General features: G+C 34.0%; 4 protein-coding genes across 6 annotated transcripts; all 4 read left to right on the forward strand.

The window, feature by feature from the left end:
• The first annotated feature begins 5,460 nt into the window (after positions 1-5,460).
• On the forward strand, positions 5,461-10,753 carry LOC114325731 (uncharacterized). The gene is made up of 3 exons (XM_028273860.2): positions 5,461-5,625; positions 9,721-9,826; positions 10,528-10,753. Exons 1-3 carry the CDS (start codon positions 5,531-5,533, stop codon positions 10,669-10,671), a joined length of 345 nt encoding a protein of 114 aa, XP_028129661.2. The 5' UTR covers positions 5,461-5,530; the 3' UTR covers positions 10,672-10,753.
• A 14,219-nt stretch (positions 10,754-24,972) lies between these two features.
• On the forward strand, positions 24,973-27,301 carry LOC114325732 (uncharacterized). Its single transcript, XM_050656332.1, has 2 exons — positions 24,973-25,164; positions 26,354-27,301. The coding sequence occupies exons 1-2, from the start codon at positions 24,988-24,990 to the stop codon at positions 26,495-26,497; spliced, it is 321 nt and encodes a 106-aa protein (XP_050512289.1). The 5' UTR covers positions 24,973-24,987; the 3' UTR covers positions 26,498-27,301.
• Positions 27,302-29,916: 2,615 nt separating this feature from the next.
• On the forward strand, positions 29,917-40,482 carry LOC114325733 (uncharacterized). The gene is made up of 3 exons (XM_028273863.2): positions 29,917-30,107; positions 34,852-34,957; positions 40,177-40,482. Exons 1-3 carry the CDS (start codon positions 30,013-30,015, stop codon positions 40,327-40,329), a joined length of 354 nt encoding a protein of 117 aa, XP_028129664.2. The 5' UTR covers positions 29,917-30,012; the 3' UTR covers positions 40,330-40,482.
• An 8,588-nt stretch (positions 40,483-49,070) lies between these two features.
• On the forward strand, positions 49,071-60,544 carry LOC114325734 (uncharacterized). Of its 3 annotated transcripts, none has more exons than XM_050656333.1 (3): positions 49,071-49,285; positions 57,614-57,716; positions 59,350-60,544. In XM_050656333.1, exon 3 carries the CDS (start codon positions 59,814-59,816, stop codon positions 60,420-60,422), a length of 609 nt encoding a protein of 202 aa, XP_050512290.1. In that variant the 5' UTR covers positions 49,071-49,285; positions 57,614-57,716; positions 59,350-59,813; the 3' UTR covers positions 60,423-60,544. The 3 variants fall into 3 exon arrangements, with proteins under 3 accessions (XP_050512290.1, XP_028129665.2, XP_050512291.1); XM_028273864.2 differs by having other exon boundaries at positions 59,350-59,695; XM_050656334.1 differs by lacking the exon at positions 57,614-57,716 and having other exon boundaries at positions 49,088-49,285.
• Positions 60,545-65,019: the final 4,475 nt, after the last annotated feature.

Here is a 65,019-nt window from a genome sequence, read left to right on the forward strand (position 1 = left end):
CAATATTATTCAATCAACAACTCAAAATATTCCCGATGCCATATGCCATGTCAAATATTTAAAATTGTCACTGATTGTCAATGTCTGACTGACAATATGCTGACAATATTCTATTCGACTGAGTGCGTTGTAAGACAAAGATAGATTTGGAAAATATTACCACGGACATGGTGTCCATTTTTTTCGAATCCTGAAAAAACTAATATATACTTTTAAAAAATTTAAACGCAGAATGAAAGACTAAATTATTAACGAGGGCCAAAAGTCCATTAGAATAAATAAAAAGTTTATTTTGAATGAGATCTTTGAAATTAAAAATGACACTAAATTTTCTCTTAGTTTTTCACTTCTGTAACTTATTAAAATAAACATTATAGAAGTTCTCAGGGACTTTCGACCCTCGCTAATAACGCAATCTTTCATTCTGCGTTTAAATTTTTCAAACATACTTATTAGTTTTCTCAGGATTCGAAAAAAATGAATCCCATTTGAATAGCATTGCAGCCGAAAATACGTACCCATCCTCTTAGTATTACGGTCATTGCCCACAGCTTCATTCCATACGACAAAACTGGAAATACATAAAGTCGGATTTTGGGAGGAAGAGTGAAAATTTGCTTCATGCTACGCTCTTGATTTTTAGACACCAGAGTCAGTGAAACACTAGTTTAACCCTTATCCTCTGACATGCGGTATCCTATACCGCACCAAAAATATATTTTGTTCTAATACTTGTTTTATAGAAGATTCCTAGAACACAATCTATTTACCTTCAAGTGGTGTGTAAATGTACCTGCTTTACATTGCTGCAGTTTTAGTACCTATCGTTTAGTCTTTGAGCCAGGTTGACGTAGAGTTTTCTTGCAGTGTCTTCTTTCGCTATTAGTATGGGAGCAAGTTCATCCAGTTGTTCTAACTACTTTCAACATCATTTTACTAATAGAGCTTCGAATATACTTCGAGCCGATTCATTGATGCAACAGTTATTGTCCACGCTTCCATTCCGTAGAGCAGAACTGTAAATACAGTCAAACCTGCTTATTAGAATACCTGTTAAAAGAATATCCCGCTTTAAGGAATAGAAATTTGAGGTCCCGAAAGGTTTCTACTGGCCACCAATGATCGGTTATTAGAATATCCCGGTTATAGGAATACTATTGCTTGGCAGTAAGGCTATTCCAAGGCTACTCCAAGCGACTATTCAAAATGGGTCCTATTCTAACGAATGCTGCTTTTGCTTGAGTGGTCACATTGGCTCTTTAAATTGGTGCCCAGATATGTATGTACATTGCTCGACTCTTTCCATATTCTGTTTGTTGATTGTAAGTTGTGTGGTCTAGCAAATAAAAATACTCAAGTAAATGTATATTATTTTTGTTAAGTTTTGGAATGTGTTTAACCTGTAAAAGAATTTAAAGAATTGTTTTCAATACATATTACAGATTACAGTCCTCTATAAATAGTTATCACATTACGAGTTTCGATATAAACTAATTGAAGAAGCAGAAATTCAAAAGTTTAAAATTTCCAATTTAGTTTCCTGACGATTCACCACCGGGTATATAAATATTCTTCTATTCTTCTATTCTTCTAAAGGTGCCTATCTTCTGGAGATGTTGGCGAGCACATTGACCCATCTTATTCTATTTTCGGCAGTTAGAAATAGATCAGTTGACGTTAGACCAGTCCACTTTCTAAGATTGGCCAGCCAGGATATACGTATACGTCCAGAGCCTCTCCTGCCCTCAATCTTGCCTTGTAGAATCAACTGTAGGAGCCGGTATTTTTCATTACGCATAATGTGGCCGAAGTAAGCCAATTTTCTGTTCTTTACGGTGTTAATTATTTCTTTGTCTTTTCTTAGCGTCTGGAGAATAGTTATATTAGTTGTGTGGTGTATATATGAGACCCTCAACATACGTCGGTAGCACCACATTTCAAACGCCTCTAACCGTTTTATGCCATCTTCTGTCGGGCTCCAGCTTTCAACTCCGGAGAGGAGGACACTAAAGACGTAACATCTAAGAATTATTATGCGTATATTGATACTTAAAGACAAGTTGCACATAATTTTCCTAAGACTGTTAAAAGAGCTTCTGGCTTTTTCAATACGAGTTCTTATTTCGTAGCTATGATCCCAAGTATCCTTAATGTTGCAGCCCAGATAGCATATTTTCTGTACTCTCTCTAGGGGTGTATTGTTTACGGTAATTTGGGCGTTTATGTTGGTGTTTTTACTAATGATCATTATTTTTGTCTTCTTAAAGTTTAGTTTTAGGCCATATTTGTTACATGCTTCTACAACATTATCCATGATCCTTTGGAGCCCCTTCGCACTATCTGCCAGCATGGTATGATATATTTTTTTTAAATCCAGAACAATAGTTTTTTGAAAAGAATAATCTATTAATTAATAAAATATGTTATCATCAAATATGTTTTGAGATTGTACAAAACCTATCGAAGATTAACAAAAACTATTAGTTTACTGCTAAGTCATACAGTTTCACAATAATTGTCAACATGTTCAAAACTTTTAAAACTTTAAGTGTCGTGAGTTCTTCATTTTTTTTTGTCGTGAAGAAATAGATGACACAGCACGGACTGAAACTCGCGGCAGAGAAGACCGAAACCATCATTCTGAAGGGGAAAGGGAACAGATAAGTGTGGAGCTACAATGTGCAGGAGCGTGTCTAATACCCAAGAAACACGTAAAGTACCTAGGAGTGACGTTGCAGATAATTTCGGACCTAGAGAAGCTTGGAGTTAGAGAATGGACAACCATAAGCAAAAATAGGAACAAATGGAGAAATATTGTAGAAGACGCCAAGTCACACAACCAATTGTAAAATCAAAATGTTAATGCAGACTGATTCCACACTCCGCTAGAAGTGTAAATGTGATGATGATGATGATACATCATAAAATAAAAAAATTAATAATTTAAATATTGTTAATATACAACCTCAATAGGACCAGACGCAACACTTTATGGGCATTCTACGTAGGGCCCAACTTATATAAAAATACTCTGGTAAATGTATTGTGTTTTCGCAAATATTTGAAATGTGTTTAATTCATAGAACAATAAACATTTGTTTCCAATGCATATTTCAGTCCTTTACAAATTAATTCAGTTAATTTCTACTCTACGAGGCACGGAGTGGGAAAGTTTTGGGGTAGTTCTGAGTTTTTTCATTTTATGTTATGTATTTTGGGCTGCTGAATCCGAACATGAGGTTTGCGGACAAAATTTCGTGACGGAACATTGAGTAAATCGCGAAAAAAGCGAAAAATTTCTGCTTTTTCCCACTTTTTTGCTTAAATCTCGAAAACTGTTAACTTTTAACAACTGGTCTGTTAACAGAAATAAAAGTACATAAAATTCTCTACAAACATCACTATTTACTTTTTTTGCATACGAACCTTTCGGTCTAAAGTGCAAATTGAAAATTGCCAATTTTTAACGGTCTCTGCAAAACCCACTTTTTACATTTCAAGACTTTATTCTTTATTAGAATGCTGTCATTTGATAAATTTCTCCTAGTTTTCTGCACAAATAATTAACAAGAAAAAAAAAAGGTCGAAATTGTACAAATTCAGTATCACAAAAGGTAGGTATCTAATAAAATAAAACTTAAAATATCGTGATTATTAATATTACAAATTAAAATACAAAACAAATTAAAATACAAAATATTGTATAATATAAAATTATATGAACCCTTGTCGTTTAGAAGGTGCTGGATGTACTTCTCCGATGGTTCTGTGACGACTGCAAAATATATTGTGAGATTAAACATACCTTCCGCATTGTGCTGAGATTCTTAGATGGCATCATATCCTGGCTCAGGGTCTGATTGCCCCATCGTCAGCATCAAGGGTCGTTCTCTCCGAAAATAAAATAGGTAGTGAGATACTGACTTGTGATCATATATAAAGGAGAGATGAATGATTACCAAATAACTTATGAGATTCTACATACCACTGTCTCATTCTTCAGTCACTTCTACGTATATATTAGAGCTATCTTTCGGGGGATAACGTTGTCACACAGTCCTTCGCATGATGTGTAAATTGGGGAAAATAGACTCCCGACTCCCTGCATCAACAATTGAGTTGGCAGCCCTTTTTACATTTACAAGAAATATACCATAGTAGTGAGTTTGGTGCAGAGTCCAAAGTGGTTGGCACTGGCACGAAACCACTAGTAGATTTTATCCAACCCCAATCAATTGGATCTTTTTGTTGCTCGTCAGGTGTGTCTTAATATAAAGATAACCACTGCTGCACCTAATAGTAAATTCTAAGTGAATGTTCTCGTGCAGCAGATTCGGTAGGGGGTAATGAGAAAATATTGGTCTTATTTTTGTATGATGAAGATACGTATTGTCTGTATCTCAAATCTTTCAGACTGGTCTCTTTTTTTCTTCCATATAGATTCTTCTCATCCTGATGTGCATTAGGGTCTTTAAAAGCCTCAATGGTTGGTTGCAAGTATGTGCTCTTCTGCAGGACTTGAGAAATTTCAGTTTTCCCTGATTAAACAATGCAGAAGTAGTATCACAACCACTCATCGCATGTAGAAATAAGATTTGGTCCATTAGGATTTTTTCAACCGCCAGATGAGGGTATTAGAACCTTTGCAAAACCTATCCTTTTCCTGGTTTCAGAAAAAATACATTTTTTGTGTTAGGACTACACAGGCTAATTAAAATGACCGGAAAGTCGATATATTCCCCCACCACTATCACATGTTCATTTGACGGTGCAATCTAAGGGCTGTTGTGATAATTAGGATATCGGATATCAGCTTCCTCCACATGATGGAGGATGTAAATTTATCAAATGACAGTATTCTAATAAAAAATAAAGTTTTGAAATGTAAAGAGTGGATTTTGTAGAGACCGTTAAAAATTGTCAATTTTCAACTTGCACTTTATACGGAAAGGTTCGTTTGAAAAAAAAAAGTAAATAGTGATGTTTGTAGAGAATTTTAAGTACCTACTTTAATTTCTGTTAAGAGACCATTAACTAAAAGTTACCTAACAATTTTCGATATTTAAGCGAAAAAGCGAAAAAAAGGAGATTTTTTGCTTTTTTTGCGCTTTACTAAATGTTCCGTTACGAAATTTTGTCGGCAAACCTCATATTCGGATTTAGTAGTCCAAAATACATATATAATGAAAGAAATCAGAACTACCCCAAAACTTTCCTAGTCAAAACACAATTTGATTAAATTAAATAGTTTATCATGCGTTTTGATATAAAATAATTAAAGAAGCAGGAAATCAAAAATTTTTGACGATTCACCACCTGGTATATAAATATTTGTAAATATGACATCAGATATAGGTATGGTATGATAAATATTTTTTTAAATCCAAGGCAATAGTTTTCTGAAAAAAATAATCTTTTCATTAATAAACAATGTTATCATAATTATGTTTTGAGATTGTATATAAGCTATTCGAGATTAACAAAAACTATTAGTTTACTGCTAAGTCACACAGTTTTCGCATTTGTCAAAATGTTCAAAACTTTTTTAATTTTAGGTGTCGTGAGTTGTCTTGTAGTATGTATTCAATGTGAGAGTGTAAATGCATGTCCAGATGAACTATCTCCGTAAGTTTTTCTTATTTTGAAAATTTTGTAATATTTGCAGTGTCTCCTTAACTAAGAACAATAGGTAAATTGTTTGACAAAAATTTAAAATTTGACCTAGAGAGGGAGATCCAGTGATCATCCTCTTTACATAAATTAAATTAAAACAAGTTAAAATAAGTTTAGTTACCACAGATTATTCGAATCTTCTTGTTAGGTCTACTATTTTGAATATCTTTAGGCGTCGTACATCATTATGGTCATCAGTGAGGTTGCTGGCTAACTCGTTTGGATGAGCTTCTAGGCTCTTGGAATATTTTTTGAAATATTCTCTTGTTAATGTTTTTATGGATGGCACATTGAGGTTTTCCTTTATAACATAGTTTGGCACGTACCAAGGGTCATTCGTCATTGTTCTGAGAAATTTGTTCTGGAATCTCTGCAATGTTTCTAGGTTTGTTTGACTAGCAGTCCCCCAAAGTTGGATACCATAGTTCCACACTGAATTTAATATAGCTTTATTATATCAGCAGTTTGTTTTCAGGAGATAGTTGACATTTACGACCAATCATCCTGTACATTTCTCGGAATGTTATTTCTAGTCGTTTTCTTTTTCTGAAAATGTGATTTTGCCAAAGTTAATCTCGTATCAAGGTGGATTACTAGGTACTTAACAGTATCGGTTTGTGGAAGTTTTATACAAATAATTGGCGTTAGTTTTGAAACCATGAATGCCTTCTTCTTCCGGGTCTGCATTTGCTCTCTATTTTACCCAGTATTATTAATTACAGTGCACGATATTTATCATGTTTCATAATATGACCGAGGTATTTAAGTTTCCGTTTCTTAATTCTAAAAAAGATTTCTTACGTTTTCTCATTCGGCGCAATACCTCTACGGTGGTGGTGGGTCGTCTAGGATATTTTGAGGATACGTCGGTACACCCACATTTTCAATACTTCTAGATTTTTCATTAGATTTTTCGTTATTGTCCAGGCCTCTGTGCCATACAGCAAATACTGAGAATACATTTTAACAGCCGTATTTTTAGTGGGAGAGGCATGTCGCAATGACAGGCATCATCCTGATGTTGCTGAAAATGTTGCTCTAGCCTTTTCAACTCTAGATCTTATTTCGGTTGTTTGATCCCATTTCGAGTTGACTACTATTCCAATGTATACATATGAGTCTACGTGTTGAATTATTGATTTTTTATTTTCCATTGTTTGCTAGGTGTTTGAGGTTAAGTTCTCTTTCTTCACTCGATCTTTGTACACTGTCCATAAAATGCTAAAGGTCATCAATATTGCTGTCAATTGTGACTCTTCCGTCCACATATCGGACATTATTTGTCAATTCTCTGAGTAATCTACAAAGACATGTAGGAATCCCTGTTCATATCGCTACACTTATGTACTTATACTTGCAGGAAAACACTGTTTCTTTTGGGCCCAGACCATTACTAAAACTAAATTGTGACTCGTTGATTTCCGCTTCACACTTGTCGATTCTGTTGATAATGATTTTGGTGAAGACTTATCAGTTATCAGTCTATGTTGGTAACCCAATTAAATGTTTGGTTGTTTCGCTCTTCAAAATCTTTAAATGCTCGTCAGATCACCATATTTACATCTTGAGACCATGTTAGCCTATGAATAGCTTCTCCTTATTTAGGTGCAGTCTTCGTAGCGAAGGTTGGCGATGACTTCTGCAAAGTCTTCTCTATTTTGGGCTTTTCTTATTAGACTTTTAAAGCCTAATCCTGATCCAGATCATTTGTCGTCTACCCGAGCCGAGTCTTTCTTCTATTTTCCCTTCTATAATAAGTTGAAGGAAGGTATACCTGTCATGTTTAAAGTCTAAATATGTGTCAAAGATAAAATGTTTTACGTTTTTTGTCAATTTATGTGAGTTCACGTTCTCTATTAATACATCTTAAAACTTCTTTATTTTTAACGCGGACGGTCCATGGAATTTTCAGCATACGACAAAATACCCTCATCCCAAAACTCTCTAAACGTCGTAACGAGCTGCTTATTAACGTCCAAGCTTCCACTCCGTGTAGTATACTATATACATAACATTTTATCATGCGGTATCGTAGAGATATACCAAGATTGCGGGTACTGAGTAACTGTCGCATTTTTAAGGTTTTTCTAGCCTGATTTATTCTATATTTACCCTCTTATTCTTGGTATAAACTTTCATGTATCCAACATTCTAGTTGGGCAGATTACAATTGCGCGCAGCGGTCAGGGTTCTCAACAGGGTGTCTAAACCAATGGTGCAATTGCGCGCACGTCTTTAAAAAGGTATGCTGTGATTGCGCGCAAAGTCGTAAATTATAGTAAACGGAAGTTTTATTTACTTCTTATTCGTTTTGAACGGAAATTTTGCTAATTTTAAAAAATTAAGATAATAACAAGTGAATACTACATTGAAATACAGTCGAACCCGCTTATTGGAATAGCCGTCGTGCCAAGAAAAAGTATTCCTATAACAGGAATATTCTAATAACCGATCATATAAGCCTAGTAAAAACGTTTTGGGATCTCAAAATTCTATTCCTTAAATCGGGATAAAGCTTTAACCGGTATTCTAATAAGCAGATTCAACTGTAGTTGTGACAAAAAAAACTAAATAGTGTTTCTTTTATAATTAATATTTATTGTATTAAATAATGTACATATGTAGACATTTAATTTGAACATGCCTTATAACATATAGTTTTAACAAATTCTATTCTGGATATTTCTTTATTTTTAAATTTCTCTATCAAATTTGTTACATATTTTAATGTTCCTTCATAATTAATATTTTTAATTTTTTTTGTAAATGTAAGCTATTTAATTGCACATAATAAATTAAAAAATTAATGTATTATATAAAAATATTATATATTATACAGTACAATTTTCAAAGGAGGAAGACCTAACCCTTCGGTCCAAACCTAACTTTCGGGTATTAGAGCTGCTGATATATACCGCTGCGCGCAATCACAATATACCGTTTTGTTTACCTCCCTTAATCCTTCCTTTGCACGGAATCACAGCAACCCTCTTAAAGGTAAATTTCAGTACCCCAGGGGGCAGACTGCAATTGCGCGCAGCGGTCAGGGTTCTCAACAGGGTGTCTAAGCCAATGGTGCAATTGCGCGTACGTCTTTAAAAAGGTATGCTGTGATTGCGCGCAAAGTCGTAAATTATAGTAAACGGAAGTTTTATTTACTTCTTATTCGTTTTGAACGGAAATTTTGCTGATTTTAAAAAATTAAGATAATAACAACTGAATACTACATTGAAATATTTGTGATAAAAAAAAACTAAATAGTGTTTCTTTTATAATTAATATTTATTGTATTATATAATGGACATATGTAGACATTTTATGCCTTATAACATATACTTTTAACAAATTCTATTCTGGATATTTCTTTATTTTTAACACTTTTTAATATGAAGGTATAATATGTATTAAATACTGTGTGTCTCTTTAAAGTTAAATATTTATTTTATTTGTGATACAAAAAGAACCAATGTAATGTAGATGTATTAGGTTTAGGTACTTGAAAGAATGAATAAAATAACATAGGTATATCTATGAAATCTTTATTAGACGAGGATACCCTATTATAATATTGATTAATTAATTAAAAAATTAATATATTATATATATTATACATATATTATACAGTACAATTTTCAAAGGAGGAAGACCTAACCCTTCGGTCCACACCTAACTTTCGGGTATTAGAGTGTAGAGTACCCCAGAAGGTATTTGACCGCTGCGCGCAATCACAATATACCGTTTTGTTCACCTGCCTTATTTCTTCCGTTGCGCGCAATCACAGCAACCCTCTTAAAGGTAAATTTCAGTACCCCAGGAGGTATTTGGCCGCTGCGCTCAATCACAACCCACCCACCCCAGGAGGTATTTGACCGCTGCGCGCAATCACAACCCACCCTTCTAGTTACTTAAACTTTTTCACTTGTTCAACGAGATTGTTGTTGAATATGAATAGCTAATTAATGAAACTAGTGCATTTACAACGTAGTTTATTAATTTAGATGTGTATCTAATCAGCAGCATGTTAATATTTGCAAATTTATTTTTCAGGGGACACTTACGTTGTGACGACACAATCTCAACTGGTTTCAATGATCCGATTCATACACGCTGCCCTCCCAGTGGTTTCTTTACATCAAAAATTACGTGTGTACTGGTATGTATTTTACAATCAATAATTATTACTGCAGTCTATTAAATAATGTCCTCTAAAAATTTCCTTATGCCTCAAGCCAGTGGCAGATTTAGCTCCAAATTCCATCCTAGTGTATGAATTTACTTGACATTTTCACTTCAAGCAGGGAATAGCTCAAGAAACAAAGTCCACGCTATATCCTATGCCTGAGTAGAGAACATAGTAATTCTCATACGTATCCATACAAATATATAATAAGGCAACAACAACTATTAAGCTAATGAAACAAACGGAGCCTATTAAAATAAACCGAGGAGTAAGACAAGGAGATACCATCTCGCCAAAACTATTCAACCAAGAGCTAGAAGATGTGTTCAAACAATTGCACTGGGAGGGCTTGGGTATAAATCACGGCAACGCAATAACACACAGACTTTTGCGAATTTATAAACGAAAAGTTTTCGTTGAAAATGTATGTTTTGATTTTCTGAATGTTTTGAATTTTTTTGTTTTCCTGACGGAACTTGTGCTGAGAGCAGGTATATTTTGTAAAACCGCATCCGGGACGCAGGAACAATACTTCGAAATTCGGGCCATGTCCCGGATTTTTCGGACTAGTTAGTCACACTAGTATATCCCAAGTAAGACCTCACATAAATTGTTATAATTTCAATTTTTAATATTTTTCTGCTATATTAATATTTTTTTATTGTATTTTTTAGGTAACAGACCTTTATAGAGGCACTAGTAAACCTGTAATTAATGGAGGAGTTGGATTTGCTTATGTAGAAGTTGATATTGATTCTGATTTATTAACAAAATTATCCTACGAAATTCAAGTTTACACTCAACTAGCACCCCCCTAAGTTAATAGTTAAAATATGTTTACAACGCATTTTATTTACTGAACATGATATTATTTGTCGATATTAAAAAAGTTTAACAATTTTTTTTAATTTTCCCTCTCCTTGTAGCCCTCTGAATATATCTTTCTAAAATAAATTCTAATTCTGCGTTGTTAGTTACTATTTAGTTTAAAATGAAGCAAAAATGAACCTAGAGCTTTGATATTGCGTAAAAAGTAGAGTCAAAGAGTTCTTATAATTCACAAAAAATTTCAAAACGATTCATAAATTAGTTTTAATTTTATTAATTATAATTTTATTCAAATTGTTTATCCCAGAGAGCTTTTTTGCAAAGTTATTGCTCAGAAAATAATAATGACGCCGCAATTCTGTGGAAACCACATGAAAGAAGAATATTTAGACCGCATGAAAGAAGAAAAAGTTAATGAAAAGTCATTTCTAACATTCCGAAAACATTTTACTAAAATAGAGTCATTTTTGGCTCATGAATAATTTGAATAACTTTGTTAATATTGACTTTGGACTAAATCTACTTTGGGATATATGAAAAGCTGGTATTTTTACACAAATTTAAAAAAACTTTTCTCCTAAGTTAATTAGGGTCAAAGGGAGCCACTTTTTCTAATTAATTTACAGTTACTACTATACAGGGTGAGTCACCACTAACGGGACGGAAGATTACAGCGAAATGGTAAAAGATTTGAAAAAAAAAATAAATTGAATAGTTTGTAAGTTGATAAAAGCTACATTTTAAAATTATTTTGAAATATACAGGGTGTCCCAATAAATGGCGGCGTATCAAAGCTATATTTTTTCTTATGGAACACCCTTTATTTTATTGCATTTTTAATTGTCCGCAAACAATAAGGTATAGTAACATAAGGCTTCCCTATACCTATGTACAGGTACAGAGTGTTCTGAGTTATGTTGACTTTTATTAAAATGTAAATTTTTAAAGAAGGCTTATTCTCAAGTTATTTAAGAGATTATAAAACATCACTTTTACACCTAAATAGTTGGATATGGGTTGAATGTATTCCATGATTAATTATTACATATTTGCCTTCAGGGTGTTCAAAATTTACAGTTTTATTATTGGAGTATTCAATGTGTCATATGATGTTTATTTTAAATGGAACACCATGCATATTAATAAATAATTATACTAAACAAATGTATCTCTTTCGAATGGTATATGGATGTCCGAATTAAATTATTTTTTAATCTGTAAATCGGTTTTAAAACAAAAGATGTAGTTAATTAATATCATTGTATGACATTGTCAGTTTATGACAGTACGGTCTGGTAATTATCAAAACTATAAACATCCGTGTTTGATATTCAAATTTTTTTACTTCAAGCAGAGCCAATTACATTTAAATTTAATTGTTCCTAAAATTGAATAATCACGCTATCTATCAAAGAGTATACATGCTACTTTGCATTGGTGAATGTTTTTAAAATTGTCTCTTAGCTTCTAATGTTTACGCTTAAAAGTATCCTGATAGAAGAGTCCCATAAAAGGACGTTTTTGAGAGATTTCTCGATAGATTCCGTGCTACTGGTAATGTTGCATAGGTACGAAAATTTAAATAAAAACAAACCATTTATTTTTGATGACGTCAACGAACTTGATGTCCTGCGTTTTTTACGGAAAACCCAAATACTAGTACGTGAAAAATTTCGAGTCAATTGGAAATCAGTCAAACGAGTGTATGTAGAATATATAAGAAAAACCACTATCATACGAATAAAACTCAACTACACCAGCATTAGACAGAACACAAACGTTTAACTTTTCGTTTATAGACTTAAGAATTTGGAGAAGATCCTATTTTTGTTAAGAATATATTGAATATTTATTTTTAAATGATTGTATGTATATGTATTTTTCATAATAATCGTCTAGTTAATAGACATAGCTTTCATTTTATTATGATACAGTAAACAAACATTTTACTGTTGATCGCCAATATCGATGAAGTGTTCATGTTTGGGGCAGTATTCTGAGCGAAACGTTATCGACACATATTTTTTGACGAAAATCTGAATGGAGCAACTTTTTTATATTTCTTAAAACAAGTTTTTTGGATCCTTCTTAAAACCTTCCACTTATCGTGCGAACAAGCATGTGGCTCCATTTGGACGACGGAGTTCCTGCTTATTTTTGACGTGATGTTAAGAACAACCTCAACATAAAGTTTAGAAATAATGGATAGATGTATACAGATGTCCATATATTTGGCCACATATGTCACCAGGATTGACCAAGATGAATATTTTTAAATTGGGTTATATTAAAAATATTGTGAAGTCTACACTTCCTACCCTACTACTTCAGATGATATTGTTATGAAATTAAGAATTTCGAACGCTTTTGCGTCTATAACACCAGCTATGTTAAATAATGTAAACAAATCATTTAAAATCGCTTGTTGTATAAATATTTTGAACATGTATTACATAACTGATAATTTTTTACTTATAGTAAGTTGTGGTTCATTTTGTATTATTTATGTATTTGTTTTATTAAGATTCTTTATTTTCGTTTTGAATTTAGTTATTTTCAATAACGAAAAAATTCATTTTACAAATCAGCAAATAAAAATATTTACATATTTATTTACAACTACACTCTATAACAACTATGCCAAAATGATGGGTTTTAAAATCGATAGTGACTACAAATATTTTTAAAATCGATGTACCGTTTAAGAAAATTGTAAATTACGCAAAAACTATGACTCCTGGTTATAGAACATCTATATACAATTCGAAAGAGGAACCTGTGTTTAGTATAATCGTTGATTAATATACATGGTGTTCTAATAAAATAACCATTATATTATGCTAAATTGAATAATCCAATAACGAAACTGTAAATTTTGAACACCCTGTAAATAAATGTGTAATAATCAATCATGTAATGCACCAATTATAAGATAATTACCAGACCGTATTGTCATCAAATGACAATGTCATGCAATGACATTAATTAACTTCATCTTTTGTTTTAAAATTAATTTACAGATTAAGAATTTAAATAATTGTAAATTACGCAAAAACTACGAGACCTAGGTATAGGACATCCATATACCATTCGAAAGAGGTCTTCTTCTTCTTAAAGCGCCTATTCGTTCCGGATGTTGGCGATCATCATGGCTATCTTGACTTTGTTTACCGCAGCGCGGAACAGTTCAGTGATGGTCGTGTTATACCACTTACGTAAATTTTGAAGCCAGGAAATGCGTCTTCTTCCCGGTCCTTTTTACCATTTACCTTCCCTTGGAGAATCAGTTGGAGAAGGCCGTAACGTTCTTGATTTCTCATTACATGTCCTAGATATTCTAATTTTTTTGTTTTGATCGTTATGAGAATTTCACACTCTTTCCCCATTCTACGCAGGACTTCCACATTGGTAATTCGGTCAACCCAGGATATACGTAAGATGCGCCTATAACACCACATTTCGAAAGCTTCGAGCCGATTCATAGCAGAACTGAGAATATATAGCATTTCAACAGACGGTATTTTGTTTTTAATGCTATGTCTCGACTGTTGAAAATGGGTCTCATTCTAACGTATGCTGCTTTCGCTTTTATTATTCGCTGTTTAATTTCTGTTATATACAGATATGTATTGTTATATTTCTATTTGATATGAAAATTAAATTTTGATAATTATAAACAAAATTCAATTTAATATAAAATATTTTCAATTTTCTCAACCACGGGCATATAAATTTAAAACAACCTGTATACAACAAATTGTTATATGTAATTTTAAGAAGTGATTAGAATAAGCGTACGAAACTCGGAACAATGTGCTTAGATAAACAAAGTGAATGACGCGTACCATTATCGTTCTTTTCGGAAGGTCGATCATTAGCCTATGCTAAATAAAACTCAGTGAAATAGATGATAGTTCATTATCGTTTTTCGCGGAAGGTTTCGATCATTAGCCTATGCTAAATAAGACTCATTTGAAAGAGAGAATAGGTCATTAAAATTTGTAAATAGTTAGAAAGTATTTTAGAATGGGAATTAAATATTTTCTTTTGAAATCCATTAAGCATAATTAGAAAGATTAAAAATTGGTTTTGAGGAATATTACGAATGAGAGTTGGTGGTGGAAGATTGATTTGTGAATCTGGAAGGGATACTTAGGAAGTAGGGGAATGGATGACAAAGTGAGGGCAGAATGTTTTGAGCTGTCGAGAAGTGAAGTCGAGTAGTAGACGGTAGTGTACGGAGAGTGAGAAAGCCGGTGTAGTTCCGTGAGTGTGGAGTATCTATCGTGGAACGAGAAGTAGGCCAGGTCGAGAGTAAAAGAACCTCTTTGAGCCAAGAGTGTCCCGGTAGCTGATAGCAGTTTCGAGAAAGGTAGAACACAGCATCACGACAGACGCAGGAACGAGAGCTATTCGAGCTAGTTTTTCAAAGGAGAACATTACTGGAAGCCAGGACGAGGTTTGATCGCAGCCAAGGATAGCAGGAAACGGGTCTTGTGTGAGGACATTTTCAGTTCACCAGGAAAAGGTCAGTCTCATTTGTTTGGACATGAATGTATGGGTTTTTCGTATTAAATTCCACATAAAAAATTGAATAACATAATCAATAATATCAGAAAAGCTTCATCAAACTTAAATAGAGTTGTTCCTAATAATTCCTAATAGTTAAATGTTAATAAAAACTTTCAATTGAAAACCAAAAGGAAATAAGATTCCCATTTGTAAATGTTACGTTTAAGAATAATAAGAAATAGCAAATATTAAGCATTGATTGCCTTTTAAATAAAATAAAAAATATTTTGATTATAATTGTAACCCATATGTGTATTTTTTTTTACTCTTTTCTTTTCTATCCCGATTAGGAACCATTAAGAAATATTTAGAAGCCACGAAAGTAAGTAATTAATTTATAATTCGCCCTGAGATTGAAAACATATTGATATGTGATCTGGTTAATTAATTAGATTAGTATTAATACATTGATTAAATTAAGTGACATATAAGAATATTATCTCATATCAATAATCAAGATCACATCAACTGTCGTCCAACGTGGAAAGCATTGTAAAGTATTTCTAGTGGTAAATTTGAAGGATAGAAAGAGTAAAGCCGGTATTTGAAAATTTATATGCCTGTGGTAAAAAGTGAGACACTTACATTTGATAACATAAAATTTTAGATCTCTTTAGGTACAAATTTTACATAACTGATTTAATATTTTATTTTTACGATATTTACATTTGATATATTTATTGACAATTTATAATATTTGGGTAAAAAAAAGTCGTCTTGGTAACATACTAGTAAAATTTCATATTTGGCGGGGATAATACTTCTTGAAAACAAATGTCTGTGACAAGAAGCCAAAGCAAGGACAACAAAAAACAAAAAGAATATTCAGACCAAGAAGATATTTTAGACACGACAATCATGGCATCAGAACAGCAAGAATTATCAGGAATAGATAAACTATTACAACTGATGCAACTCCAGTCACAAAAGCTGGATGACAATCAAAGAGAAACAAAACAAGCAATGGATGAAGCAAAAAGGACAATGGATAAAAATCAGGAGGAAACAAAACAGAAAATGGATGAAACACAACAAAAATTGGATCAAAAAATGGATGAAACACAACAAAAAATGGATGAAACACAACAAAAAGTGGATCAAAAAATGGATGAAACACAACAAAAATTGGATCAAAAAATGGATGAAACACAACAAAAAATGAAACAAGCAATAGAAGAGAACAACAAGAAAATGGAGGAACGCATAGGAAAGTATGAAAAGGAAGTAAAAGGATGTTTGACAATGATCAAGAACGATATGGGACAACAAGAGACAGAGATTAAAGAAATCAAAAGCAAAATAAAGGAAATAACGAATTGCCAGAAAAAGGAAATAGAAAATTTGGAAAATAAGTTGGAAAATGCTATTCAAGTAGACAGAGAAGAAGTGGAAAAAAGAATCACAGAAATAGAAAAACAAGTCACCGAAAACCGGACGCAACAAAATGTAGGAGAAAGAAGAGAAATGGTTATACATAGCACAGATGACGTGAAGATAAGGTTTGGCGGGGATGTAAGAAGATTACACCCAGTGCCGTTCATAAATAGCCTGAAAAAGAAAATACAACACATCGGAAATTTCGAAACAGCAAAAGAAACTATCAGAAACCATCTCAAATATGAAGCAAGCCTATGGTTCGATAGTAAAGAAGAAGAATTCGGCAATTGGCAACAATTTGAACAAAAATTTTTGAATTATTTCTGGGGAAAAGTCCAACAATTGGAAATTAACAAGGAATTGCAAAATGGGAAATACAATGATAGGATGGGTGTATCAGAAAGGACATATGCTTTGCAAATTTACAATAATGCAAAACATTTACAATATAATTACTCATCGGAACAATTAGTCGAACTGATTGCAAGACATTTCGAGGAGACGCTGGAAGACCATATCACATTGCAAAATTACAAAGACATAGATAGTTTATGCCAATTCCTACAAATAAGAGAATCACGTCTAAGAGAAAGAAAATCAAGAAGGTCGCGAGAAGATTACAGGCCCCGAGAAACACAAGATTACAGAGATAGAAATCAAAATAGGAGGGACTATACAAGACGAGATTTTAATCCCAGAAGGGAAAACGAAAATAGAGACAACGGAAGAGGAAATTATGAACAAAGAAATAGGCAATGGAATGAGGACAGAAATCGAGAATACCAGAATAGAAACACCACACGCTCAAATCAAGAAAACAGAAATAATGGTAGACAAAATGAACAGGGATATCGAGAAAACCGAAACAGATCCGACAGACCAAGAGAAAATAGAAGAGAAGTAAATAATACCCAGACAGATGAATATGACGGAGAGAGACATTATGACGAAAATATAAACAACGATGAGCAACCGGCGTCTTTTCACGACGGCGCTCACTAAAAACCAAAAATCAAACAGGAATCTTTTGTCACCCCAAGGAGTTTATTAAATTGGCAGGAAACAACGAAAAGAAAAATGGAGTTAATTTAAAATTTGTGGATGGATTTATCAACGAGAAACCAATTAAAATTATGATAGACACTGGATCTGAAATAACATTGGTCAACAGAAAACTAATAGAAGAAGTTAACTTAACAAATTTAATTTATAAAATACCTAGGGTAAATTTAGTGAGCGCAAACAAACGGACATTGGCAACTATAAATGAAGGCATACGAGTAATGGTACGACTGGGCAAGAATATGTATGCACTACAATGTGTAATAATGCCAAACATGTCACATGACATGATAGTAGGAGTGGACGAATTGGCAGAAAAACATGTAGTGATAGATTTTAAAAATAATACGATGAAACTAACAGAAGAAAAAGAAAAAGAACAGGACAAGGAACATGAGAAACAAAATACGGACGAATCAGGTAAAGAACAAACAGTGGAAATGAATTTGGCAGCGAAGCAAGGACAAAGAAGAAAAAGGAGAAAAGGTCAGAAAAAGATAAAAGAAAATGAAACCTGTGGCTCCTCAAAAGAAGAGTTGAGCCCAGAAGAAGAAAATTTGAGAGTATCAGAAGCAAAGGAAACCTGGGATTCCTCAAAAGAAGAGACGGGCTCAGGAGAAGAAGAAATAAAGCTAAAAAATGAAAGTGAAAAGAATATGATTGAAACAGTGGTATTTGAAGAGGAGGTATATGCAAACGAGGATGCAGAATGCACGGTAAACATGTGTGAAGAATCTGAGAAAAAAGACAGAAAATTGATATGTGGAGAAGGGAAAGAAAAAGAATTGCGGTTGATGTTAAGAAACTACGAAAATTTGATCAATGAGGAAAACAGAGTGGCTAAAAAGTACGAACATTCATTTGAGGTGAAAAACTTGGGAAATTTTCGATCAAAGACTTACCCGATTCCATACAAGTATCGACAAGAGGTGAAAGAAGAAATAAATAAAATGTTGGAAGATCAAATCCTCGAAAGATGTGATTCACCGTATGTTAACCCGATTGTGATAGTAAAGAAAAGCAGTGGAGAATTGAGATTATGTTTAGATGCCTGGAATATCAACCAGCACACTGTATCACAATATGAATCACCTCTAAACATCGAGGCCATTTTTGGAAGAATCACCGGGTCACACATATTTTCGAAAATTGACTTAAAACACAGTTTTTGGTTGATACCGTTAGCTGAAAAGTGTAGAAACTACACCGCTTTTTCTATTGATGGTATTGTCTACCGGTTTAAGGTAGTGCCGTTTGGATTGCAGAGTGCTTGTGCTGCACTCGTCCGAGCTCTACATACCATTTTGAATCGCCACGAAGATTTCATAGTTCATTATATCGATGATTTATTAATTTTTTCACAAGATACTCAGAGTCATCTGAAACACATAGAAATAATTCTGGAAGAATTGGACACAGCAAGATTGAAATTAAACATTGAAAAATGTCAATTTTTTCAAAAAGAAGTCATTTATTTGGGTTTTCAATTGGACACCAAAACAGTAAGATTATCCGAAGACAGAGTCAAGCTCATAGATGAATACCCAAGACCAACGAATTTGAAAACATTGAGAGGTTTTCTTGGCACGATTAATTATTTTAAAAAACTGATTCCCGATTTGAGCCAAAAGGAAATCCCTCTGATAAAGTTGCTTAAAAAAGGAATAAAATGGAATTGGAAAGAAGAACAGGAGGAAGCTTTCGAAACATTAAAACGAGAATTCGCAAAAGGAACGAAAATATACCACCCCATTTATAATTTACCTTTTATACTCCGAACTGATGCGTCCATACAAAAATTTGCAGGAGTTCTGTCTCAAATACAAAACGACCAAGAAGTGCCGATATGTTTTATATCGCGAGTGACTAAAACACATGAGAGAAAATATAGTGTTACAGAATTGGAGTTTGCCAGTGTACTATATTGCGTAAACAAATTGAGGTTTTACTTATTGGGAGCAAAATTCACAATCGAAACAGACCATGCAGCTTTAGTACATATCATGAAGAATAGATTAATAAATAATAGAATACATAGAGGCATTCTATTATTACAGGAGTATGATTTTGAGTTCCGATATATAAAAGGAAAAGACAACATAATAGCCGACGCTCTAACACGGGATGAGGACACGGAAAAAAGGAAACAATTACTCTACAGGTGGGACTAAATAGATTAATACAAGAAGAAGGGATATATTCGTTAAATGAGATAAGGACAAACCAAGAAGACCTAGAGGAAAGAGAGAAAAGAAGAGCGGAAGTAGAAAATGACATATATTTTAAGAGAATAGACGGAAAGGAACTATATTTAGTGACACAGACATTGGCCGAAAAGATAATAAAGAAATTACATGAGGACAATGGGCATATCGGTAGCAGAAAAGTTTGGCTCGTTTTTAGGGAAAATTACATCAGCCGACAGGATTACCGCATTGCAAAGGAAATTACCCAGAAGTGCGATGTATGTCAAAAATATAAGAGTCGGAATTTCAAAAACGAAAATGTTGCCAAAAATATTGAAGCCCGAAACAAACTAGACATTGTAGCAATAGATATGTTAAGCGATCTAATTATGACCACTAAAAGGAACAAACATATTCTGGTAATGGTGGATGTGTTTTCAAAATACGTAAAATTATATAGTTGCCGCACCACAAAGGGGGAGGAAATATTAAGAAAAATCGACAATTTTATAGCCATAGTAGGAACACCAAAAAAGATTCTACTGGACAATGCAACGTATTTCCGAAATGATCGTTTCAAGGGACAACTTCGAGAACGAGGAATAGAGACAAATTTTGTCAGCATCAGGCATCCACAGAGTAATCCTTCGGAACGATTCATACAGGAAGTGACGAAATTTCTTCGCATTGCAACAGATGGTCAACATCGCCACTGGGACAGGAAAATGGCGGAAATAGAAAGGTATCTAAATACAATTCCGAGCACAGTAACAAAAGAGACCCCAGAATACATCATGAAGGGTGTATTGCCGATAAGGCCATGGGAAGACCAAGAGCCAAAAGAATATCAACAGGTGATTGAAACCGTACAGAGAAGATTACGGCGAAGCAACGAAAAATATATCCAAAGACAGGAACAAAATAGAAAAAGAAGACCAGTGACTTTCCAAAAGGGTGAAAAAGTACTCGTGAGGGCATTACGAGTATCAAATCTTCCTGGGGGCATTTGCGCAAAGTTGATGCCTGTTTTTGAAGGCCCGTACATCGTGAATAATGAAAATGGGATAAATAGTTATGAGTTGAGGCACAGGAACTCGGAAAAGATCCGAGGAATTTATAATATTCACGATGTATACAAATATCACGAATAAAAGACAGAATTACATGAAGTAGATAGTAAGTTAGGATATAAGACGTAGATTAAAGTAAGGAAATATACAGGGAGTTGGTTGTGCCTCGAGAAAATTTATTTAAAAATGCAGATAAATTTTATCGAATACAAGGCGGGGATTTGTTATATTTCTATTTGATATGAAAATTAAATTTTGATAATTATAAACAAAATTCAATTTAATATAAAATATTTTCAATTTTCTCAACCACGTGCATATAAATTTAAAACAACCTGTATACAACAAATTGTTATATGTAATTTTAAGAAGTGATTAGAATAAGCGTACGAAACTCGGAACAATGTGCTTAGATAATCAAAGTGAATGACGCGTACCATTATCGTTCTTCTCGGAAGGTCGATCATTAGCCTATGCTAAATAAAACTCAGTGAAATAGATGATAGTTCATTATCGTTTTTCGCGGAAGGTTTCGATCATTAGCCTATGCTAAATAAGACTCATTTGAAAGAGAGAATAGGTCATTAAAATTTGTAAATAGTTAGAAAGTATTTTAGAATGGGAATTAAATATTTTCTTTTGAAATCCATTAAGCATAATTAGAAAGATTAAAAATTGGTTTTGAGGAATATTACGAATGAGAGTTGGTGGTGGAAGATTGATTTGTGAATCTGGAAGGGATATTTAGGAAGTAGGTGAATGGATGACAAAGTGAGGGCAGAATGTTTTGAGCTGTCGAGAAGTGAAGTCGAGTAGTAGACGGTAGTGTACGGAGAGTGAGAAAGCCGGTGTAGTTCCGTGAGTGTGGAGTATCTATCGTGGAACGAGAAGTAGGCCAGGTCGAGAGTAAAAGAACCTCTTTGAGCCAAGAGTGTCCCGGTAGCTGATAGCAGTTTCGAGAAAGCTAGAACACAGCATCACGACAGACGCAGGAACGAGAGCTATTCGAGCTATTTTTTCAAAGGAGAACATTACTGGAAGCCAGGACGAGGTTTGATCGCAGCCAAGGATAGCAGGAAACGGGTCTTGTGTGAGGACATTTTCAGTTCACCAGGAAAAGGTCAGTCTCATTTGTTTGGACATGAATGTATGGGTTTTTCGTATTAAATTCCACATAAAAAATTGAATAACATAATCAATAATATCAGAAAAGCTTCATCAAACTTAAATAGAGTTGTTCCTAATAATTCCTAATAGTTAAATGTTAATAAAAACTTTCAATTGAAAACCAAAAGGAAATAAGATTCCCATTTGTAAATGTTATGTTTAAGAATAATAAGAAATAGCAAATATTAAGCATTGATTGCCTTTTAAATAAAATAAAAAATATTTTGATTATAATTGTAACCCATATGTGTATTTTTTTTTTACTCTTTTCTTTTCTATCCCGATTAGGAACCATTAAGAAATATTTAGAAGCCACGAAAGTAAGTAATTAATTTATAATTCGCCCTGAGATTGAAAACATATTGATATGTGATCTGGTTAATTAATTAGATTAGTATTAATACATTGATTAAATTAAGTGACATATAAGAATATTATCTCATATCAATAATCAAGATCACATCAGTATATTGCTCAACTCTTTCGATATTCTGTTGGTTGATTGTAAGTTGAGGGTTTAGTATTGGTTTCTTACTAATTGTCATAAATTTGGTCTTCTTCATGTTAAGAGCTAGTCCGTATCTGTTGCTGACTTCTGTTATACGATTTGTTAATATCTGTAAATCGTTGAGATTATCGGCAAAAACTATGGTGTCATCTGCATATCTAAAGTTATTCAACCATTCACCATTTATTAATACTCCTTTGGCACAACCGTCTAAAACTTCCTTAAATACCCATTCAGAGTAAATAATGAATAGTAGTGGAGATAAAATACAGCCCTGTAGTACTCCTCGTTCTATTGCAATTTTATCAGTTAACTGGTCTTCTATTTTGATTTTGGCCGTTTGATTGTAATAAAACGCTTCCATAGAAAAAGTACAGTGTACAGCACGTGAGAAAACAACATATTTTCCCTCGCTTGATTTGCGACAACAAACTTCTGTGCTCGTGAGAAATATGTCTTTTTTCTCTCTTGTTGTACAACCTATTGTTGTGAATGACGATAGAAAAAATCATGTATACAACTTGCATTTTATCATCATCATCATTAATGATATCATAACTTGCATCATTATGAAGCTCGTACTCTATACGAAACTCGCCGCTAGGCGGTTCTTGGCTAGGCGGCTTTTTGGATCATCCTGGACAAAAGAGGTCTCTTATAATTTTTCTCTAAAGTTGATCTTTTTCGAGATATAAGCAAATTAAAATTTGAAAAACGCAAAAATGGCCATTTTTAAGACTTAATAGCTAGGTTAAAAATTATTATTATGAAAGTCAGAAAGTAACTAAGTCAAAGTTTAAAGTCGCCACTACATGATCCTGATACAAAATCTGTGTCATTAATTTACTGCTAAGCTGTTATTTTTAATTAATAACAATGAGCGATTAGATCGTATTGACGCGGCTGTAAATGTGAGTGCGAGTAAGATGCACAATTGGACTGCTGGAATGGCGTCTCTCTCGCACTCAGCATTTACAGCCGCCGCACACGTGCATGGCGCTTATTATTATTACTTAAAAATAACAGCTTAGTAATAAAATAATGACAAAAATTTGTTCAGGTCCTTGTAGGGGGGGATTTAAACGTTGATTTAGTCATATATTAACTTTTATAATAATAACTTTTAACCGAGTTATTAAGCCTTGAAAATCGCCATTTTTCGTTTTTTTTTTTCAATTTTAAATTGCTTATAAGAAAACGATCAACTTTAGAGAAAAATTATAAGAGACCTATTTTGTCCAGAATGGTCCAAAAAATTAAAGAAAAATTGTTCAGGCCAAAAATATTGATTCTTGCAATTTAATTAGAAAAAAAATTTTTAAAAATTGGCTCACTTTTCACGTGGGCGACTTCTTGAACCTTATTCTGGGATGTCTCACGAATGTGATTATGCAAAAAATGTCATGGTAATATTTTCCCTTCGAACCCGCCGTTTTCGCCTTGTCTGTATACTACTATTGTGTTCTTATGGAAGTAGGTAGGTATATATTTGTTCTTGTCTTTAACTGAAATATATCAAGCGAAACAAATCGCGTGATATAGTTCGGCTACTTTAGAACTGTACTTTTGATTGCAACTCGGTAATCGGAAGTTTGAGGTTAAGTTTCTCACCTCTAATAGGTACTATCTTTGGTTTTTAATCTTTCATTTGACACCTTTTTCTTTTTCTTCTTGTACCGTTTTCTAACGAAGTTTGGCGTTCACTTTTTTTAAACGCTTCTCTCTCTTACGAACGTAAAATATCTGTTCAACACTGAGGTTAGTCCAATCTCTGATATTCCTCAGCCAAGATTACTTCTTTCTTCTCGAGCCTTTTTTCTGCTCTACTCTTCCTTGCGTGAGGATGGGTAGCAGAGTGTCTCTATCGTTACGAAGTATGTGGCCTAGATCCGATGTTTTCCTTATTTTAATTGTGTCATAAGCTTTCTGCCATGTTCAATTCGTCTTAACAGTTCTTCTTTTGCAGTGTTGCATTTGACACCACATTTCTCATTTTATCTGTGTTAATAACGGAAGAGTTATATTCGCCGACATTGACAGATGGACAGACAGTCATAAAACCGGAAGTATATATTAGTTCTCGTCTTGCCAAAGTTCGTCAAATAATATATCGCTTGTACCCTTTCGGAGACTTTAAAACAGCACTTGCGGTTGCAACTCTAAAGCTAGAAGTCCGGGGTCAAATTTCTCACATTAAAAATAGCATCATTGGGTTATAACCTTTCAGTCTACACCTTATTTGTCATTCTATCTCGTCTAATAACGGAGGAACTGGGTTTACAAAATCTCTGGGACTGACAGATATGGATAATTCCACATTTCCACATTTTTTCAAAATTGGTGAAAACGATATTAAAAATTAGAATGTTATTGTTATATAGAGAGAAGAAGCGTCCGGTTCGTATCTCTCCTTTGGTAACATATTTTATTTTTTGGTATTTTAGGGGATACCTGGTGATTGACAAACAAGTCTCAACAAGATATAAAGATTATGTACAAGAATCGTCTGGGAATCTGAAATCGCCTATTTCGTGTATAGTGGTATGTACAAGAATTATTATTTTTAATCCTACTAAATCTCTAGGAACAATTATAGTCCTTGGACCCACCATTTAAAACAGTATATATCTCTCTCTTGAGACTTTTTTAAAACGTTTTTATATACTTGTCTTGGTTGTTGTCACGGTCTCCGCAAATTTTGTAATCCATTTTAAAAATAGTTCTAGGCTACCTAGGTACCTGAAATTTTCAGCATAGCTTAGAACTAGCTAACAATGCAATATTTAACTGCTGGTAACAATACCTGGTGATTATTTTGAGGTTATGTGCCTCAACTTACGAGTCTATAAAAAATATAAAAAATATAAATGTCTTGTAAAAGCCTCAACTGTACTTGAATTTTTTGAAATTTTTAAAATTATGGCATCTCATCCAAAAAAATTATAATTTAAAAATGACGTTTTTGAAGACCGTCGTATGGATAAGGGGTTGGAGGGTTAAAATTGAGCTGAGGCTTATTTTTAAACCAGATAGAACGCAAAGAATGAAAAAAATATCACTGAAAAAAATTCTGGGAGTGGGAATTATTTGCTTATTTTAATGATTTGTACTTGGTCTGGGCCCTCAATTTAAAAAGAAATGTATTACGTCCCTCATGGCACTTTTCTAATCAGTTATTCAAGTTGAGTCGGACAACTTTCCTATTTCGGAAAATTTTAGAGGGGGGGGGGGCATTTCGTAGATAAAGAGGTTTCTAAACTTTGGTGCGCCCGTCAAGTGGAGTACCCTTAAAAATTTGCCGGACAAGAATACCAGTTAACTGTAAATATTTTTTATCAAATAATCCTGCAAAAATCAGCTGTTTTTAGGGTATAAATTTTATGGCTCTTATGAAGCGTACGCCCTACACCCTCTATAGGGGCGCACTATCGAGTCATAAATGATAATTTTTTGCAGGATTTTTTACTGGTAATATTGTCCGACAATTTTTTAACGGCACTCCAGTTGTCTGATGTACCAAAGTTTAGAAACTTCTATATTTACAAAACGTCCCCCTCCTGAAAATTTTCCGAAATACAAAAAATTGTCCGTCTGGACATGAATAATTTAATAAAAAAGTTTCAGGGAGGAGGTAATGTATTTTTATAAATGGGGGGCCCAAGAACTAAAACCCTTTGTATTTCAAAATGATTGAAAACATCGATATAATAATTTATAACGTTATTTTCAGATAGACTGCGATGCTAATACCCTATGTGAGGTAGTTGAAGGGGAAATTGGAAACAATCACATAATAATTGGTATTCAACCAAGAAATTTGTTGCTAAGATTAAACTATGATATTCAGATTTATGTTTCACAACCAGAGGTTTGATCCGATTAAACTACAATCTAAATAGTTTAATAAAAAAAAACAGTAAAGTCCTGTATAAAAGGTATATTTAAAAACCCTCAAAAGGGCCACATCAAAATCACATAACTAGTTTTCGACTGGTTTACCAGTCATCATCAGTGCTTACGTGCAATGTACATGCTAACCACCAAGATATTATTTAACAAAAATATGTGGGTCAAAGCCCAGTAAAAGTAGTCCGTCAAGGAAACATTGGTTTAAAATGATACATTAAGGGCGGATATTTAAAATATTTGCTAATCTGCCCTAGCTAACATCTGAGATGTGGATTTGATTTGTTCACATGTTGAAAGAAAACTTTCAACATGTAAACAAGTCAAATCCACATCTCAGATGTTACCTAGGGCAGATTAGCAAATATTTTAAATATCCGCCCTTAATGTATCATTTTAAACCAATGTTTCCTTGACGGACTACTTTTACTGGGCTTTGACCCACATATTTTTGTTGTGGTTGGCATGTACATTGCACGTAAGCACTGATGATGACAGGTAAACCAGTCGAAAACTAGTTATGTGATTTTTATATGGCGCTTTTGAGGGTTTTTAAATATACCTTTTATACAGAATTTTACTGTTTTTTGTATTACATGGTATACAGCCAACTACAGGAAAACTTTTTGCTTGTAAAGTTTAATAAAAAATTGTCGTATTTCATTTATATATTTTTAAATTCATCTATTTAAAATTATTAACTGTGAAATGTACCAATCAGCCTTGTTGTCGAGGTACTTTATGTAAATAAATAAATAAGCTATGAAATATTTTTCATTTCTCTTTATTTATCTCCTTTATGCTCGTTTCCATTCATTCTGTGCTGAGACATCCAAAAATGACCCGTTTTTAAGTTTGGCCCAGAGCGTATGTTTACAAGTCACGACCTCGATTTTTGACCCTTCGCTTCGTTATCGATCATTCGCTATCTGTACATTAAACAGATACGAAGCGAATACGTTCGATAACGAAGCGAAGGGTCAAAAATCGAGGTTCATGTTATTTACAGAATCTGATATTATTTTTGTCGACATCACATAAAAGAATTTAACATTTTTTTATTTTCCTCTCCTTTTAGTCCGTTGAATATATCTTTCCAAAATAAATTCTAATTTTGCGTTGTTAGTTACTATTTTTAGTTTAATTTCAATTTGGCTGTTTTATCCTAATGCTGGGGCCACAGTAACGTTTAATGCCGTTAATTAACGCATTATTTGCATTACAAAGATGGCAAATAATGCGCTAGTTAACGGCATTAGACGTTACTGTGGCCACAGCATAAGGAACGAACGGGGAGCCCAACATCTGTCCAATTAACTGTGTTTTGTTTTGTTAAAAACTGGCCGAAGAATTAGTCTATACGTATTGAATAAAACATATTATGTCAATACATATTGGTAAAATGTCAATACATATTGGAGGAACGAACATATTAACACTGAGATGAAGTCAAGAATTTATAAAGCCAGTAATGTACTTATAATGGCATATGCATCAGAAACAAGACCCAATACAGCCACAACACAAATATAGTACTAAGAAAAATTACAAGAAATACGCTGAGATATCGAAAGAGGAGTAAAGATATTAGAAGAAAATGTAAAGTAGAGTGCAGAAAGAAATGGAAACTAAATCGAAATAAAAAGAATAGAAAAACGGCATAAGGAGAATGGGGGGCACACCTTTGTGTGGGAGAGGTTGTGTGGAGTTGAGCTTTTGCTGCACAATCCCCAACAGTTTATGTGGCCTGACGTTTGACTATATGCAAAATCTTCAACTTCCACTTATTTATGTACAGGAGACTTTTTATTTACGTCAGCTATTCTACAACGTCTTTGAAATTCTACAAACATACCACGAGAGTCAAGAACGAAAGTGTCGCAATGAAATTGTTTCAATTTTTATACAGGATGTTTCATTAACAATTGTTCAGAACGTAACTGGAGAAACATTAACACAAAATACAAAGATTTAACCAAAACACTAAAATAAAATATTCTTCCTTACCGAGATACAGAGTGTTTTATTACAAATGTTGTAAAATGATTTTAGCCCATTGTTAAAGCACAAAATTTTTGTTCAAACTTGACACACAGTTTACACATGTTAGGATATTTTAACTAGTGTTAAAAGATAGTTTTTCGCTGTTAGCAGAATACTTTATTTTTGCCCATTTTCCCCCCTCACAATCTACGCCACTGTCGTAATAATATTTCAGCATGTCTTTTGATTCTTCGTTACTTTTTACGTAAATATCATCCTTTTGTCTCAATGCGATATAGTGAGTAGTTTTCAAGTTATTTGCGTTTAAAGGTAATAGATCCAATGAGAGGTGGGAATCTTCTTAAGACCGTCTGGGAAGGTGTCCCAGGTGTGTCGGATTCAGTCTATCCTATCTCTATCTTGCCGGGCCGCCTACCGACTTAACTCACCCCCTCTTTCTCCAGCCGACGGGTCTGGAACCGCTCTTAGCGAGCATATCTGACCTGTCGACCTTACTCATAGCTCCACTCCGGCACTCCAGGAACCAACAAAAGAATGCCAGTGGACAGTTACGAGAAACTCCAGTCATCCATGCTTTCATCTATGCACGCTTTCACATCCACTCATTCATTCTGATATTAAGATGGGGCAAGGGGCAGTTTATGTAGGTCGGATGTAAAAGGTCCTTCCCCACCGACTGCCCTACAATGATACAGACAAATATAACATAAAAGAAGAAAGAAGAATAAAAGAGATGAGAAAAAGAAAAAGAGCAGAGAGAGTATGAGGAAGAAAAAAGAAGAGAAAATAAAAGGGAGAGAAACAGAGAATAGAAAGAAAAGATAGAGAACATGAACAGGAAAAAGCGGAAAGTGAAAATATATGTTTAAATAACGGTAAGAGTTAAAAATAAAATTAAATAGATTAATTAATAAAATCCGATAAAATAATAAATAAAGGATAAAATCAGCTAAAAAGTAAAATAGATAAAATAAAATAGGCAGTCAGCGTGGTTAGGCTATATAGGGTCCTCCCCCGCTGACTACCAACCACAACACAAAACGAGTTTTTTTGTAAATAAATAATATGGGTCATCCCGCCTGTAGTCGTCTCTCTTTTTCTTTTTTGTGCTTCATAGTTTTTGTGACAAAAGCAATCACCAAGTAGAATCCCAATAATTCTATCCATGAGCTCTTGTGGCTCACCTAGAGGAGGAGGAGACCCCAGATCGAGCTAACCGATCTAACTAAAAATACGTTGCGAAATTATCTATACTCTAATAAAGTAGAGTGTTATCTTAATAAATACTTTTGTAATATTTTCTAGGAATTGTTTATTGCTGAAATCTTGAATAACAGATTTGATAGGTCAAAATTAATCTATCGATTACTAAACTACTTTATCAGTAAGTATATTTTGATCCCATTATAAAAGTCTGAAAGAGAACTACAAAAGATTTTAGTTTGTCTATAGATTACCACAATTTTTTAAATTAGTGCAATGTCTAAAACGATCGTTATTTTAGCTTTAGTGTGCTATTTTGTTGCACATGTCCAATGTGAACCTGATGTCAATTGTCCGGATCCTGCAAATCCGTAAGTTATTATTATTAGATATTATTAAACACCTAAACTTTATTTATAAGTACTACTGAAATCTGGCCACACCAATTATTAATTATTCTTCTTTGACTTAAGTTACTAAATCATATAAAAATTCTAAGAGCTTAACCATATGGTGTCCTATTTTATCTAACAAGTAAGATATAGTGCTTACTTGAACTGTCACAGCTCCAGAGTTGGCAGCCATACGTCCAAATTGGTCTCAATGTTTGTTTGTATGTATAACAGTTGTTTGTTATGTATGGACAATGCTCAGTTTCTTCTCATTAGCCAATACATTTTTTGTAACGGATATCTAGTTCTTCTCTTTTCTTTTTAACCTTGAACCTTTTTAACCTCGGGGTGTAATGCTAGTTCGCCTCCATGTGGTGCAACCTGGGTAACGCTAAATGAACTAGCAAAAATTTAGCGGTCCAGCTTGATTTAAGGGGAAAAATACCTGGCTATGATTTACTGGCAGCCAACTATGATAAACATTACGGCGTCGCAACCTACATTCGCTGCAATATAGAAAATGGTTTCCTGCTTTCTGCTTCCAATGAAAATAATATACATGAAGTAGTCATCAAGATTGGAGATAATACCGTAGTTAACATATACAAACCTCCAGCCACTACATGGAACCCAGAAGTGCTAAAGACTCATCCACATCCTGCTATATACATCGGCGACTTCAATAGCCACCATGAAATGTGAAATGTGGAAGTACACCACGAAGGATGAAAATGGGGAGGCACTAGTAGAATGGTCCGAAGAGCAAAACACATATCTAGTTTTTGATGCCAAAGACAGAAGAACATTTAAATCAGCTGCATGGAGAAAAGAATATAACCCAGACCTATGTTTTGTCTCAAAAGATACCAATGACAGACCACTAACAACTACGAGAACTGTCCTTGCAGACTTCCCACATACTCAACATCGTCCTGTGCTTATCACCATCGGAATATCAATTCCAATAATTAGATCGTATCCTCGACCCAGGTGGAATCTTAGAAAAGCAAATTGGAAGAAGTTCTCTAAACAACTAGACCGAACCTTGAGCTGGGACCCTCCAAACAGCAAACATTATGAGAGGTTTGTGGGTGCAGTAATAAGCGCTGCCAAGGAAACCATCCCTAGGGGGTATCGCAAAGAATATGTGTCCGGATGGACTGAAACATGTGAAGACTTTTACACGAAGTTTCTCGAAAGTGGTGACAGAGAAATAGCCGATGAGCTTTTACACAACATCGATACAGATAGACGCCAAAAATGGATAAAGACTGTCGAAAACCTTGACTTCAAAAATCAAGCCGGCAGGCATGGTCCCTGTTGCGGAAAATTGGAGGAGCTAACCAGCTGGAATCCAGAGAGTCTAAAATGTCTCCTAACAAGGTTGCCTCCCATATAGTATCTCTATCCAGAGCTCCACGAGATCGAACACATACTACCAACGTGAAAAGAGACTTAAGGGCATTAAAGCAAATGAACAGAACGAACTCCGAATATTCAGCAAGAATACTTATTTCTGAAATCACACGTGCGCTGAAAAAAATAAAACCAGGTAAAGCACCTGGGTTTAATGGTATCCATCCAGAGTTCTTGATACACAGTGGTGCATACACGAAACAGTGGCTTGCAATGTTCTTTAATGATATACTTCCGTCAGGTAACATTCCTTTCTCACTTAAGCGAACAAAGATAATTGCAATTCCGAAACCGGGCAAATCAAACGATAAGCCAGAAAACTACCGCCCCATAGCTCTACTCAACATGGTATATAAACTATTAGAAAAGCTTCTCCTCAACAGAATTAGTCACAGGACACTAGAAAATGTCCCCATTGAACAAGCTGGCTTCCGCCCTCATCGAAGCTGTACGGACCAAGTGCTGTCATTAACAACTTTTATAGAAGCTAGTATTCAAAAGAAATAAAAGACAGCAACAGTATTTATAGACCTAACAGCAGCATATGATACTGTTTGGAGACAGGGATTAATATATAAACTGGCCCGTATTATCCCCTGCAGAAAGATAACTAACCTCATTGACAACATGCTGACAAACAGAGCCTTCCAGATTATAATGGGAAAGGAGACGAGTAGACAGATGAAACTTAACAATGGTCTTCCACAGGGTTCTGTTCTTGCCCCTTTACTTTTCAGCCTCTATATTGCTGACATGCCTGAAACCGAACCCCGTAAGTTTGGATCTGCTGACGACTGGACCCTTGCAACAAGCCACCAATCTTTAGAAACTACAGAAATCACTCTCACGAATGACTTATCCATCATCAGCGAATACGTTAATAAATTTAGACTACAGCCAAGTACTACAAAAACTGAAGTATCAGCTCTTCATCTCAACAACAAGCTGGCAAATAGAGAATGGCTAGTGTATTTTAATAACAAGCTGTTAAAACACAATAAGTACCCGAAATACCTTGGGGTTACTCTAGACAGAACGCTCACCTTCAGAGAACACCTGACGAAAACAGCAGCAAAATTGAAAACACGCAACAATATAATACAGAAACTCTGCGGCACTACATGGGGGTCCACAGCATCAACATTAAGATCCTCTGCTCTTGGCTTGATATATCCGGTAGCAGAATACTGTTCTCCAGTGTGGCTAAATAGCAGGAATACCCACCTGGTCGACACCCAACTTAACCGTGCTATGCGTATGATAACAGGCACAATTAAGCCCACCCCTACAATGTGGCTACCTACCCTTAGTAATATAGCACCACCCAACCTACGCCGCGAACATGCATTGGTTAAAGAATATAACAAAATAATGGACAGTCGCCAGCTTCTAGTCCACAACGGCATCCCCAATATTCTTGGAAACCGTCTCCGATCCAGGTTACCCCCTCTACAATCTGCTCAAGCGCTGCAGCAATCCAACTTTGACTTAAATACCCGATGGAGAGAAGATTGGGAAAGTAGGACAGATTCGCATTACCATAGTCTACCAGACATCATAGGGAAACCTGGCGAATTTGAACGTCCCCGTAAGATTTGGGCAGCCCTTAATCGCATTCGAACAAACTGTGGAAGATGCGCCGACTCCCTCTACAGATGGGGTAAACTCCCCTCGTCTTCTTGTGACTGCGGACAGACGATCAGTCACATTGTTCAGGACTGCCCACGCAGAGCATACACAGGCGACCCTATAGACTTTGTAATGGCAACCGAAGGGTCAATCGAATATATAAAAAAATTGGACATCTGTTTGTGATGCATTGTATAATGCATAAATCTAAATATATTCTGTGATGTACTTAAGCCATACGCTAAATAAATAAATTAACCTTGAAGCGTGTGTCAAGTGTGATACCTAAGTATTTTGCAGAAGATGCATATATGGTATTTGGGCATCATTTATTCTTAATGGAATATTTTAAATTTCTTTATTTGTAAATTATGAATTGATTTAGATTCATTAATTTGATTTTCCAGTTTTTAGTCCAATTGTGGATTTTATTTATTGACAAATGTAATTTTTCCTGCTGATTCTTCGCTCGTATCACGTACTGCTAGGAGAGCAGTATAATCTGCAAATGTGTGTATATTGTAGGCTCTGTAGGATCATTTTCTAGTTCAGGTATGCCGTATGTGTATATGGGTTGATGACAAAAATGACCAAAGCATAGAAATTCAAGTCCGAATTGAAACCGTAAGGTTTCACAGCAAACAAAGCAGGAGCATTGAAAAAGCCACTTTATGAAGACACTGCTTACAAACAAAGACCTCCAGAATGGAAGCTTGGACATTGAAGTGGCAACACATAAGAAAAATAGGAGCGTTCGAAATGTGGCGTTACAGAAGAATATTGAAAATTCAGTGGGTTCATAGGATTACCAATGTTCAAGTGCTACGACGTCTTAATTATGAACAGTAGTTAGAAATTATGAAGAGTATAAAAACAAGAAAACTGGAATATTTGGATCACATTACCAGAGGAAAAAAATATAAGTTGCTGAGAATTATTATGCAAGGAAGGATCCAAGGAAGAAGAAGCATAGGAAGAAGACGCATCTTCTGGCTGAGGAACCTTAGAGAATATTTTAACCGTAGTCCATTACAACTGTTCAGAGCAGCAGCCAACAAAGTGACCATAGCAATTATGATATCCAAGCTCCGATAGGAGAGGTAACTTTAAGAAGAAGAATGTGTATAACAGACAGAGGACCGGACCTTACGCTTCCTTGCATAGTCGCATAGTCCTCTGTATTCTTCCTTTTCGTAGCGACCATAAAAATATAGAAACAGGAGAAGATATATTTTTCTTTAATGGCCTATACTTCTCAGGTCCATTTTATTGTTTCTAACAATGGTGGAGTATATTCTGGTACATATTGTTGTCTTTGTTTATATTTTTAAATCCAAATACTCCGTTCAATATTTCAAGTTTATATAGTGTAGGTAGGTAGAATTTACTTACAATATACGTAGGCTGTACACAAAAACGATGACTAAACAACATCGAAGCAAACATGGGGAGAACCTGGCACCAAATAGCCCAAAACAGAGAAGAATGGAGAACTAATGGGAAGGCCTTTGTCCAGGAGTGGATACAAACAGGCTGAAGAAGAAGAAGATACGTAGGGTTCATGGAAAAGCCACATTAGAATATTATTGTTTCATAGAAGAAAGAAGGGTCAATTCACTACCTCTCTTTTGCTAATATATTTTTGTTCTTTTGCTAACACTTTATTTTTTTATTTTAGGGGATTACTGTTGTTTAGCCAACAGGTCTCAACGATATTTCGGGACCATATAAGTGAACATATTCCTTCGAGTGGTACATTGAATACAGGCATTTCGTGTTTGGTGGTATGTATATTGGAACTATTGTTAAATCGTACTATATACACTAATCCAAGAAATTAACGCACCACCTTAAAAATGGGACATTTTTGATTGGGCTCGAATTTATTCCATATTTTACGGACATACTGTATATTAAAAATGCATATTTGTAGTCCGAATTACTTACATATTCTCAAAAAAAAAGTATCAGTAGTTGTAACAGAAATAAATTAATTATTAGAGAATGTATTGGGGTATTAGCTAAAATATAGACAATCTAGTAGAAGAGAGCTCGGTTCGTTTAGCATTCAGCTTGGCTGGGCCCGAAAAAAATTTAATTCGGCTCGAAGCTCGGCTCGCAAGAAACAAACCGCTTGAGCTCGAAGCTCGGCTTGTCAAACAAGCTATGCTCGAGCTTGTGACAATCTCTATCCTAGCGACACTACTTAAATTAAAATTGCTTTATTCTGAAAAGAGTCTAGTAAAAAAGTAGCTGGGGTTGTTTAAAGTTTAATAATATCATCTCTTATATATCATACGCACACATATAGACCTGGATCCCGCGTACCAAAAAGAGTGTATTAATAGAAAGCTGAAAATTTGTTATTATATACTGAATTCGCTCTATCGAGATTCACTTTGACACTGACGTTAGCAATTTCTTTTTTGGGAAGTTCAGTTGTCAGAAGTGAGTGGAAATTACTACACAACCAACTCACCTGCTCATATCCAATATTATTAATAGTAAATAGACATAAAAATAACATAAACCTTACGCCAAACAATAATTATTTATTTACACCATTTATTGTACAAAATAAAAATATTTTGTATAAATAAACTTCACAAAATTTTATGAGATTAGTAGACACTCCCACTATTTCTAATAATTCTTCTTTTTTTTAATGAAAGATTAAGTTGATTTGAGTTGATTTTAGCAGTTAATAGTGTAAGGTAGGAATTTTTGTGTTGTATGTTTCCTATTCCGAATGTGTCAAAAAAAATCTCGCGAGAGCGAATGTAGTATAGTAAGGTATGATTTATTGTCAAAAAATTTTACCAATTTGTGGGCAAAGCTTATACAAAATAAAAAAATACAATAAAAAACAAAAAATAATAATAAAAAAAAACTACAAACAAAACAAAAACAGAAACAGACACCAAGTAAATGGCGTGAGTTATACTACTTAATATAATTTTATAGTTATTAAGTACACATTAAAAAATTTAAAATTTTGTAAACAATATGTATACAATGTCAGAGCAAAAAGAAGGCGAACGAGGAAAAGGGAAAGGGAAAGTAAATCAAAAGTTCTATGCCGCTGCAAATATGTATAAAAGTACTCGAAAGTAATAATCCTGCAAGTCAATTTGCTGAATTCAAATCGTTTGTCAAAAAGTCATTCACTGTATAAAAAGCTCTCTCCAGCAAATAAGCTTTCAAGGCCTTGCGAAAAGCGGGAAATGCTGCAATAGATTTGATGTTAGATGGCAGGTGATTGTACGTTTTTCTCGAATTGTATAGTATAGAGCACTTAACCAGCTCAAACCGTGGGGTTGGCAGATAAAGATAATGCTCCACGTTTCTAAGGGGATAGTTGTGAGTGGGTCTCTCTGGACCTTCTGATGCATGTTTGCGGATTAAACAAACGGATTCAAAAACAAACAAAGAAGGAAGAGTTAATATTTTAAATTTTTTAAAGAATTCTTGGCAATGAACTCTGCTATTGAGTCTCAGGGAGTAACGAAAAGCTCTCTTTTGTAGTTTAAAAATACGCTCAAATTGAGTCGCACAACACGTACCCCAGAATGGAAGGGCGTACCGAAGATGAGACTCAAAAAGGGCATAATAAACGGTCCTAGATGTTGACAAATTCATTTCCGTAGCAACTGATCTTAGCGCAAAACAAGCAGAACTTAATTTTTTGTGTAAGGCATCAATGTGCAAGTTGCATTTTAGAGACTTATCCACAATAAGCCCTAAGAACTTCACCGATTCAACTACCTCTAGACTGTTGTTATTAAGTACTAAAGGTTGCATCGTACTGTTGTAAGGTAGGACTTTGGTTTTAGAAACGGTAAATAACAGGAGATTCGAATCGCACCACGATTTAATGGTGACTAGGTCTGTAGCTATGGTATTGCGAAGATCCATAATATCCGTGTTACTCCAAGTAATACTAGTATCATCTGCAAAGAGACATATTTTACCTTTAATGTTCAGACTAGAGATGTCATTTATGTATATCAGAAACAATATAGGGCCTAGAACTGAACCCTGAGGTACCCCACATTCTAATGGCATGCAAGAAGACGTCTTCGTGTCAACCCTTACAAACTGACTTCTTTTATTAAGATATGATTTAAGCCATTTAAGAGCCTTTCCCCTAAATCCATAGTGCTGTAATTTGTCAGTCAAGATGTTATGGTTTACACAATCGAATGCTTTAGAGAAATCACAGAAAATTGTTGCTGTAGAGTGATGGTTGTTTAGACTGGAGTAAACATGATCGAAAAGGAAGAACATAGCATCATTCGTGCATTTGTCACTCAGGAATCCAAATTGATGTGAAGTAAGCAATTTGTATTTCAACAGAAAAGATAAGATTCTTTTTTTACCAGACTTTCAATTATCTTCGACAACGTGGGCAGGAGTGCAATAGGGCGATAATTCGAAGCAAGATCTTTTTCGCCTCCTTTGTGTATAGGAATAATTATCGCTGTCTTAAGGCAGCTTGGAAAAACCCCAGTTTCGAATGACCTGTTTATTAAGGTAGTAAGATGGTTTAAAGTGCAATCAGGTAGAGCGGAAAACATTTTAAGAGTGAGGCCATCAGTCCCAGATGACGATTTATTTTTAATGTCATTTATTGTAGGGCGTAGTTCACCTAATACTATGGGTGTAAAAAAGAAACTATTTACATTCCTATGAGAAAGATATGAAATCGGATCCTGAGAAGGAGGTATAGTATTTGTTCAATTTTTTGCCACATTTACAAAGTAATTGTTCAGGGTCTCAGGAGAAGTCGGGATTGTGGTGGGAGAAGAAGTCTTATCTCTCAGTTCATTTACGGTAGACCACGTTTCCTTAGCAACATTGCCTGATTTAGCCAGCCTCGCATTGTAATAAATTTCCTTGGCGGCCTTTATGGCTTTATGGTAAATTTTCTTGTAAAGCCTAACGTAATCATGGAAGGATATGTTGTCCAAAAATTTTTTTAGGTACGATAATGAGCGCATGTTCTTTGCAGATATACGTAGACCTTTAGTTGACCAGGGTTTACGATGTTTAGTTTTGATGGGCCTAAGAGGAAAGGATTCGTATGCCAGACCAGACTATAAATTTATGAATCTAGAAAACTCGATGTCGACATCAACAGAGCGGAAGTCCCAGTCAGTTGTTTGACATAGGTGTTTAAATGTTAGAAAATTTTGTTCTCCAAAGACACGGAACAATTTTCGTTGCGTGTTTTCACTATTATTTTTTGATTTTAACCAAAATGTAGTCAATACTGCTTCATGATCAGAGAAACCTGAGTTGAAAACAGTACAGTCAGTAGAATTTGGAGCTAAAGACGATACGACATAGTCAATGATACTAGAGCTAGTTTTAGTTATTCTGGTTGGAGAATTTACATGCATACCTATACCAAAGGAATCAAAGATAGAATGAAGAGATTCTTGAGCAGCACACACACTGGAGTAGTCAATATTTAGATCGCCACATAGAATTAATTTACTTTTTGATGGAATAAATTCTAGCAAGCTAAGTAGTTGTTGTAAGAAAATCTGCACATCCGCATCGGGAGTTCTATAAATACAAATAATATAGAGGTCAGAAGGTTTCTGATAAATTATGGAGAATTCAAAAACTTTTTCAATTAATAAATTATCAAATTTGGTCACTGCTGAAAAGTCATTTTGTGTAGACATAATCAAAGTACCCCCATGAGATAATCTACTCCTGTTAAATCTGGATATAATAGTGTAATTTTTAATAAACACAGGTTCATCAACATTTAACCAATGTTCAGTTATGGCAACAATCTCAGGAAAATTTAGCTCTTCTAGTAATAGAAGTAATTCATCAGTTTTGTGTCTTAAGGACTGAATGTTAATAAGAAATAAACTTAGCTTGCTATCGTCCAAATTGTCAGAAGGCGCTTGATCTTCTGTACGCGTCAATTTATTTAAAAAAAATTATTGCTAGATGGGGAATTACTCGAAAAATATTTATTCTGACATTCCCTAATTTTCTGGAGTCGGAGGCGTGTCTCAGTGGAAAAGAAGGATCCAAAAGCCGAAAGATCTGCTTCAACTTCAGCAGTACTAATATCATAAGCCTCATGGAATCTGTGATACAGCTTACGCAGGGAATCCACGTCAGTAGGAAGTCCCTCTGAAGCCAGCATCAACTTAATGGTGGTGTTGGTGTGCCCATCGTAACACGTACTCGAGGGCTGATCATGGAGATAGGCAAGGAAGAGTCGAAGAGGATTCAAAATTCCAGGGTCCCTCAGTCTAGCTAACAAGTAACGACTATTTTCCACATCCGCAGTACGAGATAGCCGCACTATAGGTGGAGTCATCGGGTCTATACAAAGCCCATCATCCTTTTTCATAGTTTTCTCCGTAAGCACAATACTTGAATTTTGTTTATTAAAGGACTTACTTGCAGTAATGGCATCCCTATCTGAACCAATCTGAATGGATATGCCCATGCCCTCCTTAGTAGGTGTTGATGGTGTCGTGTAAGGAGTACTGGATGCAGTATAATAGCTTAACGGTGTCTAGTCGGACAAATTTTGATGTACGGGAACACTGGGATAGGAGAAGTTTTAATTTTGGAACGTGATTTTAATTGTGGAACGTTGACCATTTTACTAAGTTTGACGTGTAGAGGATGTCAAATGACAGGAACTATGTTGGTAGTAAATAGTAGTCTGATTTTTACACAATTTCACGAAAGGTTAACAAATCAATTAAAAGTTCTGTCCGACAAAATACATGGGACATTTTCGTAGTCTGACATTCGAAACTTGTAACCTGTTCCACAATTAAAACTTACCTGTTCCAGTGCTCCCTTACATCAAAATTTGTCCGACTAGACACCGTTAAGCTATTAACAAATTTTCACCTTAATTTTAATAAACTTTTTTTGGTACGTGGGATCCAGGCCTAATACATCTGTATTACAAAATGATTGAAAACATGAAAATAATAATTTTTGACGTTGTTTTCAGCTTACCAGCGATAATAATACCTCAATAGAGGTAGTTGCGGGAGGAGTTGGATTCAAGTATGTCAAAATTGAAGTTTTCTCATTAAATTGGTTGCAAAGATCAAACTATGGAATTGAAATTTATGTTTTACAGCCAGATGTTAAATTGCCTTAAATAACAACCTAAAATATTTTAATAAAAAATTGGTAGCATTTCATTTAATATTTTCAAATTTATCAAATTAATAGACTTAAATCTATGAAACATACCTATGGATGTAGTTGTCGAGGTACTTTATGTAAATAAATAAATTATCTATGAAATATTGTCCAATTCTCTTTATTGTCTTGACCTTTATCGCCATTTTCATGGCGATCATGGATGAAATAATAACAAATAAAAGTAAAAAGAAAAAGAGAGGCCACATAGGTGAAAACAACTTAAAGTACTCTGCTATACAAAGTGCCAACTAATATATCAAAGTGATTGTTTAGAACATATGCTGCATCAATTTAACCTCTAACAAATATAACATTGTAATTTCCAAAATGCTTTGTCGAATATAGAAAGGCTTTCGACCGCATCAGACACGAAAAATTGATTGAGGTGCTATAAGAAGTAGGGTTGCACGGACACGATATAGCTACCGTAAGCAATACATACTGGAACCACACAGGATTCGTTCGAACATACAACGGAAGGAAACACCAATTACATATACATAGAACAAGGACTGCGTCAAGAGTGCATTCTGTCCCCTCTATTATTTAATGTCTATAACGAACATATCATCAGAATTCTGTTGACGATCGCCCTGAAGGTGCCACAGTCAATGGAATCATCATTAACAATGTAAGATATGCCGATGACACCGTGGCATTAGCGGAAACAGAAGACTAACTAAAAATATTGATTATCATATTATCAGAAGAAAGTCTCAGGCTAGGCTTGGACATTAATTTTTCAAAACCAAAATCATGGTATTCCACAGGAACCCCCATGAACAAATTACACCCAACATACAAATAAATTGTATCACCTTCAGAGTTTCCAAAGCTCCATATACCTGGGCGGAGAGCTAAATAGTCAGCTAAACCACTCAAAATAATTTAAAAGACCCATTTAAATAGCAAGGTTTGGTTTCATCGAATTCATTCGAAATGTGGATGTACCGCAGAATGCTAAGAATAAGCTGGACCAGCAGAAACTACGAATGAAGAAGTAATGGAAATAATGAACACACGTCCACGTCTGGTCAATACAATCAAAATTAGAAAGACATTATATCTAGGATACATAATGCGCCTTAGGGAATTTGAGCAGCTCCATACCACACAAAATGCATGCTTATAACAGCAAATATCATCATCATTATTATCAATCAGCCCTTTGCATCCACTGCTGGATATAGGCCTCCCCTATTTCCCTCCATTGTCCTCTGTCCTGGGCCCTTAGAATCCAATTAGTGGTCATTCTTTTTATATCGTTCATCTATCGCGTGGGTGAGCTTCCTCTACTTCTTTTATCGGTTCTTGGTTTCCACTCGAGCAACCTCTTTACCAATTTTCCATCTCTCAGACGGGCCACATGACCGGCCAAGTTTCATTTAAGCTTAGCCACCTGGTAACATCTGTGAATCCTGTTCTCAATCATAGTTCTTCGTTTGTTATATGGTCCCGCAATGACACACCATCGGCCTTTGAATCTTACGTTGAGCAATTCTTAGCTTTTTAGAAAATCTACTAAGCTGTAAATTAGTGCTGGAGGGCCAGATATTAGAACAAGTGCTAGAGTTTAAATAATAGTGTAGTAAAATAAAATTACACTACATGTAAATCAAAATGTAAATTCGTACAGGTTGAAACACATTTTATATCAAAATTTAGGTGGGTACAAAAGATATTTTCAAGAAAGTATCCAAATCATACAAGGGGATCATTCTTTAAATAATTAAAAAGCGGTCATTTTTGCAAAAAACTTTTTTAACTGCTGAGGTGCAATAACTAATGAAGGTGTATAGGAATATTTTTTACAAAGTTGAAGGGTAATTTTTTTACATAAGACTTACAAAATTAAATTTGACCCCCTATTTATTAAAATAATTATACATAAATCTTTAAAAACAAATTTGCAAAAAATTATTTTTAGCGTTTTAAATAAGAACTATAAAATAACTTATTTTACAGGAGAAGTTGCGCTATATTATCAGTATTAAAAAAATTGATCCAAAAACATTTAATATTTTTTGAGATATTGAATTTGTTTTTTAAATGTTACTCTATTTTCAGTTTCAAAAACGCGGTTGTTGCCAAAGAAGTATTCACCTGTATTAAATCTTATTATTTTTATTTTTTTGTATATTTTCGATAAATGTATCGATAAATTCAAATTTCAATTAAACTTCCCCCGAAAATGGCATTTGAAAACTATTCAAATTTGTTTATAAGGTTTTTTTTTAATAACGTCGCGGGGATTAAGCATTTTGAAATACCGTTTCAATAATTGGATTCCTGGGAATTTTTCACTAATTAACAAATTTTTTTGTCTTTTTTTCCTCTTCTTTTTTTTTCTTGGAGTTATATTACTACGGGCCCTTTTAGGGTTAAGTTTCATTAAGAATGTCGAATCTCTAAGTTGTAGATTCTAGACCTAAAAATATTAAGATTGGTCTAAAATCACTTAAATCAAATGTGGCTACTTACTGAGTTACAGGGTATTTTATTTAAAAATTTAAAAATTATTTTTACCAAGTACTTTCAAACTATTTGACGTATCCTTATCATAGTTGGCAGAAAGTGTGCGTACTATACAGTCTATTAAATTGTGATAAACAAAAGTTTCTAGCTACTACCAGAGGCGTACGACAGGGGATAGTTAATGGTTGTCCCTTCCCAAATTCTACCCCACTGAGGGAATTACTGTTTTAGTGAAATTTTTCGATTCTCTAATACTTTCTATGTAAATAATATACTCTTTACTGGTAACGATTAAGTCATTAGTTTTCGAAATATTGGACGTTAAAAATCAAACGGCATAGTTATTTTGATTCATTCATTCATTCATTTTAAACTTCCAATATCTCTCAAACTGATGACTTTATCGATTCCAATAAAGTTATTTACGTACAAAGTATTGGAGAATCGAAAAATTTCGCTAAAATAGTAATTCACTCAGTGGCGTAGAATTCGGGAAAGGTCAATCATTTACTATCTCCTGTCGTACGCCTCTGGCACTATTAATCACAATTTAGTAGGGTTTATAATAGCTACACTTTCTGCCAAGTATGATAAGGATACGTCAAATAGTTTTAAAGTACTTGGTAAAAATATTTTTTAAATAAAACACCCTGTAACTCAGTAAGTAGCCACATTTTATTTAAGAGATTTTAGTTAAATCTTAATATTTTTAGGTCTAGAATCTACAACTCAGACATTCGACATTCTTAATAAAATTTAACCCTAAAAGGGCCCGTAGTAATATAACTCCAAGAAAAAAAGAAGAAGAAAAAACGACAAAAAAATTTTGCTAATTAGTAAAAAATTCCCAGGAACCCAATTATCGAAACGGCATTTCACAATACTTAATCCCCGCGACGTTATTAAAAAAACAAATTATAAACAAATTTGAATAATTTTCAAATACCATTTTAGGGGGGAGTTTAACTGAAATTTGAACTTATCAATACATTTATCGAAAACATACATAAAAATAAAAATAATGAGATCTTAAGCAGGTGAATATTTCTTTGGCAACAACCGCGTTTTTGCAATTGAAAATATAGTAACATTTAAAAAACAAATTCAATGTCTCAAAAAATATTAAATATTTTTTAACCAATTTTTTTTTGCTTAATACTGGTAACATAGCGCAACTTAGTGTATAAAAAAGATATTTTATATTGCTTATTTAAAACGCTAGAATATTTTTTTGCAAATTTGTTTTTAAAGTTTTATATACAATTATTTAAATAAATAGGGGGTCAAATTTAATTTAGTAGGTCGTATGTGAAATATTTTCTCTTCAGCTTTGCAGAAAAAAATCCCATAGACCTTCATCGATAAGTGGCTGACCTCAGCAGTTAAAAAAGTATTTTTTTTTTTGCAAAAATGACCACTTTTTAATTATTTGAACAATGATCCCCTTGTATGATTTGGATACTTTCTTGAAAATATCTTTTGGACCTACCTAAACTTTGATATAAAATTTGTTTTAACCTTTACGAATTTGCATTTTGACTTTTTTTTATTTTATTAGGCTATAACTAAACATCACACTATCTAGCTACAGAAAACATCAGAAGTGGAAAATCAAGTGAATAGAGAAAACAGAGTTGCAAATTGCATGAATGAAACAAAAAATATCAAGATATAACTACTATCTTTTTCTGAAGCTATTTCTTTGTGGCATTTTTATAATTAAGTATTTTCTATGGGAAATAAGCCACAATTTTACTAAAAAATCAATTTATTAACGTTTCGAAGCCCAAATCGGGTTTCGTTGTCAAAATACAAAATACAGTATTTTACAAGTAATTTACAAGTATTTTACAAGTAATTTACAAGTATTTTACAAGTAAAGTTAATAAATTGATTTTTTAGTAAAATTGTGGCTTATTTCCCATAGAAAATACTTAATAACTACTGTCATAAGTACCACAATATATAACGCCTAAAAGAAGGTTAAAAAAGTCATAACGATAAGGTCATAACTTCTTCTATTTGTGTACCGTGCTTATTTTCAAGCGTTGGCTATTAACAAGCTGATGAAGTATTTCTCGGTCGGCAGCTTTATGAAACAACTCCTTGACCTCTCCATTTAATGTTGGGCAGCCAGAACAGTTGCTTTCTTCCAACTCAGCGTTTACCTTCGATTTTTCCCTGAATGGTTAACGGAGTTAGCGATATTTAGGCCGTCTCATTATATGAAAGAAGTATTCAAGCTTTTACATTTTTATGATGTTGGTCAATTCTCTTTGCTCTTTGTGCTTTGTCTCCAGCACACGTTCGTTGGATATGTGTGGTGTCCTCAGGATTCCGAGCATGCGACAGTACACCACAACTCGAACGCTTCCAATTTGTTAAGATTCTTTATTTTTGTTGTCCAGCTTTCACATCAATAGAACAAAGCTGACCAGACGTAGCACTTCAATACTCTTAGAGGCGTGGTCAATGAAAGACGCCAGCTAATAAAGCTTTTTCGTACAAGTTCTATATTGGTCGATATTTCCTCATCACTATCAACCCTGCAGTCAGTGCAGCTACCCAGATATCTAAAGTGATTCACCCTTTCCAGGACTTTGTTATCTAATTTTAGTACTGAACCTTCCCTATTAATTTTTCCGATATTAATTTCGATAGTAATTTTTACCATTCATTTTGTTTTCTTTGCATTAATTGTTAAGCCCTTTGCAGTACATTGTTGTTTACAGCGTTCAACAGGGTTTAAAGATCGTCTAGACTCTCTCCCATTATGGCGGTATCATCTGCGTATCTGATGTTATTTACAATTTTATCACCGATTATTTAACGCTTCCTCAAAAATTGGTTCGGTGTAGGCATTGAACAATGTCGGTCACATAACACATCCTTGTCTGACACCACGCTTAATAAAAACTTACACGCTTAATAGAAACTTTTGGCAGAAATTGCAGGTGGATGGCAGATAGATAAAATATAGATAGATAGACAACGTCGCAAACAAAAGCCGAGACAAAAGTCTACTATATCGGTGCCGCCCAAAATCCCGACAGCCAAAATCCCGACGCCCAAAAATTCTGGCCTGTCGGGATTTTGGCCTGTCGGGATTCTGGGGCGTCGCGTCGGCATTTTGGCCATCGGGATTGTGGCTGTCGGGATTTTGGCTGTCGGGATTTTAGGGTAGACTACTACTATACAGTGCTAGTCAAAAGTCCGTACCCCCCCTCGTATCTTTTGAACGGTTATACCTATAATAGTGAAATTTGGAGATAGGAAATAAACGGACGTAAGCTTCTTAACTAGTCATGGCAGGTGACGTAATAGTGACAGATGACTTTACAGCGCCACTGTGACAGATAATTTTAAATGGGACCTTATGGCAAGTGACACCTCGTTTGAAAGGTATTGAAAATACCTATTCAGTCATACTAATATTGTTTAAGTTTAAGCTAATTTTGACGAATTAATGAAATAAATATAAAATTGTAGTTTCATTTAATTAATTCAAAATTCAAAATTCCGCCTATGATTACTTGTCAAAAAGGTTGACGTTGACGTAAAAACTACTAGAGAATCGAAAAACGTCAACTTTTTTGACAAAAAAACCATAGGCGTACATTTGAATTTTTATTAATTAAATGCGAAGCTACAATATTATATTTATTTAATTTATTCACCAAAATCAACTAAAACACAAAAAAATTAGTATGGCTGAGTAGGTATTTTGAATACCTTTCAAACGAGGTATCACTTGCCATAAGGTCCCATTTAAAATTATCGGTCACAGTGGCTCTGTAACGCCATCTGTCACTATTACGTACCTGTCATAACTAGTTAAGAAGCTTACGTCAGTTAATTTCCTCCATCCAAATTTCACTATTATAGGTAAAACCGTTCAAAAGATAAGAGGGGGGTACGGACTTTTGACTAGCACTGTATATATATCTCAACACATACCTTCAACATAATATATGGCAGTGTTAGTTGTCGCCGTGAGAAGACTGGGTCTTCTAACTGGATCTTTGTTGAATCTTCATTGTCACCAAAAATGGTATCATTGCTCCTGTTGTAATGCTACCCTAAGTTAACATGCTCTTTTTCTAACTTGGCGACATCGCATTGAAGATGACTAGCTCGTTTGAAATACGTTCATATGGTTGCCTACCATCTTTTTATATATTTTGTTTAGTAGTCACATTCACTTTGTGAGTTTTTGTCCATGATCTTCCTTGTCTATATTTATAGTTGTACTCGCTTACTCAACATCCTTTATTTTATAACATTTTGACTCTGGAAGTAGACAAAGAGGTAGCCCAGAACCTAGACATAGAAGGACAGTGGAGACGACTATGTTAGACATACAGCTTCAGTAAACAATTGATAAAATTTGATATAAGATGGTTGTATTTTAAGTTTTAGACCATCCAGAACTTTTTATTAAGAATCACTTTTTTTCGTAAAATTAATAATAAAAGAGTTATCAGAATTGAAATAACTGAAAAAATAATGAGATCCATAATTTTTCAAAAAAAATTTTTTTTTTCAATTAGAAGGATGTAGTTGCATATTAGAATATAGTTTTTAATTCCAAACAACTTTTCATAATAGCAATTTCCAATATTACGAAAAATAAAGCTACTTTACTCTTGAGTGAAATTCAAACTTTTTGACATACCTCGTATAATATTTAAAAATTTGATATTTGGTGGTTAAATCTTAGGTTATGGACCATGCAGAGCATTTTATAAAGAATAACTTTTTTTCGTAAAATTAATAATAAAAAAGTTTGGCAGCGGTTGAAAACGGAAAGGGCTGCATGGCGAAATAGACTTGGGAAGTTCTAGGCTCTACTATATATTTTATTCCTGCTGTGCATATAGCAGAAGAACAACACGGCTTTAGATCCGGATGATCCTGTAACGATGTAGTTTTTATCGTCAGGCAAGTCATGGAAAAATCACTAGAATACAACTTCCCAGCTTACTGCTGCTTCATATATCTAAAAAAGTCTTTAACCATGTAGAGGTCAATGACGTAATTTACCTGTCATATAAACGAAACAAACCGTCAGATAATATCAAGACTATCGAAAACAAATACAGCGGGAATATCATACACGTCAGAATTAAAAACAAACTAACACAGCTGATACCAGTGAAAAAGGCATACGTCAAGGAGAGTCATTAAGCCCGCTGCTGTTTAACCCTATCATGGATAAAATTATTCATAAAGTCAAAAACCAGAGGATAGGGTAGAGAATGGGTGAAGAAATTACCTCTATAGTATGCTATGCATATGATGCCATACTTATTGCAGAGAGTGAAGATGACCTTCAGAGACTTTTATATCAATTTAATATAATAGCAAGAAAGTTAAGCATTGATAATATCACCAAATGAAAAAAAAATTACGATAATCTCTAAAGATCCCATAAGGTGCAAGCTGGAAGTGGACAGCAAAATAATCCAGCAAAAAAGAAGTATAATCTACCTGGGAGTGCTAGTGCACAGTTATGAATATACTGAAGCGGAAGTTGTCCAACAAATAAACAAAGCCAACAGAATAGCAGGATGTGTTAAACACATATCTACAGACAGAAACAAATGCCAAGATCTATAGGAAAGTAGTTAGGCCAATTATGACACCACAAGGACATAAACATACAGACTGATGGAAACGTGAGAAATGAAAATAGTCCGAGATATCATAGGAAAATCATTATGGGATAGACAACGTAGCACAGACCTCAACCTCAGGCAAAGCTGCAATATAGAGAATATAAATGACTGCACACTGAAAAAAAAAAGAATGGTATAGCCATATAAGCAGAATGGGAGAAGGAAAACTGGTAAAGATAGCATGAGACAGATGACCCACGGCCGAATGAGTATAGGGAGGCCAAGGAAGAGATGGTGAGACAACCTGGATATCTGATGAGGAATCATCCGAAGATCGAAGAGGCGCGAGCCTATTAAGGAAGCAGGAAGAAGAGAAGTATTTTATTGCAAATGTATTCTCTTGCTTTACTTAAACCCTTAAGAACAGGAAGGGCAAGGAAAAAATGGTATAAAATCCAAACACTGTTCTAACTAAAAACACATTGCGAAATTATTCATACCCACTCTAAGAAAATATTTTATCTAAATAAATATTTCTATATTTTCTACGAATTTCTGTTGCTGAAATCTTGAACAGCGAATTTGATTGGTCACGATTAATCTATTGATTACTAAACTACTTTATCGCTGAGTATGTTTTGACTCTATATAAAAATCGGAAAGCGAACTACAAAATTTTGAGTTTTTATTATAGTCCGACATATTTTTTGAAGTCAATACAATGTCTAAAACAATTGTTGTTTTAGCTTTAGTTTGCTGTATTGTAGTACATGTCCAATGTGAATCAATTATCTATTGTCCAGATCCTGCAAATCCGTAAGTGGTGTAAAATATTTAGGTAATCTACGTGATTTGTTTGTGTATGTAGTTTTTCAACTAACGATTGATACAATTCTATTATATCATTTACGTAAGATCGTTCTAACTATAACTTTGGAAAAATATAACAAAGTCATTATAGTCCAGAGAAATAAGATTTTTCTCGTGACACATCCCCCTCCGGGCCAAAACCAAATTTTTTTAATAGTATAGATATCTATATTAAAAACCTATATGTTTCCTGCAGCCGATTTTGATGATATATGTAGCTATAAACAAATAAAAATAAAAAATCGATTTTGATGATATACATAGTTGATGTGAAGATAAAAAATACCAAAAAGTAAAGCATCTAAACAAATTTGAGAATAAGGAACTCATAAATCGTCTAAAAAATGTCAATATAACGTTCGCTGAATATGTCTATCCTTATTTGTTGCTCAGAAAATTGCAAAATAAATCACAAATTTTGAGATTTTATAAATGTTCATAACTTATATAAAAATTAAGTTAGAACCTCTTATTACACGGAATGCTGAGACTTATTGTGCTTAAATCATATTTTAAATTTCAAAGTAATTGGTAAAATAGTTTAAAAGTTATTTAATTTGTTTATACCAAATTCATTTTTTGCAAGACTGTAAGTCAGAAAATTATGAGGTTACAGTAACACTTTCGGATAGTTTTTGAAAGAGAAACATTTTTACTATTAACTTAATAAAAAAAATGACTAAAAGTAATTTGAAACAGATCAAAGTTATTTTGTAAAAACATGTCGAGTTTTTGCTTACTTAAAGACAATTAGAATAACTTTTTAACCGTCACCTGTAAAAAAATATTTTTTTGTATTTAGAAAGACTGAATTTTTATACACGTTTAGAAAGAAAAACAATTGTCCTAGGACAATTAGAGACGAAGTTAGCCCCCCGTTTTTTTAATTCACATGTCCTTGCAAAATAATTTTGCAATATTTAGAATTATTTTTTGTCATTTTTTTAAATTAAATTAATAGTGTAAATCTTCTTCTTTCATAAACTATCCAAAGTATTATTGTAACTTCATCATTTTCTGACTTATATCGTTGCAAAACAAAATTCATTTGGGAAAAACGAATTAAATAACTTTTAAACTATTTGACCAATTGCTTTACAATTTACGGTATGATTTAAGCACCAGAAGTCTCAGCATTCCGTGTAATAAGAAGGTTTCAAGTTAATTTTTACGTAAGTTATGAATATTTAAAAAACTCAAAATGTATGATTTATTTTGCAATTTTCGAAGCAACAAATAAGGATAGATCTATTTAGCGAACGCCATATTGAAGGTTTTTATACGATTTATGAGTTTCTTACTCTCAAATTTCTTTAAAATGATAAAAAAATCAGTAGCATGTTGATGAACTGACAAATCATCCCTTGTAACGTCATTTAATCACTTCTAACGCCGACCTGAAGATGATCTGTATATTGTAGAGATGGAAACCGGTCGTCGAAGTAAATTAAATGATTGTGAGTACGTCTGTGTTTCTTTACTTCATTTAAAATGAACTCACATATGCAACCCATTCAACATCTTTCCTTACAGTATTTTTAATTATTTAACCCTTATGTTACTGGCATTTTTTTTATAAAACTAATATTTAGTCACAAAATGTTTACTTTTTTTGAGCCCTCATAAGAAATCAGTCACCTGGACCATTTTTAGAGACCACATAAAAATATTTTAAACAGCAAGAGTTACATGTGTATTTTCCCACTACTTCTCCAAAATCTTCTCAATAATGCACAGTATTTAATGTTGATATAAGGCAGTGTTAGTTATGTTTAATTCAATATTGAATAATAGTTAGGGATTCCAGGCCTATTTTCACCATTTACTACTAACAATCTAATTTTTTCATAAGTAGCTTCATTTTAACGAGACAGTCAACTTTTTCATTAAAACAATTTCCGTATGTGGTAGATAATAAATATAGCAGGGATAGTCCAGTCGGATTAGACGAATAAGAGGCCTAACCTTGCATGCCGAGCTGCCCCAAATTTAATTTTTCTAATCTTTATGGAGGGTCAATACTAGTTAAGAGTAGTCTAAATTTAAAATCTCGACTGAATTCCGCCCTTATGTTAGCCGTCATTTTGATTTTAAATGGGGACCGATTTTGCTCAATATAATCGCCATTTTCAACTTCTCTCTCGACAGAAAGTATGAGAATTAAAATTGTTGAAAATGTAATTTTCTATAATTTTGTTACAATTTTTTTCGTGCGGTCGATATTTTCAGTGTGATAGAGAAATATAATGATAGTTAGAGAACAATAATTATTGAATTATTTCGTTTATATTCGTTTATATATTATAGCGTTAGTTATATTTTATTATATTAAATAAGAGTATATAAGACAATAATTCGTCCCACAATAACGTATGGAAACGAAACATGGACTCTGAACCAGCGGGGAACGACAAAATTACTGCGGACTATCTCTGGGCCTTGCAGAGAAGAGACTACAGGAGAATGGAGAAGAAGACACAATTATGAACTCCAGACAATATATATGGAGATGAAAACATAGTCCGCTACATTAAAGCAAACCGAATACGATGGGCGGGTCGAAAGACTTCTGAACGTCACATTCTGGGAAAGGCCCGACGGCAAAAGGTTAGTTGGTCGACCAAGAAAGAGATGGAAAGACACAGTAGCCAGTGACCTACGCAAAATGGGAGTACAGCAATGGGAAATAGCTGCTCAGGACCGACAACAATGGAATGAAATAGTCAACGCGGCCAAGACTCACAGAGAGTTGTAGAGCCAAATGATGATGATGATGATTATAGCAACTGCGCTAGGATTTTCCTACGCCTTCTTTAAGTGCCGTCTCCTAATTAGAGGTTGGATATTATCATCACTATATTTACTCTATCTACTGCTGCTCTGAAGAGTTCTATAGAACTGCATTTAAACCAGTCCCTTAAATTCTTCAACCAAGACACTCTCCTTCTTCCTATACTCCTTCCGCCTCTTATCTTTACCTGTATTATCACCTGTATTTTCCTACATATTGTCATACAAATTGTGTGGTACGTTGTCCTGGTCATACTTTCAAAAGTTATTAATACCACGAGACCATTTTTTATTAGTAACAGTAGGACAAAGATATCACTAGAAAGGTTAGTGTATTTTTCATCCAAATAAAACAATGCCCTACAAAATAACAGGTATGTATCGCCATTCCGACAATAATCAGTAATAAACGAAATAATTCAATAGTTATGCTCTGTCATTATTTTCCCCCATGGCCATTAATATTTAACAAATGTATTAACGAGGGTTACTGGCCTGATGTATTCAAAATATCAAAAGTAATTCCACTTCATAAAAAAGGAAATAAAAATGCTCCAGACAATTACAGACCTATTACCATAGTACCAACAGTAACTAAAATTTTTGAAATCTTAATTAAAGATCGTATAGCAAATTATTTGGATAACAAATCAATTACATCTAACTCTCAATTTCGTTTTAGAAAAAAATACTCAACAACTAAAGCTTTATTAGCAGTAATAGAACATATTGTTCACGGTCTTGATACAGGTGAACCTACTAATGGTTTAATGTGTGACCTTACAAAAGCTTTCGATTGTGTGGATATTCAAACACTATTGATAAAATTGGAGTACTATGGAATAAGGGGTACCATACATGACCTTTTAAAATCATATCTTACAGGAAGAACACAGATTGTTGCATTTAATAATCAAGAATCTAATCCTTTACCAGTTTCAACTGAAGTACCACAATGATCAGTTTTGGGACCTCTGCTATTCTTGATACATATAAATGATTTACCAAGTGCCTTGGATAACATCAACTGTGTTCTTTTTGCAGATGACACAACCTTATTATGTAGAGGTAAAACTGATTACAGTCAGGAAATATTGGAAAAATCTAAATCCTGGTTTAACTGTAACAAACTTAAGTTAGACGGGCAGAAAACCCAGACAATAGTATTTAGTTCTGATAGATGGGTTAAACCATCCGAACCAGTAAAGTTACTAGGTGTTACTATGGATACAAGTTGAACTGGTCGCCCCATATTGAAGGATTGTGTAAGAAGCTCGCCTAACAGATTTTTGCTATGCGCAGATTGGCTACTTCTGTGAGTCGAGATATTCTTAGGTCAGTTTATTTTGGATTGGTTCATAGTATCCTGACATATTGCATACTTCTTTGGGGAAACTCGTCCTATTCATATAAAGTTTTCACTTTTCAAAAAGCAGAAATCAGAATTATTGACTCAGCAGAATATCGCGCCAGCTGTAAACCCTTGTTTAAAAAGTATGGCATCCTTCCTTTACCTTCAATATATATTTTTGAAACTTTGTTAACTGTTCATAATAATACACAAGATGTAGAAACACATGCTGATCAACATCACTATAATACAAGAAACAAAAGTCATATCATTATACCATATTCCAGATTGTGTGTTACACAACTTAATACAATAGATTAAAATCTGTATAATTGTTTGTTCATTTATTGATACAAACTTATTTCAAAATGATATTGTTAAACTTAATAAAATACCATTGTATGCACACAGTTTCGATTCTATAATTGACAAACCTATCACCATATTCCCTCGGTATTCAGATTGTAATATCTTAAACCAAGCCATGATAAAATCTATTGTGAATGGTCTCGGGTCGAACTTAACTAAAATATATACAGATGGGTCAAAAACGGAGCTAAATACAGGTTTGGCATTTTTTGTTTCAAACATAAATCATATTGAAAAGTACAGAGTCTCAAATTATTGTTCCATTTTTACCGCCGAGTCCTTTGCTATTGAAAAGGCACTAAAATGGTGTGCAACTCAAACATGCATGAATGTGGCAATAATTTCAGACACAAAATCAGCATTACAAGCTATTAGCGGTCACCCAATAACCCAATTCCGAAATGCCTTAAATTTGAACATTAAAAAATTAATTATGGATCTTAAACAAAATAATGTAACTGTTTCGTTTATTTGGACGAAAGGACATTGCGGAGTCGAAGGTAATGAAATTGCGGATATAGCCGCAAAAAGTAGTCACAGTTGCCACCATATTGACAATGTATTTAATTTAAATGATTTGAATAATGCTCTCAAACTTAATATCAGAAGGAAATGGGAAACTGATTACAAAAGAATTGCAAGTAAATCTACAAACCATTATTTCAGAATTCACCCTACACTTCCAAAAAACATTCCTCATTTCACCTTTAATTATAATAGAGAACACATGTCAGTATTGACTCGTTTAAACTTGAACCATGCTCGCTTTCCATCTCACTTATATAAAATTGGAATACTTAACTCCCCTGTCTGTAGTTGTGACAATATATCCATTGGTGATCTAAATCATATATTTCTAGAATGTTCTCTGAACTCTCAATCTTCTTCAATTCTGTATCAAGAACTAATTCATCACGAGTGTCCATTGCCACTAAATATTACAACTCTCCTTTCTTCCTCGGATAAAGCGGTACTAGATTCCATCATTAATTTTATCAGAAATTCAAATATAGCGGTATAGTTTAGAAATAGACAATATGAAATCATTTAATTTAATTAAGAATTTAAATGATTTGTGGCAAATAGATTTTGTCTGATGCCAGGATCTCTCACACACACACACACACACACACACACACACACACACACACACACACACACACACACACACACACACACACACACACACACACACACACACACACACACACACACACACACACACACACACACACACACACACACACACACACACACACACACACACACACACACACACACACACACACACACACACACACACACACACACACACACACACACACACACACACACACACACACACACACACACACACACACACACACACACACACACACACACACACACACACACACACACACACACACACACACACACACACACACACACACACACACACACACACACACACACACACACACACACACACACACACACACACACACACACACACACACACACACACACACACACACACACACACACACACACACACACACACACACACACACACACACACACACACACACACACACACACACACACACACACACACACACACACACACACACACACACACACACACACACACACACACACACACACACACACACACACACACACACACACACACACACACACACACACACACACACACACACACACACACACACACACACACACACACACACACACACACACACACACACACACACACACACACACACACACACACACACACACACACACACACACACACACACACACACACACACACACACACACACACACACACACACACACACACACACACACACACACACACACACACACACACACACACACACACACACACACACACACACACACACACACACACACACACACACACACACACACACACACACACACACACACACACACACACACACACACACACACACACACACACACACACACACACACACACACACACACACACACACACACACACACACACACACACACACACACACACACACACACACACACACACACACACACACACACACACACACACACACACACACACACACACACACACACACACACACACACACACACACACACACACACACACACACACACACACACACACACACACACACACACACACACACACACACACACACACACACACACACACACACACACACACACACACACACACACACACACACACACACACACACACACACACACACACACACACACACACACACACACACACACACACACACACACACACACACACACACACACACACACACACACACACACACACACACACACACACACACACACACACACACACACACACACACACACACACACACACACACACACACACACACACACACACACACACACACACACACACACACACACACACACACACACACACACACACACACACACACACACACACACACACACACACACACACACACACACACACACACACACACACACACACACACACACACACACACACACACACACACACACACACACACACACACACACACACACACACACACACACACACACACACACACACACACACACACACACACACACACACACACACACACACACACACACACACACACACACACACACACACACACACACACACACACACACACACACACACACACACACACACACACACACACACACACACACACACACACACACACACACACACACACACACACACACACACACACACACACACACACACACACACACACACACACACACACACACACACACACACACACACACACACACACACACACACACACACACACACACACACACACACACACACACACACACACACACACACATAATTGTTTGTTAAACCTAAACAAAAATATTAATATTAAGGCAATGAATTCTAAACAATTTTATAAATTAGCAAAACACGTCCTGCTGGAACACTGTTTCTATAGTATACAGGAATTTGCTTGTTTGAGCTCCTAGTGTGGTCGTTTTTATGAAAACTATATTACACCTAACTGAATTGTTTTTTTTTATATTTTTATATTACTATTTTTTACTGCATATGTTATATTATGTGTTCTTGTATTATTTCTTAGTTATTTCCTATGTATACAAAAGTGACTTATTTATATTGTGACATGACATGTAATGTTAACTATGTAAAAATTGTCAATAAACGTATCTATCTATCTATCATAAATCGGAAAATATCGATCGCACGAAAAAGATTGTAATGAAAGAAATAATTATAGAAAATCATATTTTCAACAATTTTAGTTCTTATACTTTTTGTCGAGAAGTTGAAAATGGCGGAGATATTGAGCAAAAACGGTTTCTATTTAAAATAAAAATGACGGCTAACGCAACGGCGGAATTCAGTCAAGATTTTAAATTTAGACTACTATTGACCCTCCCTAAAGATAAAAAAAATAAAATTTGGGCAGCTCGGCATGCACGGTTAGGCCTGTTATTCGTCTATAACCCGACTGGACTATCCCTGCTATCTTTGTTGTCATCCACCTTATACGGAAATTGTTGTAAGGAAAAATTTGGTCGACTCGTCAAAATGAAGCTACTCACGAAAATTGAGCTTGTTAGTACATGGTAAATGGTGAAAATAGCCCTGAGATTACTGACGATACGTTTATGCAAAGTATTAAACTAATTTTTAGAGGATACCTGCAGTTTGAGGAACAAATAACATCATCTTTTCCTACCACTATTCCTGTACACTTTCCTTCGAGTGGTACTGAATTAGAAATTTCGTGTTTATTGGTAAGCATGTAGAACAAATTATATAATATCTATATATTATCTGTTTACAACGTTCTCCGTCTTCCGATACCCGTTCGTTATTCCTCTTTGTCCTCACATTGATCTACTTGCAGACCTACTTGCAGATGAAAGGGGTATGAAAGTAAATCTATGTAGAACAAATTACCTACTATTAAATCCTATTAAATATTTATTTACAATTAAGTTAGAGATACGTTAATAAAACAATATCGGGTGTTTCATTGTTTTCAACTTACAAACAGATTTTGTTAAATAATAATTGCATTGTAAAACGAAACCAAGAGACGTCTTATATTTCAGTTCGTTCAGAGAGTGACATAAACCTGCTTACCGTTTTCAAGCTCATTAGCTGTCATCAGAAAGTGTATAGGGCTTTTCACCGATTGTCATTTGTTTCGAGCTTCTGTCATATGTTGTATAATCTGTGTATAGTATTAATATACACGTATTATACGACATATGACAGAAGCTCGAAACAAATGACTGTGAATAAAAAGCTCTATATATATGACTATCTCTGAAGAACTGAAAAAAATCCGACTGCTAGTACCGAATTTCAACAAAATACATGATATGAATTCCGTGTTGTCAACTACATAATACGATTGAAACTTTTATTTTAACCTTCCGATGACCAACATTTTTTTGTTACACGGATGACCAAGGGGGAAAAATGACCCCAGGTCAAAAATGTCAAAAATGACAATTTACAAAAAATAAAGATTTTTTTTTTAGTTTTTTAATTTTTTTTATGGCATGGACTTTATGTCATTCAGCCAGTCACAACATGAGTATTAGTGTCATGTGTAGTGTATATGTTGAGTAAGTGTCTTGTTACTTTGCAAAGTCGACGTCATTAGCGTAAAACTACTTGGAATTACACATAATAGACGGTATTCTACTAAACATCAACTTCAGAATATATTTGATATTCGTAAAATATAGGGAATTTTTTTTATTTCAAAATATGAGGATATCTAGAATGATATTAAAGTCAAAAACAAAAATAATGAGTTAAAAATTGAAACTACTTTTGAATTTAGTAAAGAAAAACATACGCTGGGGTCACAATTTCCCGCGCTTGGTCATCCGAAGGTTAATAGAATTAAAAATAATATTAAAAATAAAACTTTTATTGAAACCAAGTTCCTGGTAACGCCTTCGTGGCTTCTACAATTTTCAAACTAACCGAGTGCTGAAAAAGGAAGGCCAGGGGAGATCTGAAAATTGCATTTCACTTCCTGCCTGTTCAGTGTGGCAAAATTCCAACGAAAACTTGATCCCGCCTACTGAATGATATCGTGCATACCTTTCCATTTTGGGATGGTGTTGAAGGTATTCAAAAGGGATTATTTTTAGTCCACTGTCATGTATTTATAAAAGTATGAGGAAATGCATTAAATTATAGAAATGTTAATTATGGCATCTAATAGGGAAGTAGTATGCCGAAAACTAGTAATTATTTGAGATTTTTAGGAACAAAGGTATTTAGAAAATCGGATGTAATGCAACGTTTTTAACCCCCCTTGTCCTTCTAAGGTAATCGGAGGGTACCCTTTGTATTACGAAATGATCAAAAACATGGAATTTATATTTTTGACATCATTTTCAGATAGATTGCGGTGATAATGTCACAGCGAAGATAACTGCAGGAATTGGATTTCAGGTTACAGTAGATGAATTGGTTTTTGAATCATGGGAACCATCAACCTGTAAAATACAAATTTATACTTCACATGCAGATCTTACATCTGCTTAAATTACACTACAAAAAAAATATTTTAATAACAAATTATCACATTTCATTTACCATTTTCAAATTTATCAATTTAAATTTATTAAAAATGAATAACCATTTTCAATTTATTAATTTATGAAATGTAGGCACCAATGGGCTTATTTGTCGAGCTACTTTGTGTACATGAAAAAATAAATAAATTAGTAAACTATGAAGTATTGTTCAATTGTTTTTATTTTGTTCATCTCAATTTGATCCTCATCCTGAAAGTATGACTTTCCGCACTAGTTAAATTTTTTTTGGAATGTTCATTTAAAGATGGAGTTACTACAAATAAAATGGTATTTTTGGATGGTAAAATGATTGTGAAAAGCAATAGTTTTAAGTATCTAGGATCGGTATTACAGAGTAATGGAGAAATAGATGAAGATGCATGCAGTAGAATTAGGGCTGGATGGATGAAGTGGAAAGAAGCGAGTGGTGTGTTGTGTGACAGAAAAATTCCAATGAAGTTGAAGGGAAAATTCTATAAAACAGCCATAAGACCGGCTATGATGCACGGAACTGAATGTTGGGCAGTGAAAAAGAAAGAGGAACAACGAATGCATGTGGCGGAAATGAGAACGCTTAGATGGATGAGTGGAGTGACAAAGAAGGATAAAATTAGAAATGAGTATATTACGGAAAGTCTAGGTTTGGCACCAATTGATGCCAAAATGAGAGACCATAGGTTAAGATGGTTTGGTCATGTTCAACGTCGAGACGTTAATCACCCAATACGAAGAAAAGCTGAAGTGCAGATTCATGGAAGGAGTAGGAGAGGAAGACCAAAGAAGCCCTGGGGGGAGACGATAGGGCAGGACATGTTGGTAAAGGGGGTTAACATTGATATGACCCAAGATAGAATTGTGTGGAGAATTGCAATTAGGGAAGCCGACCCCGCATAGGGATAAGGCAAAGAGAATGATGAATGTTTAATTTTTTTTACTATTTTCAAATTTAATAATTTAAAATTATTAATGTGTTTTTCTGAAGCTATTTCCTTGTGGCATTTTTATGATTAATTATTTATATGGGAAATAAGCCACAATTAAAATGAAAAAATAATTTTATTAACGTTTCGACGCCCAAATCGGGTGCCGTTGTCAAAATACAAAATGTATATAAAATTATTTTTTCATTTTAATTGTGGATTATTTCCCATATAAATAATTAATCATTAAAAATATTAAACTGTGAAATGTACCAATGAGCGCAGTTGTCGGGGTACTTTATATAAATAAATAAATAAACTATGAAATCTTGTTCAATTCCCTTTATTGTTTTCTTTTCATAGGACAGTATTATTAATCATGGATGAAATAATAAAAAAATAAGAGCCAGAATAGATACCCAATGGGAGAAAACTAATTTAAAATACTCTACTATGCAGACGACGCAATATTAATCTCTCAAAGTGAAGATGATTTTTCGACACCCCCATGGAACAAGGTTGTAACTCATTTTAAGCGAAAACATGAACTTTTAAAAATATATAGCGAAATGATTACTCTTTTATACTAATGCGATATGATATTTATAACATAATAATAGACCAGGGTGCATCTGTAAGAATAATAGTACATTTGGACGTTGAGAGGTGACTCAAATTTTTTTGCAGAAATTGCTTGAAAATAGCTTAAGTAGTAATATTTGAGCTATCCTGCCTCTCAAAAGGTCCGGGACATTGTTTAAATAATCAAAATGTCAAAAAATGGAAGAAAAATTCGATTTTTTTCTTCGTTTTTTGATTATAACTTTAGAAGTATTCATTTCCGAGAAATGTTGTAGTGACATAAAAGTTGCGTAATTAACATATTACATAAAATTACAACATAAAATTGGTGAAATATTTAACAAATAGTCACCCTTGCTGCAAAATAGCAATAAATGCGAAAAAACCATACAAAAACAAGTATTCGAATTTTACCTTTTTCAATCATTTATGCTACACTTAGGACCTTCATATTTCACCCAGAAAAACTTTATGATATAGTAAAACAATACTGTAAATTTCATTAATATCCGTCTAATAGATTTTGCAAAATCAATTTGCAATCCAGCTTTAGCAAAAAAAATTCATTTTTTCAAAATGTTACAGGACTGAAAAAGCAGATAGTAAATTGAAAATTTTTTTGGCATATAGAAGTGTACTGTACCTTTCATTCGCAATTTGCAAAATTAAAATCGATTAACTACCACGGCGTCAGGAATTTGTTTAAATAAACATTAATTATTGGTGCTACGCGCAGGACAGCGGATAATTTGCTCTGATTGGGCATTCAAATGACCTTTGATAATGATTGATACATTTTCATTTTTATTGCATTTCCGTATAAATAAATAAATTTGTTTATTGCAAAATAAAAACATATACTCTATCCTTTGAAATAAGACTTTTTTTAGTAAAATCATTTGTTCATATATTTTAACTTAGAGAATAAAATTTATTATTTTTAAACATATTAAATTGTTTAAACAATATTTCACAAACAATAATAAAATTAATTTGATTTTTGTGGAATTAAACTATTAAAATACATCAAAATATAGAGTAAGAAAATAATACATTAGATAAAGATTGAAAGAAATTTTGGGGGAAATCAATTTGTGTGAATCGAACACCGCTGTCCTGCGCGTAGCACCAAAAATTAATGTTTATTTATAAAATTTCCTGACGCCGTGGTAATAATTCGATTTCAATTTTGCAAATTGCAAATGAAAGGTACTGTACACTTCTATAAGCAAAAAAAAACTTAACTTTCTATCTGCTTTATTTTCAGTCCTGCAACATTTAAAAAATGAATTTTTTTTGCGAAAGCTGAATTGCATAATTTATTTTGCAAAATCTATTAAACCGATCTTAATAAAATTTACAGTGTTGCTTTACTATATCATAAAGCGTTTCTGAGTAAAATATGAAGGTCCTAAGTGTAGCATAAATGGTTGCAAAACGTAAAATGCTAATACTTGTTTTTGTATGTTTTTTTTTTCGCAATTACTGCTATTTTGCAACAAGGGTGACTATTTTTTAAATTTTTAACCAATTCTATATTGTAGGAAATTTAATTATGCAACTTTTATGTAGGCATAACTTTTCTTAGAAATGATTAATTTTAAAGTTATAATCAAAAAACCAATAAAAAAATCGAATTTTTCTTTCATATTTTGATATTTTGATTATTTAAACAATGTTCCGGACCATTTTGAGTGGGAGGATAACTCAAATATTATTATTTGAGTTATTTTCAAGCAATTTCTGCAAAAAAATTTGAGTCACCTCTCAACGTCCATCTCAAAACAGATGCGCCCTGGACTATAAGGGATTACTGTGCGATGTATGTTTTGTAATTTTATTACCGATTAAAACTCTTGAGTTTGATTGATATACAACCTTCAGATTAAACATCATTCTTCAAAGAAAAAGATTGTAACTCACCTACCAAACATTTTATAAAATAATTCATACTAGCTTATTTATAATTATTTATACTTATTTACAAAAATAATTATTTTTCCCGTTTTACCAGCTAATATAAGGTTGTATGTTTTGAGTTATTGGCAATATAGATAGGGGAAAATTAGTTTTTATGGTATAATTAAACAAACTATCACAGTTTTCACAATTTTAATTAATTGATTGGTTGACTTACCTGTTAAGGAAGGACAATCATAATTGTCCTATCTTACATTTCGAACATTTGTACGCTCCCTCCCTTTGAATCTTTCGAACCCACCCGTTTTTGTGCGATCAAAATAAAAAAAAAACAGTGATGTGCCCATGTCACGTGTCAAGAAGCCTAATATCTCCTTTTTTCTTATTCTTCTTCTTTAAACTGTGATCAGCGGCCAGAAAATGCCACTACAATTAGTACAAATGTTCGAAATGTAATGTGAAGGACAATTGGAAATTATGAATGTTACGAATTTTTCATTATGAAGAAAACATATTATAAAATATCTCAAATTTCTCGCATTCCTATGCGTATCTGTAAATATTTAATTTTAGACCATTTCCTTTTTTATTTTAGTTTTTACTATTAATATCTACTTAAAAATTAACATGGATGTCATTAGACAGATTCATATTTAGAATTTGCTTATGATTTATTTCAGTTACGGATTAAGGCTTGACTGATGCTTTGGCACATCGTATCATGGTTATCCATTTTTCGGGAGCATAATATACGACTTAATATTTTTTCCGCTCTCGTTTTATTAATGTGCTATTTCAAAAAATACATGTGTAATGTTAATATTAAACTTTTTCACTACATAAAGTACGTAGCAAAAAAAATTCTATATTTATTTTGTCCACCGCAACTATCAAAAGGAAAAACAAGTCCGTAAATCCTTTTTTATTTTTATTTCGATAAATTGACATACGAGATGCACCATATATTTGATTCATTTATAAATTAAACATACGTGCAACAAAGTTGTAACTCATTTAAAAACCTTGTTAATCGTCAAGTATAAAGAACATAAATATTTAACATAGGGGGTATCTAGTCTTACTGCCTTTTTCACGCTAAAATGGCACAAGTAATTTAAAATGCAACTTTGTTCAATAGAGTATTAGCCAAACTATTGATAATTATTAAATTATGTCGTTTATATTGATGTGTGCGCAATTATTTGCAGAATTCGCCTCTGTTAAAATCTGAAAATAGATCTAACTTGAGTTACAACCTTGTTCGATGGGGGTGTCGATTTACAACGTAAAGCCTGGTATAGTACTCTCGGAGATCCGTGGAAAAAATTTACACCCAAAATAACAAAATTCAGTTTGGCAACACTGTGCGAATGTAGATAGTAGCATATCCTTTTTAAGATAAGCACAACTGTAATTTAGTCCAAACAAATTAATATATTTTTTTTGCCAACAAAAATGAGATTTTTCAACCAAATAATGTTTCAAATATGATGTGCAAAATAATTTTTAATTGGGTTCTGCTAATGGGCTTGCTTTTTTTGTCATTAAAGTAAAAAGAAAACTAAATTTTACTCATTAAATCAATGTTGTCCGGTTATTGTCTTAATTATTTTAACTGCACTAATATCCGTTGAGTATTTATGAATGATTAATAGGTCGTTAAAACATTTTATCTCTAGCGGCTTCTGGAACATCTTAAAAATATCGAATTTCATTGATAAAATGCGCATATTCCACCGATCTTCGCTTCGACAATACACATATGTGAGCCGAACTGTATGCGAACACTATATTCGTATAATTTGTACGGCAGGACGAACCGCTTACGAGCTGTTTGTTCATAACTCGTCACCAACCACGGCCTGTCGATTTTTGGGACGAACAGGAAGGATATTCTTTGTTTTCCATTACACTTGGCGAAATAGACTTGGAAAGGTTGAGGCTCTTATATACAGAGAACTATAGCACGCTTCATGATGATGGGCTTTACAATTATGTTTTAGTTTAAATATATGTTATTGTTTTTGTCAAACTTTTAATAACAGGAAGAGTAAAAAAAAGTGGTCCAA

Source organism: Diabrotica virgifera, chromosome 7 (genome assembly GCF_917563875.1).
Source record: "Diabrotica virgifera virgifera chromosome 7, PGI_DIABVI_V3a".
In the NCBI taxonomy this organism is placed as follows: Eukaryota; Metazoa; Arthropoda; class Insecta; order Coleoptera; family Chrysomelidae; genus Diabrotica; species Diabrotica virgifera.

Coding starts and splice junctions, on each gene's coding strand:
- LOC114325731 (XM_028273860.2), top strand. CDS start 5,531: ATGTTCAAAACTTTTTTAATTTTAGGTGTCGTGAGTTGTCTTGTAGTA. Junction 5,626..9,720: donor TGTCCAGATGAACTATCTCC/GTAAGTTTTTCT, acceptor TTTATTTTTCAG/GGGACACTTACGTTGTGACG. Junction 9,827..10,527: donor CAAAAATTACGTGTGTACTG/GTATGTATTTTA, acceptor TGTATTTTTTAG/GTAACAGACCTTTATAGAGG.
- LOC114325732 (XM_050656332.1), top strand. CDS start 24,988: ATGTTATTGTTATATAGAGAGAAGAAGCGTCCGGTTCGTATCTCTCCT. Junction 25,165..26,353: donor CGCCTATTTCGTGTATAGTG/GTATGTACAAGA, acceptor CGTTATTTTCAG/ATAGACTGCGATGCTAATAC.
- LOC114325733 (XM_028273863.2), top strand. CDS start 30,013: ATGTCTAAAACGATCGTTATTTTAGCTTTAGTGTGCTATTTTGTTGCA. Junction 30,108..34,851: donor TGTCCGGATCCTGCAAATCC/GTAAGTTATTAT, acceptor TTTTTATTTTAG/GGGATTACTGTTGTTTAGCC. Junction 34,958..40,176: donor CAGGCATTTCGTGTTTGGTG/GTATGTATATTG, acceptor CGTTGTTTTCAG/CTTACCAGCGATAATAATAC.
- LOC114325734 (XM_050656333.1), top strand. CDS start 59,814: ATGGTATTTTTGGATGGTAAAATGATTGTGAAAAGCAATAGTTTTAAG.